This window comes from Hemiscyllium ocellatum, chromosome 1 (assembly GCF_020745735.1).
Source record: "Hemiscyllium ocellatum isolate sHemOce1 chromosome 1, sHemOce1.pat.X.cur, whole genome shotgun sequence".
Lineage (NCBI taxonomy): Eukaryota > Metazoa > Chordata > Chondrichthyes > Orectolobiformes > Hemiscylliidae > Hemiscyllium > Hemiscyllium ocellatum.
This window is the reverse complement of record NC_083401.1, coordinates 136,382,848-136,454,936: the sequence shown is the minus strand read 5'-3', so window position 1 is coordinate 136,454,936 and position 72,089 is coordinate 136,382,848.

The following is a 72,089-nucleotide window of genomic DNA, read 5'->3' as shown; positions in this document are numbered from 1 at the left end:
TCCTTCATTCCACAGTTTGCTGATGGTTTAATGCGTGGACCTGAGTTTTACTGCTGCACGATGAATGTGATTTTGTGACTAAAATGTGATTGCATTGAGAACAGCTAATTGGTTGTGCAAAGGGAGATAAACATGGAGCTAGCAAGCTGACTGCCTGCAATCTTGAATAAGAAGGAAATAAATGGAAAATTATTAGTGGCTCAAAGCAGTTCCATGAGCTTGCAGTTCTTCATATCTGCCACAAGGTAGCAGCAGTCAGGCTCAGTGTTCTGTACAGTGTTTATACACAGGCAGGCAGCCAGGCAGCAGATGCAGCACAGAACAGAGCACTGTAGATAATTTTAATCAACCTGTTCAGACTTGATCTGACACACCTTTGGAGCAGGTAGGACTTGGATCTGGGTCATGTGGCTCAGAGCTAGGAATCCTACCACTGCTACACATTCCCTAAAGACAGCGCTGCAAACATAAAGGACTCCACCATTATCCTAAAATTATTCTCCGAGCTCAGGAGTGTTTTCACTAGAGGACGATGGAGATGAAGCACCAAGAGGGTTTGCACACAAACTGTTGCAGGAGGCAGCGCAAGTAGAGAAAGTGACACATCAGTCACGTAAACCCCTTATAAACAGAGACAGAAGACTGACTCTCACCATATTTTGGCTGTGTCAATTTTGTAGACTTTCATCACAAGTTTCTGTCCACGAGACCGATCTCGCTGTCATCCCAAACTTATCTCATTACCTACCTTCCCCATCCTGTGTTCAATGCCAGTCCTATTCTATCACTCGACATAACGGGAAGAATGGTCCACCAGCTGGATGCCCTGAAATATACAGAGGAACATCCAGCAATACAGCCTCATGCACTGTCAGATACTGGCACCTTGGTGGGTATTATAGCTACATCAGAGTCAGGAACACCTGCTGGTGAGCACGTCACTGCCATGTCTCTATAGCTGCCTGAGGAAAACATGTGCAGGCCACCAGCACTTGGAGGATTGCCAGAGGTCAGTGTGACACTATTAGCTTCAGAACTTTAATAACTGTTCGTGGATTGGAAGAATCAGAGATTATACATTTTTTGGAACAAACTGTTTCCTGAGTTAAATGGACCCAGGATAAACTGTTATAAAGGAATTAAAATTAAAAGACAGCTAACATCAAATGTAACATGGAACAGATTCTCCGTTCCTTGTTACATTTGGTGTTGGCTATCTGTTCAAAACACAACCTGTCCTGCCATTTATTCCTTAAATTCTTCTGCAGGCAATCTTCCTTGCTCACTTATCACAATGCAATTACTTATCAAGCAGATGTTAAAACAATTTTTTATAGAGCCTTGAAGCCTTTTCCGCAGGGTTGGTAAATTGGCATGTTGCTTTTAATTCCTTGAGAACACTTTATAATAGGAGAGTCTGTTCCTAAGAAGAAAGTAGACTTCTGACTTGGTGACTTCCTTGAAGAAGCTCTCTTCCTCCCACAGCATCTTCTGAGTTGGTGACTTTGGAAGTGTCATAAATAATATAAACTGTATGTTTATTAAGAAAGGAAGTCGTATAAGAATGCAACTTCAAGATTCTAACTCAATGTGTTTGTTGATAGAGCTCCGGTTGGAATGCCATGCTTGTAGGACTTATCGCGTGTGTCTTTGTTTGTCCTGTCCTAGACCCCATCTACCACCTTCTGAGAAAAGGAACAGGAAGTGATCGGTCCTGGGCCCACTGTTTCTCATCATTTATATAAATGATTTGGATTAGAATATAAGGGGCATGGCTCATAAATTTGGTGATGACACCAAAGTGAAGTAGAACGTGAAGAAGGTTATTTAACAGAACAACGGGACTTTGTTCTACTTGGCCAGTGGGCTGAGACGGAGCCGAAGGGACACTAATTTAGATGAATGCGAGATGTCGTATTTTGGCAAGACAAAGCACAGCAGGACTTCCAGTTAATGGTAGGGCCCAGGGAAGTGTTGGAGAAATTTGAGGACTGCAGATGCTGGAGATCAGAGTTGAAAAGTGCGGTGCTGGGAAAGCACAGCCGGTCAGGCAGCATCCGAGGAGCAGGAAAGTCGACGTTTCGAAAATAAGAGCGAGGTTTAGGGGTTCAGGTACATAATTCCTTGAATGCTATCACAGGTAGACAGAGTAATGAAAGAAGATGTTTGGCATGCTTGTGTTCATCCGTCAGATTGAATATAGGAGTTGCGACATCATGTTACGGCTGTACAGGACATTGGTATGGCCACATTTCTGGCTGCTCTGCTATCGGAAGAATGTCATTAAACTGGAAAGGGTGCAAAAATGATTTACAAAGATTTTACCAAGACTAGAGGATTTCAGATCTGAGAGGTTGGATAGGTTGAAATTTTTTTCCCTGGAGCATAGGAGGCTGAGAGGTGACCTTCTACAGGTTTATAAAATCATGAGGGGCGTAGATAAGGTGAATAGCCAAAGTCTTTTTCCCAGGGTAGGGGAGTCCAAATCCAGAGAGCAGAAGTCTAAGGTGACAGGGGAAAGATTTAAAAGGGACCTGAAGCACAATGTTTTCATACAGACGGTGATGCTTATATGGAACTTGCTGCCAGAGGAAATGGTAGATGCAAGTACAATTCCAACATTTAAAAGATATTTGGACAGGTGCTTGGATAGGAAAGGTTTAGAGGGATATGGACCAAATGTAGGAAAATGGGACTAGTTCAGCTTAGGAAACTGGTCAGCATGGATGGGTTGGGCTGAAGGGTCTGTTTCCGTGTTGTATGACTCTATGACCCTATGACTGGTAAACAGGCGTGCAAGGTTTCTTTGTACAACAACACTTCCCAATCTATCACCATTTAAATAGTACTCTGACGTTCTGTTTTTCTGATCAAAGTGTACATTTCCACACCTACCTGTTTCATATTTACATTGTGGATAAAAGCAAAGATGTGTAAAGGATTGATGAACACAAAAATACATTTATCGAGAATTCAAGAAGTGGGTAGCAGTATTCAGTGGAAATAGTCATCCTGGATTGTTCCAGGAGTGTCCTGTAAGTTGTTCGTTTGTTCTGCGTCCCTGACAAAGCCTTCCTGGGGTGCAGTTTGTCCCTGATTTCTGCTGAAAATGTGTTGCTGGTTAAAGCGCAGCAGGTCAGGCAGCATCCAAGGAACAGGAAATTCGATGTTTCGGGCACAAGCCCTTCATCTGGCTTGTGCCCGAAACGTCGAATTTCCTTTTCCTTGGATGCTGCCTGACCTGCTGTGCTTTAACCAGCAACACATTTTCAGCTCTGATCTCCAGCATCTGCAGACCTCACTTTTTACTCCATAATTTCTGCTGTCTAGTTTAGACCATGTGGATCAGATGTGCTTGTATTCATCACCAGCTCAGACCCCCTGGCGTGTTTGGTATCCAGACTCTGGATCAGTGGTGCTGGAAGAGCACAGCAGTTCAGGCAGCATCCAACGAGCAGCGAAATAGACGTTTCGGGCAAAAAGCCCTTCATCAGGAATAAAGGCAGTGAGCCTGAAGTGTGGAGAGATAAGCTAGGGGAGGGTGGGGGTGGGGAGAGAGCAGCATAGAGTACAAAGGGTGAGTGGGGGAGGGGATGAAGGTGATAGATCAGGGAGGAGAGGGTGGAGTGGATAGGTGGAAAAGGAGCTAGGCAGGTCGGACAAGTCTGGACAAGTCATGGGGACAGTGCTGAGCTGGAAGTTTGGAATTTGGGTGAGGTGGGGGAAGGAGAAATGAGGCATATGTGGCTGTGGTACCGAGTTTATTTCACGACATGGTTGAAGAGCTTCAGGACAGAGGAAATGACCTGGGAGTTGCAGTGGGAGAGGGACTCCCTGAGATTCTTGTAGAGAGAGGAAGAAAACATCTTCAAGGCAGGCATCCTAACTGATATCCGATTATAACTGGAGTGGTTTGCTTCACCAACACCTGATCTGAAGACTTGCCCTCCCGCCTATCTCAAAATTTGAAGATTTAGTCAGGACCCACCTCACTGGCCTGAAAATGTGTTCAGCAATTCCCTCATGTTCTGAAGATGTGTCTCCTGCCCATCATCCTAGTCTCCTAGTCTGAAGATTAACTTCATTTAACCCAAACCACACCCCACCATATCCCACCTAATACGGTCATAGAGGTCTCTAACACACAAAAAGGCCCTTCAGCCCATTGTCACTGCTTAAGTCAAAAAACAGCCAACTAACTATTTTAATCCAATTTTTTCACACTTGACTCATAGCTTTGTACTCAAGTGCACAGCTACATACTTCTTTAATGTTATGAGGGTTTCTGTCTCTATTACTGGCAGTGAGCTCCAGCTTCCCATGAACTCTAGGTAAAAAACAGTTTCCTCTCATCTCCTCAAAAACTAATGCCCCTTACTTTACATCTATCCCCTCTGTGAATTGATCCCTCTGCCAAGGGGAACTCTCTGTCTTGCCTATGTTCCTCTGCTCCAAGGAAAACAATCTCAGTCTCTCTATTCTCTCTTCATAACTAAAATTCACCTGCCTAGGCAACTTCCTAGTACATCATCTCTCCTATAATGTCAATTCCACAACTGCACACAATACTTGAGTTGAGGCCTAACCAACATTTTATGCAGTTCCAGCATAATGTGCCCTGCTCTTAAGCTCTGTACCTCAGCGAATAAAGACCAACATCCCATTTACATTCGTAACCACTTCATCTACCTGCCCTACTACCTAAGGGGCCAGTGGACATGTGCACCAAGGCGCCTCTGATCTTCAGTGTTCCCCAGGGTCAGATGTTTATCACATATTTCCTTGACTCATTTGTCCTGGCCAAACGCATCACCTCACACTTTATCCAGACTGAATTACATTTACCAATGGTAGGCTCATCTGACCAACCAGTGTATATCCTCCTGCAATCCTCCTCACTAGTTACTACTCCACCAATTGTTGTATCATCTGCCGACTTACTGATCAACCCTCCTACATTCCAATCTAATCTGTTTATATTCACCACAAAAAGCAAGGGTCCCAACGCTGACTCCTGCAGAACCCTACTGAACACAGGCCTCCAGTCACAAAAACAGCCCTCGACCATCGTCTTCTGTGACTCAGCCCACACCAGTTAAGTTCCCAAGTGTCCTGTAAGCTCTTTTCTTCACAATCAGTCTCCTATGTGGGATTGGAGTGATTGGAACCAGTTGGATCTTATTGACTATGAGATCCTTGATTGGGGTTGTTAACCCAGGCCAATCAGGAAGCCCTGGCTGACCAATGTAAACAGGGGATAACAGGGGGGTCTGTGTTTTATGCACTGTCCCATTGTTTGATTTATCAGACTGTCTGTATGTGATTATGTTCACTGTTTCCTTTTTGACAATGAAAGTGGGATTTGAGGTCCGTCCTCTTTTTCATTGTGAACTGGTTGTAGAGTGGGGCTTTGGGGTTCTGGCTTTGCTGCCCCTTTCCCCTGCAAATTGCTGTTTTTTGTAAACTGCTGTTCATTGTTAACTGTTTGTCTGTAATTTGTACTGTTTAATAAAATAAAAGATATATAAATGGGAATTCACCACAGGGTCTGGGATTCCTTATTTCCTCCACCAACTCTGTTTTGATTTAATCCTTACCCTCCCCTTCCCTTTTTCATTCACATCGGCATTGCCTGATGGGACTCTGCCTGTTACTGGTTTCCTGGCCATTTGGGTGTTTCTTTCCTGGTGGCAGAGTGTTAATAGAGTTACTTGCACATGTGATGTTTTCACTGTGTCTTATACCAGTCAAAAAAATGTGTAAGCAAGGGATTGAGAATCTCCTCAGTTCAGGCGGCCGACTCTGAGCTGGCTAACCACTGCCAGTGTACTGTGCACAAGTAAATAAAGAGTGATGGGATACTGGCCTCTGTGCAGTTTTTTCAGGCACTTTATCAAAATCCTTGCAGGATCCATGTAGATTACATCAACGTATTGTCCTCATCTCCACACCTCATCACCTCTTCGAAAAATTCAATAAAGTTCGTTAATCATGACCTCCCCTTAAAAATGCCTGCTGACTTTTCTTGATTACTGTCTTGCTCTCCAAATGCAGATTGATTAGAGTCATAGAGTCATGTTGCTTCTGATAGTTTCTCCACACTGAGGCTAGACTGATTGGTCTGTAGTCTCCTGGTTTATTTCTTGCTCCCTTCTTGATTAATGGAACCACATTGGTTGTCATCCAGTCGTCTGGCCAGAGAGAAATTGAAAATTATTGCCAATACCCCTGCTATTTCCTCCCTTGAGGAATTAGACAGCCTGGGATACATTTCATCTACCCTTGCAGACCTACTTAATTTTAAGCCCACCAGGCTCCTCAGAACCTTCTCTCAATATATTCTAATTTATTTAGGTATATCACAGTCCTTCTCCCTAACTTCTTTTCCCACTATGTCCCTCTCACTAGTGAACACTGACGAAATCTATACACTTAGAACCCTAAGACTTCTGGCTCTATGCACAAATTAAGGACAGTGGCCTTTATTGGGTCCTAATCCTTCCACAGTGATCATTTTACCTTTAATGTATTTAATCTTAGAGCTTCTCTTCCAGCTTGGAGGTGTCACCAGCACTCATTATAAGACTCTTGGACTTGACATGCCACTGAGGAATATTTACATAACTGCTGAGGCAAGGAAATCATTAACTTTGTCAGATCATACTGTGGCTTCATCTTGCCACAAGATGCAAGGTATTGCAAGATCAAGTGACATTACTTCTTGTGATAATGTATTGTCGCCTCATTATTGTACCATATAGTCAGATGTAATTGCCCAGGTCTGGATGCTTCACCAACACCAACATCCCTACAGCCTGCTCAGATACCAAACTCTCACTTCATTAATTCTCCATAAGTTGAGCACCCTGTGACAGTATTACACAGATGGAGAATTTATATATATGCCTGTGATGGTAGCTTCCTTGCAACTAACTCTGAATCACATGATTCATTGCGTCATTACCCTCCAGTAATGCGTACAAAAAACATAACCACACTTACCTAAAGTTGTATCACAATGGATAATGATGATGGGCTCCCTCTTCAAGCCAATTGCCAGTCTGCTGCCTGCTAAAGGCCATAGTGCCAACTAATCAAATAGTACCAACATGTTTCTGGCTTTCACATCAGGGACATCATCACTGGCACAGAATGCAGCCCTACAACTCTAGTATTTCCAACAGTACTTCTCATTTGTATATAAAACCATGTTGATGGTAACCTTGACTTCACAATTGTGTAAAATAGCAATAGCAAGTCAACATTTTTGCATTTCTCCTGATTTATATTTCCATTGAAATACACCCCTTTTTTTTAAAGATTAGATTCTCAACCATGTGGAAACAGGCCCTTCAGCCCAACAAGTCCACACCACTCCTCCCAAGAGAAACCAACCCCCCTACCCTATATTTAACCCAGATTAACACCAATTCACCTGACCTACACATATTTGGATTATGGGAGGAAATCAGAGCAAACTCCACACAGACAGGCAGGAATTGAACCCAGGACCCTAATACTGAGAGGCAGCAGTGCTAACCACTGTGCTGCCTATCTTTGAACTTTCACTTTGCCTCTCCAGTTCTTTCTTTCTTGTCTGTGGCTGGATTTTGAATACTTTGATCAAAGTTAATATTCAGCTGGCCAACTTGTGTTAAAGACTTGTGTCCAGCTAAGCAAAATAGCTTATATTAGCAAATAGCTTGCATACAAACAAAATCCATTACTAACCATTGTGAAGCATATAATGCCATGTTTGAAGTTATGCAAAGCTGTTTGCATTTTCACCACTAGAGCTCATTATTACTTCACTAATAGGAAGTATTTGAACAAGGGAAAGTTCACAATGACTGACCCATGCTTAATAAAAGGAATTTAAATGGAGTGTATAGTACAGTCAACAGGAGGAACTTTAATTCCTGTCATTGAGTGGAAACTAAACTGATCACAGATTACATAAAAAGTAAGACTAAATATTCCAGAAAATAATTAATGGATTTAAAAATAAAAACATAGTTACCAGGAGAAATCTTCCCAGACCTTGGAGATATGTTTGGAGGCAGGGGGTTACTGGGAGGTTTTGGCAACATCAGGAAGCCAACAAAAATGTGTTAAATGAGACAATTATCAGCTATATTCCCCAGGCAATGGTACTTTACCAGCGATGGTTGTTATGGAGCAGGATGGTGTCCCTACATCTGGGCCACAGGATCTTGATTCAAGGCCCACCTTACCTGCGGTATGTCATAACATGCCTGATGTTTTTTTTCACCAGCAGCATTGAGACAGCCTATGTACGTGTGTGTGTGTGTGTGCGTGTGCGTGCGCGCGTGTGTGTGTGCGAGCGTGTGTGTGTGTGGAACTCATTAATTCAGGAAGTCACTGAGGCCTAACATGGACATACACTCAACGGAGAGACTGGCAAGGCTGAGATCAACTATGAATAGAAGTTTGCCACGAAAAGAGTAGCCAGCCTGCTGCTACTGATAGAGACAAAGGCATTACTAAGCTTCTTGCTGTGTCATGTGCCATTTCAGTGGGTCTGCAAGACTGTTTATGCTTGAAACTCTACTGTGGTTTGGGTTCTATTTTTTCTGAACTTGAGGGGATCACTGAAGTGGGGAAGCTGGGATGACCATAAGAAATAGAAACAGGTGTAGGTCATTCAGCCTCTTGAGTCTGCTCTGTCATTTTGTGGAATCATGGCTGATCTGACATTCCTCATCTCCACTTTCTTCCCCTTCCCCCTTAACCATTCAGCCCCCTACCAATCAAAAATCTATCTATCTCAGCCTTACATATATACAAGGACCCTGCCCCTACAGCTCTCTGTGGCAATGAAATCCAAAGACTCACAACCGTTTGAGAGAAGAAATTCCTCCTCTTCTCAGTCTTAAATTTATTCTGAGATTATGTTCTCTGGTCCTAGACTCTCCCACAAAAGGAAACATCCTCTGAGCATTTATTCCGTCAAGCATCTTAAGGTTCTGACATGTTTCAATGAGATCACCTCTCATTCATCTAAAAGGTAAAAACAATGACTGCAGATGCTGGAAACCAGATTCTGGATTAGTGGTGCTGGAAGAGCACAGCAGTTCAGGCAGCATCCAAAGTGCAGCAAAATCGGTGTTTCGGGCAAAAGCCCTTCATCAGGAATAAAGGCAGTGAGCCTGAAGTGTGGAGAGATAAGCTAGAGGAGGGTGGGGGTAGGGAGAAAGTAGCATAGAGTACAATGGGTGAGTGGGGGAGGGGATGAAGGTGATAGGTCAGGGAGGAGAGGGTGGAGTGGATAGGTGGAAAAGGAGCTAGGAAGGTCGGACAAGTCCGGACAAGTCATGGGGACAGTGCTGAGCTGGAAGTTTGGAACTAGGGTGAGGTGGGGGAAGGGGAAATGAGGAAACTGTTGAAGTCCACATTGATGCCCTGGGGTTGAAGTGTTCCGAGGCGGAAGATGAGGTGTTCTTCCTCCAGGCGTGTGGTGGTGAGGGAACTTCAGGCTCACTGCCTTTATTCCTGATGAAGGGCTTTTGCCTGAAACGTCGATTTCGCTGCGCTTTGGATGTCACCTGAACTGCTGTGGTCTTCCAGCACCACTAATCTAGAATCTCATTCATCTAAATCCCACTAAGTAGAGTCCCAAATTGTTTAAACTTTGCTCATAAGACAAATCTCTCCATACTAGGGATAATCCTAGTGAACCTTCTCTGAACTGCCTCCAATGAAATGATATTTTCCTTAGAGAAGGGAACCAAGGCTGCTCACCATACTCTTGATGTGGTCTTATTTACACACTGTACAGTTGCAGTAAGACTTCCTTACTCCTACAATCTAACACCATTGAAATAAGGGCCTGGATTCCCTTAGCCTTCCTGATCTCCTGCTGAACCTGTATGCTAGCTTTCTGTGTTTTGCGCATAAGCATCTCCAAGTCCCTCTGTGTTGCAGCTTTCTGCAGTTTCTCTCCATTTAAATAAATCCATTCTTATGTTCTCCCTTCCAAAACAAACAACTTCACATTTTCCCATATCATACTCCATTTGCCAACATTTTGCCCACTTGCTTTCCACAGTCAATATCTGTGTAAACTGTCTGTATTCCCCTCACACCTTGCAGTCACTGGGGGAGTAACAGAAGCTGGAGGTGGAGTAACAGTTGCAGTGAGCAATACACCCAGTTGAAAGTGAATAGTACAGATGAGTTGGCCAAGGAATCTTTAGGAAACAGCAGAAGGCCTGATTGTCAGCACAAACCGTCAAAGGAAAAGATCAGTCTCCTGGACCTCTTGAGCAATGGTGACTTTGAAGACTTTGAGCAGGTGATCACAGACCTCAGTGTCCATCAGTGAAGCATTCTTAGGGCAAGGAACTGGTGAATAACCATGCCCTTGGTGGTCAAAGTGATCACTGCAAGTCATTTCTTTGCATCTGGATCTTTCTAAAGGTGGCTGCTGTCCTCTGGAGAAAGTTACAATCTGTCCATTTTTGGCCAAGAATACATGACCTCACATTCACTTGTGTTGATATCCATTTGCCGCATGTTTTTGCTCACTCATGTTTGACATAATCTCTTTATAATTTTATTGGAATTTGGTTGTTCTCTCCAAACAGATGGTGATCAAACTGCCAAATATCTGTAGTCTTTTTGTCTTTCTGTATTAGACTTGTATCTAAAGGATTTTACTCCTCGTCAGCCAAATCGAATCTTTGGATATTTTTGATACTGGGTGGTATGTTATTTATTTGACGTGGTCAATGCAGTACCTCAATTTGCCCAGAACCCACTGAGTATAAATGCGATCCCTGAACCACCAATAATCTAAGATATACCTCACACTCCTTTAACTGATTAATATGGAGGTTCCATTCACTAACTGCTCTTTTATCAAAATCAAAACAAAAAAATTGCTGAAACTCCTCAGGAGAATGAACTGGTTATAATATTATCAGAACTGAAATACAACCTAACTCATCTATCTCATTCTCTCTATCAAAGCTGACTGACCTGCTGGGAATTTCCAGAATGTTCTGCTTTCATTTCATATTTTCAACAGCTGCAATAATCTTTGTTTTATGTTCTTTAAAGTTTTTTTTTGATGACATACATCTCTTGCATAATCTCAGGCATGGAGAGTCTGATCAAATTCCAGTAGTGAAGCAGTTTGGCTAAATGATAGTTTTCTTGGATTTGAACTATGACTTGAAACATAAAATTCAGACGAAACACCACATTTTCATCATTTTTCCTGAGTTTCTGCTGATTTTGCATTGAAGTTAGAGGGGTAAAATCACAGAATCATAGAATAAAAAAGTGCAGAAGGGGCCCATCAGGTTTGTACCAAAATGTGAGGAACACCTGAACTTCAATCTAATCACATTTACCAACATTTGACCCATAGCTTTGAATATTTTATATTCCAAGTGCTCATTCAGGTACTTTTTAAAGGATGTGAGGCAACTCACATCTACCACTCTCTCAGGAAGCACATTCCAGACCATTACCATCCTCTAGGTAAAAATGTTCCACATATTTCCCCCTCCCCAAACCTGCTACCCCTCATCTTGAACTAGGGGGAATAGCTGCTCATTATCCACTCTGCCCCTGCCCCTCGTAATCTTCTACACCTCAATCAGATCACCCTTCAGTCTTCTTTACTCCAACAATAACAACCCAAGCCTATCCAACATTTCCTCATTAATTAAATATTCTATCCCAGGCAGCATCCTGGTGAATGTCTTCTGCACCTCCACCTGTGCAATCACATTCTTCCTGTAATGTGGCGACCAGAACTGCACACAGTACTCTAGTTGAGGTCTCACCAGACTGCCCTGTTTTCATAATCTATGTCCTAACTGATAAACACAATTGCCCCATCTGTCTTCTTCACTACCTTGCTAACATGCCCTTCCACTTCAGAGATCTATGGACAAACATGCCAAGGTTTTTTTTTTCTGTAGAACTTCCCAGTTTCATGCCATTTGTTAAATAATTACTTGTCAAGTTAGTCCTTCCAAAGTGTGTCTCTTTTTCAGGGTTGAATTCCATCTGTCACTTATTTGCCCATTTGACCATTCCATTTATATGTTTTTGTAGCCAAAGACACTCAACTTCATGGTTAACCACCCGATCATTGTGTCATCCTCAAAATTACTAATTCTACCCCCAATAGGCAACTCCTGTAATACGCCACTAGACACTGGCTTCCAGTCACTAAAGCAGCCTTCTGTCATCACCCTCTGACTCCTACAATGAGCCAGTTATGAATCCACTTTATCAAATTAGCCTGTAATCTATGTGCATTTGCCTGTTTGATACGCCTCGTATGTGGGATCTTGCCAAAGGCTCTGCTGAAATCCACTTAATTTGCATCAACTACACTACCATCATCTACATGCCTGGTAAACTGCTCAAAATATTCAATCAAATTTGTTAGGCATGACCACCATCTGACAACATGGTGACTATCCCTGATCAAGCCTTGCTTTTCCAAATGGAGATAGATGCTCTCCTTCAGAATTTTCTCCAATAGTTTCCCTTAAGATGAAGTCACAAGTGCTTGCAAGCAATGCCAGCTTACATGGGAACTGAACCAATGAGCTTGGTCCTATAAGCAAAGCAATCTATCCAGCTGAGCTAACCAGGCAACTAATCAGATGGTGCAATGCAAATTCCAGATGGATGCACTTTCTTTTCCTGTTTCTTTCATTCCTTCTCTCATGTTTTTTCTTTCAACCTACGTGTCTTAATTCTTTCTCCCTTCCACTCAACTCCATTTGTCACTTTGGCTGCCTAATCCCTCCTGCTTTCATTTTCTTTCCGTTTCCTATTTTGTCTTTCTTGTTTTATTATAGTTGCCTGAATCACCTTAGTAACTACAAGTACTTTGGTAAATCCAGAGGATGTAATCAAGTATCACATGAATTCAAGATATTCAAATCTTCTCTCTTATTCTATTTGCCAAGGCTTATACATGTCTGGATATCCACGGCTTATCCTTCCTACCCTTTCCTCCCATTAGAAGGAGAGGAACAGATGGGACTGTGGACTTTTTCGACCCCACCAGATATGTAAAGCCAAAGGAAACCAGACGGTGTGGAAATGGAAGAGGAAACTGACCCTTGAGAGCAAAGTTTGGGAGGAAATTGGTTCTGATTCCACAATATGCAGACACTGAACTTGGGATCCTTCCAGTGAAGAGACAATTGTGTAGATTATCACACACCTTGGAGGTTTTGCACTCATGGTCCCAAGGTAAGCAGGGATCATACTGAAGTTCAACATCTTTCTGCTCAGCAACATCAGCAATGTGTATTCTTCGTTGTAGTGTCCCCTGGAGTGAATGGCATCCACAACGAGATTGCCCACGGCTTAGAGGACTCGCAGCCAGTCAATGCCCCCAATAAGCCAACGTGTATGACCAGTCCTCAGGTTTTCAGAGTCTGCATTGAGACTTGATCATTACTGGAATCTAACCTGTTCAATAGGCTTCAGCCAATGAAATGACGTAGACTTTATTCAGCATACACCAGAGTTTAATGATCTTTGTGATTCCATTATAACAATTTGAAAACACTTTGTTGATTCTAAAGAGCTGTAGGACATGCTGAGGTAATGAAAAGCACAATATAAATTCAGTAAGTTCAGTTGGCTGGACGGTTGGTGTGATGCCAACAGCGTGAGTTCAATTCCTGTAGTGGCTGAGGCCAGGGTGTAGGCCCAGCATTCCCCACCTCTCCCCTTGTCAGAGGCATAATGACTCTCAGGTTAAACCACCACCAGTTGTCCCTCCCTAATCAGAAAGCAGCCCTCTGTGACTATGGCAATTCCTACTTAATCTATAATTGTAAGCCCTTCTTACAATATGCTGCTGAAATTTAGACACTTTGTATTGTAGGCAAAAATGAGGTATATTTATATGAAAAAAATAATGGAAAGTCCCGCAGACAGGTCTAAGTTAGCCAATAGTGTTGTCTGTTATATTGCTGGTGAGGTAAGTGTTAGTCAGGATATTCCCTGCTCTTCTTCTCAATAGAGTTATGGCATCTCTTACATCCACTTGAAGAAGACTCTGTTCAGTGTATTGTGTAAAGTTCATTAATGTAATTATACCCCTAGTGCCGGAAAGGAAGGACTCTTATAGTGCAGTGGCAGTGCACTCCTTTGGACCAGGAGACCCAGGTTAAAGTCCTTCTTCACAGGTGTATAATAATGTCTCTGAACAGTTTCATTTGAAAAAAGAAAACTCCTTTATTACTGCAACAAAGCATCAGTGCATGCACTTAAACTTGAGAGCTGGGCTTAAACCCACAACTTGCTAACTCAGAGGCAAGAAACTAACATTGGGCAAAGCTTGACAAGACAATAACTAGATCAACAAGGAGCCACAAATAGGTCTGATTCATATTACCCTCAATTGCTGTCAATTGCTGCTACATCCTCTTCATCCTCTTAGTCTCCCACCTCACAGGTTTCATTTCCATCTCTACCACCTCCTCTGCTATGTCACTGTGCAAGCTTTTTGCAAAGCATCAAAACAGGCAAGAATATTAGCATGGTGCATGTCACTTTACAGTGTCTACTGCATGGGGGTTTGGTTGTCTTAATTGGTGGTAGTCTTGTATCATAGAGTGATGTTAACAACATGGGTTCAATTCCTGAACCAATTGAGGTTACCTTGAAGGACTCTCCTTCTCAAGCTCTCCACTTGTATGAGGTGTGGTGACCTCAGATTAAACCACCACAAGTCATCTCTCTCTAACAAACAAAGGAGCAGTCCTATGGCTTTACCTTTAAAAGACAGAAGAAAGCCCTTTAGCCCATCTGGTCTGTGCCTGTCAAAATTAAAGATCTAATGGTTTTAATCACATTGATCATGTATCAACTCCATTAACCTTTCTAAACTATTTGAATTTCCTTTGAGCATAATGCACTCACTTCAAATGAAGAGCTTATATTAATATCACATCATTCACACTCTCGATGGTTATAACCAATGAAGTACTATGGAGGGTAATCGCTGTTGTAATAGAGAAAACAACAATACATGTGGATGAAAAGGTCACAGCACAACTGCGTGTTCCAGTGATGTACTCAGTGCAATCATCACACCTCACTGCAGTCTTGAAATGATGTAGGTATTAAGTGAATACATGCAGCATTGCACCTAACCTATAGCCCAGAATGTCAATGGGTTACTCATCACAAAATGCCCAGTCTCAGCGAGCTGGATGGCCATGAGTAAATGTTGCTCAATGGCAATACTGACGGCCTTTTCAAGCCCTTGACTGATAATGGGAGGTGATTAATAGGATTGGTAATTAAAATGGGCAGATTTACTCAGGTTTTTGTGGTTAGGAAATACCAAAGCAATCTTCCACTTGGTGGTTAGATGCCTGCCTCATAGATGAACTTGAAGGGGAAAGATAAGGTTTTTAGCAGCACTGCCAGGTTATTGTCTAGACCCAGTGCCTTCACTCTGCATGGCATACATGATCATTTATTACATGAATGAATTAAATGGACTAAGCACTGGCATCTATAAAATTCAGGGCCAAAGGTGAAATACAAATAAGTTTGCAGTTATTTTAATCAATTTGTTCAGACATGATATGATGCCTATCCAAGAGATGGTGGGACGTGAACCCAAATTTTCTGGCCCAGTGATAGGGTCAATGCCATTGAGCCACAAGACCTTCAGATTGCATTGTATACATGGTTACATTTCAAACCCTTCAGACTTGTTTATTGCATTTGGTTTTTAACAAAAGCTGTCTTTAATTATGCACTTTGTTAGGTAAAATCGTCTAACCCAGACGAAGAGAGAAACTGTAACCAATGAAACACTTACAAATGATGCAGTGAAAATCCGCTTTTCCATCTCCCTAACATGGTGTCTAGAGTATTGGAAAAATTTCAACCATCTTTTCTTCTTACGGAGATGTCTTTTAGTTTGCTGGAACAAAAGGTAATGTAAATGTCATTGCATCTGAATATAGGCACACAGAGTGGAAGGATGAGTTTTATACATCGCTCTTCTCTTCTGTGGAGGAACTAGTGAAATTTATGATGATCTTTGTAATCAAGGGTCAAGCATATACCTCGAACTACCAGTGCAAACCTAGGCAAAATAAATGCAGAAAATGTTCACCTCAGTTGGTGAGACAGCTCTTGTTGTATGATATATACATATAATTCTGAGAGGACATATCTTAAACTGTATCAACTATTACTCATAGAGTCATAGAGATGCACAGCATGGAAACAGACCCTTTGGTCCAACCCGTCCATACCGACCAGATATCCCAACCCAATCTAGTCCCACCTGCCAGCACCCAGCCCATATCCCTCCAAACCCTTCCTATTCATATACCATCAAAATGTCTCTTAAATGTTGCAACTGTACCAGCCTCCACCACTTCCTCTGGCAACTCATTCCATACACGTACCACCCTCTGCGTGAAAAGGTTGCCCCTTAGGTCTCTTTGATATCTTTCCCCTCTCACCCTAAACCTATGTCCTCTAGTTCTGGACTCCCCAACCCCAGGGAAAAGACTTTGCCTATTTACCCTATCCATGCCCCTCATAATTTTGTAAACCTCTATAAGGTCACCCCTCAGCCTCCGACGCTCCAGGGAAAACAGCCCCAGCCTGTTCAGCCTCTCCCAATAGCTCAAATCCTCCAACCCTGGCAACATCCTTGTAAATCTTTTCTAAACCCTTTCAAGTTTCACAACATCTTTCCGATGGACAAGAAGTGATTTAGCAATGCCATGACTCTGGGCTTAGCATAATCAGCAGCCTCATAAGGCAGATATGCCTACTCAGTCTTCCAGTCAACCTGTGCAACACAAGACAGTCTGAACTTTTAATTAGATTACCTACAGTGTAGAAACAGGCCCTTCGGCCCAACAAGTCCACATTGACCCACTGAAGCAGCTAACCACTGTGCCACCGTGCCGCCGTTACTGTCTTTCTAATCTGTGTCATGTAATAGATGTAATTACATAAAGAGAGTGTAGCATGGTATTTGAAGTTTTTAATAAGAAGTTTATTTATTTATTCTTTCATGGGATGTGGGCATCAATGACAAGGACAGACTTGTGATTGCCCTTGAAGTGAGTGACTGGGTAGCTGCAAAGATAAGTGAAGAGTCAGATACATTCCTGTGTATCTGGATCTTGTTTAGGCCAGACCAGACAAGGATGATTGACTTCCTTCTCCAAAGGCATTCATAACCAGAGGTCTTTTTACAATAATCAATGATAGTTTCATGGTCACCATTACAAAGAGTATCTCTCAATTCCATATTTCACACAACTGAATTTAAATTCCACTAGCTGACAGAGCACCAGCCTGGACTTTTCCAGTTCTGTGAATTACTACTACACCACCAACTCCAGTCCATCACAAAGCTTTCCTTCCATTGACTCCATCTACACTGCCTCAGGAGAGCAGCCAAAATACTCAAAGACCTTTCTCACCCTGGTTATACCCTCTTCCATCATTTTCCATTAGGCAGATGATACAAAAGTTTGAAAACATGTTCCAACAGATTTAAGCACAGCTCCTTCCCTGCTGTTATCAGACTTATAAACAGATTTTTCTCTTGTTGATCTTTCTCTTCACCTTCTCTATGGCTGTCACATTCTATAATGCATTATGTTCTATCATTACAATGTGCTTAGGTAAATTATAATTTGGCTGATTAGCACACAATACAATAGTTTTAACTCCACCTCAGTAGATGTGACAATAATAAATCAAATCCACAACATTAACCTTTCCTTATGTAGCAGAGGAACTGATATGGAAGCTCAAGTGTCGTTAGTGTAAGTGTAAGTGATTGCACAGGACTATGATAATTTTACACATTGTCCATTTTTTCTGGGATTTCATGCCACCATCCAGACAGCAGATATTGGATCCTTGTAAGATTTTTCAAACTTGGGAGAGCTTAATTGGTTTCAATTTTTCTGCTGTGCAGCTTGTGCTGCAATAAACATTGAATAACTGATTCCATGTGGTCTACCATTAACTAAAACTCCACAAAATGAGAATTAATTACTGCTTCAGATTATCTCTTCAGAAGTTCAAAGTGCAATTTAATGACAAAAAGTTTATCCAGCAATGGAACCCAACGGTTCCTCTTAGCCCAAGAAAAGCTGGAAAATGTCCCTGATACATTAATTAATTTTTCCTTTAAAATCCAAAGTCCATTTTCATGCCAAAACATTTCTTTGTGAGCAAAGCTGAAAGTAAATACAGGAAGGCAGAAACAGCTCAACTGTACACTTGCTGGCAAGTGACAACATATGACCAGTGAAGGATGTGACCACTCAAGGAACTGCAACCCACAGAGCCAGACTAAATTCTGAAAGGCTTTGAAAAACCCAAACATTTGTTCCTGTTGCAGATTGTCTTAATCTGCTTAGATTTGTGGAAGGCAGATACTCATGCCTGAGTATACTTCGTAATGCAGAAGTCTATTTTCTGGACTTCAATTTTACTGGGTGAAGTAAACAAGCCATGAAGTATAAAATTGTTATCAGCAGTAGAAGCATCCGCAGACGTCCGGTGTGCTGGGTGACAACCAAAAAATCCTGATAAAATGCAGTGAACACTGGAACTTTAAATAATACACAAAGCTCAAATTCAGAAAGTAATATCTGAAATTTTATCTTTTAGAATATAATCAATGCGAACTATTCATAAATTTGCAAAAGGATACAGAGACAAAGGTCTTGGTTGTAATTTTATGACATTAGAGCGAGCTGACAGAATAATTGAGTTTGTGCTAACATCTGCTCCAATAGACATGTTTAAAAAAAAACTCTTTGGACCAGCACAAAATTACAACATGGAAGCACTACTGCAAAACATATAAGTACAAAACCATATTACAAGGTATCCAGTGTGGAAAGACTATGCATATTTCATCCACTTTTGGCATGAAAACCAATACATATAAGTCAAGTAAGCAACATAATTGACGTGGCCTCATATGTGCACCCAGTAAAGCTCATTTTCAATGAAGTATGCAAGGAATTTGGCTCCATTGGGCACTGGCAGGACCAATGCAGAAAGCAACTTCTGAAACAAGTGGTTCAGACACAAGAAGTTACAACTAGACACCACATAGGCACAAAATTCCAAACGAGCTACAGTGCCTAACAGGCATCATCAAAATAAGATCCATGAAAATGCTAACCAGGCCATATGCTCAGTTAATGAGGCTAACTAGATCATCAGCACAAAATCTGTATTGGCATGGTGTTACCCAACCAGATTATATACACACACAGCATTACAGACAGCACCCATTGTGTGTAAAACTGGATTCTACCCAAGGTCAAATATTTTTCCACTTCTCTCACTGACCTGTAGGCACCCACAGACTTGGCAAGTGATAATTCAACCTGCCACAATCAAACTTATCATATCCAATAATGTAGAAATTCTAGACCTCAGATCCATTGCACTTAAGTGTGCATACAGCAGCTCACCTGGGTCACAACACAGTTTCTGTTGTGAATATGACAGGTTAGTTGATTGCAAGCTGACTGGTCTTCAAGGACCTATCCTTGGTAACCATCCTTGGTATTGTCAAGACAATGAGGAGGACCACAAGGAGCACCACTGGAAATCCTGTGCTTTGACTGAGAGAAGATACCCAAACTCTGCAATGTGGTTCATCAGCTGACAAACCACATGGCACAGTTTCAGCCAATTATATCTTCCCACGCCAAACCAGCAAATTTCATCTTGTGGGGGAACCAAACTGGAATTACAAATCAGTGGAGAGATCTGGAAAACCCTCTGTAGAAAGCCTCTCATTGATCCCCTCAGATACTTTATGGGATGCATGAAATGCTTTAATTGAAATAGGGCAGGTGACAGATGCCCACGTCTCATACGGGGATAATGAATTTCCTATCCTGAACTTTAGGCAAAATGTTTATGTACAAGATCTAATTAATGGCATATGGAATGCAGCAGAAGTGCCCAGAACCAAGATTGTATCAAGTAATTGTCAACAGCATGACAATACAATGAAATTGATGCCAAATCAGAACAATACCACAAACTAGAATCACAGAGTAATCCTATTATGAAAAGAATGAGGTTTTGGAATCAGCACAAGCATGACATCTGTAACGACCATTCGGAAACCATACAGCAGACTCCAAATAGGATCACCGTAACTAAGGCTATTAATATAACCCATTAGCTTTCGTTTCTCCAACAGCTGCTGTCTGTCCTTTTGAGCTTTTTCAACATTTTCTTTTTAGTTTCAATTTCCAGTGTCCATAGTAGATTGCTTTCCGACCTATGCTATTTGTTGGCCATGCGCAACTACTGCACAGCAGCTGCAGATAGCAGCAAAGACAACAAAAATGGCTGGAAGACATTCCTGATGATTTTCCTGCTCCTCGGATGCTGCCTGTGCTTTCCCAGCAACACACTCTCAACTCTGATTTCCAATATCTGCAGACCTCACTGTCTCCAGGAAGACCCGTAGAACTAACCTCCAACTGTTATCAAAGACACATTAGAGGTTGAAGAATGGGAGAAGGAAAATGATGTTTCTCCCAGAGGACAGAAAAATCTCTGATGAACACCTTCAATGCCATTGGAAAGAGGTCACCCAAACGATCAAAGCTGATTTGGTTCCCTGGACATGTTTACAGTGTTGGAAAATATGGAATGATATTACCAGATTTGCCAAGGTAAGGCACTTTGAAATATTTTTCTCTCACATGGCTACCACCTACAGCCTCATGAATCCCATCAACTCTGCTCCCTTTGCTTTGTATCATTCTATTGCAATCACTGCATCTCACTTCAATCTAACTCCTGCTCACACGTAGCATCTTCTTTCATTACCTTTTCAGCCTTTACTCCCTACACCTCACATCTATATTTATGATTCTAGGCACAATGTCAAAACATTTTATAAGGTTACCAGTCAAATACTCCCTTCGGTCTTGCAGGAAAAGGTTGCACACAGCGTAAGGTAAAACACAGGAAGCAGAGGAGGCTGCATTAGCCCACACTCTCAGGATGAGACAGTACTGGCTGTCAGAAGCAGAGTCAATTATGGCTGTGGTGAGTGGCACAGTTAGAGGAAATGCTATGCATGTTCTCTTCACACCTTAACCTCTTTTTCCTTTCTCAGTCCTATCTCACATTTTCTGCACGAAACCCACAGATGCTTTCTGAAACCATCCATCTTTCTGTTCCTGCTTCACAACATTAACTATACATTGACCTTTTTTTTGCATTCTAGGTGCCGAAAATCTGAAAATTATTCTGCGCCAGCACAGGATGTTGAGGCACTCTTCCTGAGATGATACATAATGCTTAGTTTGCTTTTAGCAAGCCTCAGCTCTGGGTGGGGCACAACATGTTGTCCTTCCCGTTCTGATTAGGGTTGGAAATTAATTCTAATTCTAGTGGGATTAAAAAATGCCAACCCACCTTACTTTTCAATGACTTCTGCACTGGTGATATTCAACAGGGGCATCCTGTTACAAACCTGGCCAGAAAACCTCAAATCCGCCTAAGGAGAGGATTATTGTTGAAACAATTAACAGCCCTGAGCCATACTCTGTCATTTAAATATCCAGCAGAGACTTTAAAAGCTATTGTGAAATGGCAAGTTTGAAAGGTATGCGAGGGCTGGGGTGGTGGTTGAGGCACAGGGTGGTAGGTAAGTAGGGTGCCAAGGTGCCATGTGGGAGTTATGGAAAAGGTGTCAACTGGGTGATGTGGGAAGGCTGACAGGGTGCCATCTGGGTGAAAGGGTTAGGGTGGTAGGTCAATGAGGGTGTAATGTGTGTGTGGGGGGTGCAGGGTGCTAGTTGGGTCGGGTTCTAGGCCAGGTAACTGATGAGAGTGATTAGCCTAACTTGAGGGCTGAGTGCCAGGTAGGATTGGGAGCCATGCTGAGGTCAGATCCAATTGGACTCAGATGTGGATGGTGTCAGATCAAGTTTGAAGTGGGGTGGAGGATTATGTCAAAGTCGGTTCAGGTGAAGGTGGGGTTGATGTTTGTATGAGATGAGGGAGGGTATTGGTTCAGGTTAGGTCAGGCCTTTGCCTGGAAAGGGTGTTGGGCTGGGAACAGAGAAGTTGGGTTGGGGGTGGGGGGTCGCAATGGCTATCTAATGTTAATGGAGGGGGTATTGGGTTGAGAGGTTTCTTTACTGGGGTATGTATGAGGACAGGATGATGTATGGTCAGGCCCAAAGGAAAGAGGCAGGTGTTGGTTGAGGTTTATGGGGAGGTCAGTATTGTTGAGCTTTAACATGTGGATATCGGATCAGGTGTGGGGGAGGGGTGGTGCAGAGGGGAGCGGTGGGGGGGAGGGGTGGTGCAGAGGGGAGCGGTGGGGGGGCGGGGTGGAGCGGGATGTCAGTGACAGGTTGGATGGGAGGTCTTGGAGAGCCAGATTGAGGGAAACAGTTGTGATTTCTGGTTCAATTTAATAGTTACCCAAGATTTAAAGCAGATTTTTAATCCCTTAACTTTTTCTGGGCTTGAGTGAATTTGAACACTTAGAATTCTGTGACTTTAAGCCACTTTATTGTGGGGGGGGGGGGGGGGGGGTTCCAGACACAAGGGAATTGCCAAGAATAATTTTCAATTTCTCAGGCAATTCCCTCAAAGTCCACTGCTTTGGGAATTCCACATGATCCTAACAAGCAACTGTTGACTAGTTGACTGCCTGGTATCAGACTTTCTGGGCCATTGTTTATGATAATGGAAGTTATCTGAAGGTAAGATAAAGAAGAGGTTTTCACATTGCAAATCATCAGGCACTCTCGAAACGGCAATTGCTTGTCTTTCAGAAAATGTGTAAACTTAGTGCAAATGCAAGGAAAGGAATTCATTGTACTGAAGAAAATATTAGGCTGGATTATGCTGCCAGACTAACAAGGAGACTGACTATAATTTATGGCATGGCAGTTTCAACTGAGGGAGAGGTGCAGTTCAATGTAAATATCCAAAAATATTCTGCAACAAAATTTTCCCGTCTTTAGCCTTCCCCTTGCATTTTAGGAACCTGATCAATAAGCCTGGTATTTGTGCAATAAATTCAGTTATGTCTCATCATGGTGAACATTCTGATTCCTGTTAGTGATCATCAGTAAAACTCTAGTAACCATTTCCTAATATGTGGTTGAATCCAACCCACTGTGTGTGGTTCACTGGTTTGGTATACATTACCCTATATAGTAAGCACTATAGCTGTCAGATCGGGTAGAGTTCTTGCTGAGTCAGCAAGTTGTTAATGAAAACCCACTCCTGGACCTCAGCACAAAAGCCAGGTCAACACTGCATTACTGAAGGAAATCTTTCTCATCTCATTGTAAACTGAGGCTTTCATCTGCCCTATCAGATGTACCCATGTTTATCCAAATAAACAGGTAAGATCTCCTAATGTTGAGGCATAGTAATCCATAGTCCCCCATAAGATTTAGTTGTACTGGTATGCATACCATTGCTATTAGTAGGTCCTGTACATTGTAACAGTAGCTGCACTGTAAAAGTTCTTAATTGGCGACAAAATGCTTTGGGATACTTGTGAGGTTGAAAAAGGTACTATATAAATGTAACCTTTTTCTTTCATTAAAAAAAAATGTGCTTCAATCTGGCCTCAGTACATATATTTTCTCTGAGATATGCAATTAAAAAAATATACCCAGTGACAACAATGAAGCAGTTTTGCATTGGTATAAAGATTGATGAGAATTTCATAATGCCATTACTATAGAATTTCATATTTATGGGACTATAATTTTGCAGGGACATTTGTTTTGTTCTTTCCAAACCTGTTGTAGATCATCAATCTCAGAGAAACACAAAACTCAATAACTGCACAGAAAATCATATTGTCTCATGCAGTGCATAATAAGTTAGTTGTTAAAATATTTACAATGTTAAAATCTGTTGTATTGTGAAAGGAGTTTGAAAAATTCCTTATGATGGTAAGGTATTTTTCTTTCAAGGGAGAGAGATATTAAATGTCAACCTTACACTTTGGGATAAACCCTGCTTTTTTTTTGAAAGATTCCTTTAAATCCAAGTAAAAGACAATCTGGTAAGGGTGTAATTGAAATTGCTTGCAAGCACCTCAGTTCTGAGAGGCCTACATGCAATCCCAGTTAATAAGAAAATGGTAGTTATTTAAAGGACATGCTAAGTAGTCAAGTAATTGAGTGTCAAGTTATAGCTAGTTTTTATGGAGGTTGGGCAGAGAAGATATTCTTTCAGGAGTACCTTTCGGAAGCAAAACAATCTCTATTAAAGAGGATTTTTTTTTAACCAGAGTGGACTAAACTGTTTAAGAGAAGTTATTCAAGGTAAATCAGAGAAATGAGTCTTTGGGAATCTAGACATGCAAACCTGAGGTGACCAGAAGGAGAAAGTAGCAACAACTTCATATTCAGGAGGAAAAGTAGAATAAAATGGCTACCACTGTCGCAGGCACTAGCTCATAAACCAGCACCTTGAGTAACTTAGGGGCTTGACATGAAAATAAAGATTCACAGTAGAGCACAGTCGGCAGCAACCGTACAGAGTGGAAGATGACACCTTTAGATTTAGATCCCCTACAGTGTGGAAACAGGCCCTTCGGCCCAAAAAGTCCACACCGACCCACTGGAGAGCAACCCACCCAGACCCATTCCCCTACACCTAACACTACAGGCAATTTAGCATGGCCAATTAACTAACCTGCACAGGTTTGGACTCTGGGACGAAACTGAAGGAAACCCATGCAGACATGGGGAGAATGTGCAAACTCCACACGAACAGTCGCCTGAGGTTGGAATCAAACCTAGCTCCCTGGCGCTGTGAGGCAGCAGTGCTAACCACTGAATCACCATGCCACCCCTAGAATTATGTTGTGAGCAGGAAGGTACATGCTTAACCTCTCAACCCTGCTGCCAATCAAGGCCCCTAAATGGCTAATTAAGGATCATCAAGGTCCTCATTCCTCTACGCTGGGCTTAGCTCAGCCACCAGGAGGTCTGTTAGCATGTTGTCTGCACAACAGGTCAAACTGCGTGGGTCAACAATTATCTCATGGGGGAAGAGTGCAATCTAATACAGTCAGTGCCTCATCCAGGAACTGAACATCAGGAAAAGGAGGAGTTCATTGTGAGCTGCCTGACCCCCGTTTGCTTCTGACCTCCCTGTTGCTTCCCTTTCCGAGCAATTGCCCCACCACCACCATCCGCCCTTAACCATCCTCTTCATATTACATACATATGGCCCAGATTCTCCACAGCCCTGGAACCTTAGCAGGAGGTGATTCTAGCAGGAGATGCAGTCGTCTCCATCACACGGCTCAGCACCAGGAGCTGCAGACCTCACTAGGCAGGAGCTGCCTGGGCAAGACCTTAATTCCTGGGGAAGGCTAAGCCAAAGGCCTCACACTCTCTGATTGGCTTATGGTTCAGCAATCCTCTCCAAAAAGGAGGAGGAATGGAAAAGTATAGAAGGAAATTCTCAGCAGCTAAGGATCACTTTGGATCCATTCTTGGAAAATTGAACATCGACTTAAACAACAGTGTTTTCTTTACAAAAGATTTTTAAAGTTTGTGAATAAAAGTTCCATTCTAACATTTTAAAGTATAATTTTCCTAAAACAAATTGTTTAGCCAGTAATGCTTCTACCTATTTTCTAGTCAAGCCACTTATACATGTTGTTATACAACTCTGGAGGAAATAGGACTTGAAACAAGGCCCCTCCTGGCTCAGAGGAAGGAAAACAGCAGCACAGCAAGTTAATGCTTGGTTAATTATGTCAATTTTGCTAACGTCTTTATTTAAGGTTAAGCAGAAAGAGGTGGTAGGTATTAATTATTTGTCCGCCTTTATAAGTAAGGAGGGCTCCCTTTGGTACAATAGCAGTGTCCCTAGGAGCCAGGAGGCCTAGGTTCAAGGATGTTAATGTGTGACTAAATTAACTTTACCAAAACCATATGATCACCACACAATGACATATCAAGTAATCCTGAGTAGACTTTTAATAAGGCAGGAAAACAATAAATCAGGAAGTGGTGATTTTCCCAATTACCATAGTCTGCAAGGTTGATTCAAAAGTACCTATTCTGCAATGGTCACACATGTAACATTTGGGGAGGGAGGAAGAGGTTTACTAGTCCATGAATTCTATCCATTAGGAAGGTGTCCTAACTTTCTGTTTCACTGAATGGCTTGGATTTGGTTTGAAACAGCACTAGATCTGTTTCACTTTAAGATCTAAAGGTGGTAAACTCTTTTGGGACTACTTTTTCAAGATTTCACAAAGTTTCTGGAAAAGCCTCTTCAAATGCAATCTCAATCAGTGTGTGAACCTTGAAAGCTTCAAGTCGTGTTTAAAATCCTCAGTTTACTCCTGTTCAGATGCTCAATTCTACAAGAGGAAATTAAATTTAGCATCAGCCACCAAATGCTGTACAGCATCTATTTGTCCTTTGTGATCCTCCAGGCAGTTGTTCCTTACACACATCTCCACACATTTACCTTGCAGTCAACACAAGCCAAGGTAATGTTTACCGTAGACTCTGTTTTGACCAGCTTGGAGACTATGGCAATTGGGAAAATCTCCACTTCCTGTTTTATTGTTTTCCTGTCTTATTAAAAGTCTACTCAGAATTACTTGACCTGTCATTGTGTGGTGATCATATGGTTTTGGTAAAGTTAATTTAGTCACACATTAACAAGAAATGAATGCGCATTCCATGTAAAAAGGAAGTTCTGTATCAAAGGTGGTTAAGAATCAGCAAAGTGTTGAAGGAAGATCGGTATTTCTCTTTGTAGGGTAGGTTCCGAACTGGTGGTTTGTGGGCAAATCCACAAAGTCCTTGCATAGTGTTGTGCAGGCGTATGTGAATCTGACTGACAGTACTCCAAATTCTTTTTCCAGATAACTCCAGTGATCTTGCATAGTGTGGTTGATCACCTGAGCTACACCAGCACCTTTCCCCATCTTTTCTTCTGCTACATCAATGACTGTACTGGTGCTGCCTCATGCTCCCAGAGGAGCTTAGACAGTACATCCAGTACACCAACATCTTCCACCCTGACCTCAAATTTACCTGGACCATCCCCGATATCTCCCTTCCTTTCCTGGATCTCTCTGTTTCCAACAACCGACTCAACACTGACATCTATTTCAAACCCACCGTCTCCCACAGCTTCCTTGTCTGCACCTCCTTCCAGCCCTCTTCCTATAAGAGCATGATCCCTTATTTCCAAATCCTCTGCCTTCTCTGTATCTCCTCCCAGGATGACTGATTCCACTCCAGGATATCCCAGATACCTTCCTTCTCCAAAGACCGTAATTTCCCCTCCCTCGTGATCAACAATACTTTCAATTACATCTCCTCTACTTCCCGTGCCTCTGTCCTTGAAACCCACTGCTCCAACCACAACAAGGGTAGAATCCCCCTGGTCTTCACATTCCACTTCACTAATCTCCAAACCCAATGCATCATCCATTACCATTTTCATCACCTGCAGTCTGGCTCCACCACCAAAAATATATTTCCCTACCCCACCTCTATCTGCGTTCCGTAGGGACCATTCCCTCCATAACTCCCTCGTTAGGTATACACTCTCCCCTCTTCAGCACCTCCCCTGCAAAAGGTGCAAAACCTGGGTCCATACCTCCCCCCTCACCTTCATCCAAGGCCCCAAAGGATCATTCCAAATCCTGCAGAGTTTTGCCTGCATATCCTCAAACCTCATTTACTGCATCCGTTGCTTGTGATTTGATCTCCTCTACACCGGGGAGACTGAGCTCAAACTCGTGGAATGGTTCAGGAAACATCGCAGGTCCATACCCATCAAGTAACCCCATTTATAGTGACCATCCATTTTATGTCCCCCTCCCACCTCCCCAATGACATGTCCATCCTGGACCTCCTCCACTGCCTTCACAAGGCCACCTGCAAACTGGAGGAAAAACATCTCATCTTCCGCCTTGGGACCCTACAACCACATGGCCTCAACATTGAATTCACCAGTTTCCAAATCTCCCCTTCCCCCCCACCTCATCCTAGATCCAATCCTCCAACTTGGCACCACTCTTTTGGCCTTACCTATGTGTCCATTTTCCTTCCCATCTGCTCCACCCTTCCCACTGACTTATCACAATCACCTCCTACCTGCAAGTACCTATCACCATCCCACCTACCTTTCCCCTAGCCCCATCCCTCCCATTTATCTCTTAGCCCCCTTCCCCCTCCCAAGTCCTGATGAAGTGTCCTGCCCAAAATGTTGACTCTCCTGCTCCTTAGATACTACTTGACCTGCTGCGCTTTCTCTAGTGCCATAGTTTATCAACTCTGACTCTCCAGCACCTATCGTCCTCACTATCTCCTAGGTTACATTGCTGTCCAATTACAATGTTGTCTGAATTGTGCTCTGGTACAGCAGGATGGTACAGTGCTACTAGAAGCACTTCAGAGAAGGTTCTCATGACTGGTGCCTAGGAAGAACTGTTGGAAAGGTTGACCATGCAACCGTTGGAGTTTAAAAGTATGATTGATGATTTTGTTGAAAAGCATTAGATCTTGAGGAGAATTGACAGGGTGGATGCTGAGAGGATGTTTACTTATGGGAGAGACTAAATCATTCGGGGACAGGGTATAAAAAAAATGGTCTCCCATTCAAAACAGAGGTGAGGAGAATTTGTTTACTAAAGTTTGTTGGTCTGTGGAATTATGTTTCCCAGAGAATAGTAGAGGCAGAGACATTGATTATGGTAAAGCTGAATGAGACTTATTCTTGTTTGATAAAAAAAAGTCAAAGGGTTTGGGGGCTACTCAGGATAGTAGAGTTGAGAATAAAATAAAATCAGCCGTAAGCTTACTAATTGAAAGAGCAGTCTTAAAGAGCAGAATGGCCTACTCCTGCTTTTATAAGCATTTGTATGATATGGTGTTCTCCAACAAACTGAGCCAGTCTGCAGTTCCTTACACAAAAAGAAGTTCCTTATCACAGCTGTAGAACTGCTCAACACACTCAGGGATAAGTACTTAGCTACTAAGTAGGAAGAGAGTAATTAGTTCCCTATCCATTTTTTGTTTCACAATTTGCATGAAAGAACTTCCATTTAGACAGCACAGTTTGTGATCAAGATATTCCAAAAGACTTCAAGACACAACGAATCACTTTTAAAGAATAGTCACTCATTTCCTACAAACAAATGCAGCAGCCAGTTTATTTACAGTAAGGCTCCAGTAAGGGTCAGATTAATACGTGGGCCTATGAGGACCATCCCAGAAACCCTAACAAAGCAATAACACCAGAGGGCTATATGAGAAACATAATTCCACAGGCCAACAAACTTTAGTAAACAAATTCTCCTCACCTCTGTTTTGAATGGGAGACCACTTTTTTTATATACCCTGTCCCCGAATGCTTTAGTCTCTCCCATAAGTAAACATCTTCTCAGCATCCACCCTGTCAATTCTCCTCAAGATCTAATGTATTTCAACAAAATCACCAATCATACATTTAAACTTTTAAATATAATCTATTCTAATATGATTTATTTTGTTCTTAAAACTGTGGATAAACATTAAATTTATTTGTTTTGTATTTTTGTGGCCAATTGTTTTTTTTAATAGATCATGAACAAACATATAAACATATGAATTAGGAGTAGAAGCAACCAACTGGCCATTTAAGCTTGCATTAACATTCAATAAGATCATGGTTGATCTGTTTGGGTTCTGAATTACATATTCCCATCTATTCCCAATAATCCTTAATTCTGTTACCTAATAAGAATCCATCTAACCCTGTCTTAAGTGCATTTAATGACTCTGTTTCTTCTGTGACAGAGAATTCCACTCGTGGACAGCTCTCGAAAAAATTCCTCTTATCTCTCTCCTAAAAGGATGACCACTAATTTGAAAACAGTGTCTTCTAGTTTCAGACTCAACCACAAGTAGAAACATCTCTCCTATATCCAGCTTGTCAAGACCTTTCAGGACATTATAAACTTCAATCAAATCACTCCTCACTCTTCTAAACTCCAGGGAAAACAATCCCAGCTTGCCTAACCTGTCCTCTTAAGACATCTCACTCATTCCAAGTGCCAATTTGGTAAACCTCCTTTGAACTGCTTCTGATGCATATACATCCTTCCATAAACAAGGAGTCCAAAACTGCACCCAATCCTGGAGGTGTGGTCTCAACAATGCCCTGTGTAACTGATGCAAAACATCCTTACTTTAATGTTCAATCCTTTCTGAATTAGCCTTTTTAATTACTTTTGCCGATTGAGTGAAGCATATGAAGGGCATTTTCTTGGTACTTCAAGGTTAAAAGAATTCTTTATTCAGCCCTGGGAGCCATAAACAGCAACAGGGTAAAGGGTTCATTTGCGTTAAGTTGGGTGAAGGATAAACGTTGTCTCATAGATTTTAACTCATCTTTGAATTGTCCCATGGGATCTTTAAAGCTGACTCAAAAGAAAGTACTTAATCAGAACAACTTTCCTTCAGTATTGCAGTGAAGCATCCATCTGGATTATGTGTGGAAGTCCCCAGAGTGGGCAAAACCTACAGATACATAATTTAACCTATTTATTTATGATATAGCTTCTTCCCCCGTTAAAAGAAAAGTGAATTTCAAGGAGATCGTTTATCAGATGAAGAACTGAGCCTTTCTGGTCATGTTGGTATTTTCTTTCAAAACCAAATCATTGCCTTTTTTGCATAAGGCTGTTGGTTTGAAAACTGACCATAACTTTGGAGAAACAGTTTTTGTTCGAAAATTTCACAAAGTGCTATGAATCAAGAAAAGCAGGACTAAAACAATGGACCATCTGATAATACAAACCTGTCAGTTATTTTCAAACTGCTTTGTATCTATTTTCAGCAATTTTCCAATTATTTTATTTGCTCCTCTAAGATTCTAATTTTTTGAGAATTTGAAGACATTTTACTAGCATTTGCTGAGATTGGGTCAATGGAGCCAACCATCAAACTTCTATTGCATTTCTACTTGGTACTAACCTGTTAAGACATTTGCATGCAAATTTGCTGAAAACAAATTTTTTGAGAAAATATTTCATGGCTGACGCAATGTTAATTTGTCAGAGATGGTGGAGGAGGCTCTGAAGGTTATTAAGAAAATAGCTTTAAAACAAACAAACGATGATTGCAATCTCTGGTGTGAATTCATTTCAGACATCCAATTCCTAAACTGCATAGCCAAATTTCCTCACACGTTAACTTTAAAAGAAATACATTAAAACAAGATCAACCAAAGTTAATAACTCAATATAAACAATAGCTCAATGTTCCTGATTTTCTGAAATCATATTTTGTTAGAAAAACCTTCATCAATCTTGTGTCGTCATCAGTTTACAGATTTTAACAGTTTAAATGTTTCAGGAAATTCCCAGTCCCAGTTTGTGCTGCTGATCTTTCACACTAACTGAATTCTTTTGTGACTTGTACTAGTGGTCAATGTCTATGAGGTAAACATTTTGAAGTCTGCACCGTGCCAACCAACAAACATCAAACTACACCAATCCCATTTACCTGCACTTGTTCATAGCCTACAATGCCTTGGCATTTTAACTGCTCATCAAGTTGCTTCTTAAATGTTGCAAAAGTATCTGCCTCCACACCCTCTCAGGTAGCACATTCCATATTTTTAACAATGTCTTGGTGAAAATGTTTTTTCTCAGATGCCCTCTAAACCATTTGCTCCTCACTTTAAACCTATGCCCACTGGTGTTAGACACACCTGCCATGGGAAAAAGATCCTCACACTCTACTCTGTTCATGCCTCTCATAATTTTGTACACCTCAGATTCCCCCTCAGCTGCCTCTGCTCCAAGGTAAACAGACCTATCCAGTCTTTCCTCATAACCAAGACTTTTCATCCCAGGCAACATCCTGGTGAATCTCCTTTGTAGCCCTCCAGTGCAATCACATTCTTCCTATAGTGTAGCAATCAGAACTGTGCACAGTATTCCTTCTGAGGCCTAATCAATGTTTTATAAAGTTGTAACAAAACTTTCTTCTTCCTTTCTTCTATGCCTGATTAATGAAGACAAGATCCTGTATGCTTTTTTCACCATCCTGTCTACTTGTGCTGACACCTTCAGGGATCTATGGACTTGTACACAAAGGTCTTTTTGTCCCTCACTTGCCATCCATTGTGTATATTTTTCCCTTATTAGAAATTCCAAAATGCATCACTTGCTCTTACTGGGATTAAATTTGATCTGTCATTTCTCTGTTCAATTTGCAAGCTGATCAAGACCAGACTGCAGCCTGAGACCATCCTCCTCATGATCAACAACACTACTAACTTTTGTGTCATGTGCAAACTGACTAACTGTACCTTCTACATTCATATCCAAGTTGTTAATGTACAAGGGGTCCCAACACCAATCCCAGTGGTACACTGGCTTCCAATGACAAACCAATCTCTCCACCATCACCCTTTGCCAAATATTTGTCAGCTGAATTTTAGATCCAGTTTGCCAGCTTACCTAGGATACCATGGGCTCTTACCTTTTGAACCAGGCTTCCATAAGAAAGACCTTACTAAAGTCCATACAAACCACATCATTCATAAAGATTCACTCATTGGATGAAGGCATCACTGGCATTTATTGCCCAGAGGGCAATTAAGAATCAACCACATTGCTGTGGGTCTGGAGTTACATTAGGCCAGACCTGGTAAGGATGGCAGTTTCCCTCCCTGAAGGACATTAGTGAATCAGATAGGTTTTTCCAACAATCGGCAATGGATTCATGGTCACCATTAGACACTTCATTCCAGATTTTTATTGAATTCAATGTCCACCATCTGCCATGGTGGGATTCTAACCTGGGTCCCCAGAACACTACCTGGATCTCTAAATTAACAGTCCAGCGATAATATCATGAGGCCACTGCCTCTCCCAACTGCGCTATCGTCATCAATTATTTAGTCATCTTTTCAAAAAACCCACTGCACCCGACGAAGGGCCTGTGATCGGAAAGCTTGTGTGAGTTCAAATAAACATGTGGGAATATAACCTGGCGTCGTATGACTTCTGACCTTTTCAAAAAATCTAATTAGAATAGTCACCCAGGATCTCCCTGTAACAAAGCCGTGCTGACTATCCATGATCAATCTTGGCATTTCCAAGTGCTGATTAATTCTGTCCCTCAGAATTTTTCTCCAGTAATTTCCCTACCACTGATGCCAGACTAACTGCTCTGTAATTACCTGGCCATGTCTCAGTGATTGCAGCAATAGCATATTCCCACAAACTGATCAATGCTGTAGGGTCATCTGCCTTATCAGTCAAACTCCTTGTATTAAAATGGATTCAATGTAGCTTTCTAACTGCCCCATGTGCCTTATCCAGCCCATGTCTTCTCTGCCTGCTGGACTGCCCTAGCATTCTTTCTACATTTGACTGGTCCTTGCTCCTGAGTTTACAGCTACACTGTACCCCATTCCCCTGACAAATTAGTTTAAAATCACCCTAACAGCATGAGCAAACCTTCCAGCAAGGACACTAGATTCGTTCTGATTCAGGTACAATCCTGTGCAACTTGTACAGATCCCAGAAGCTGTCCCGATTATCTGAAACTCTAAAGTCCCCCCTCTGACACCATCCCTTTAGCTACGCTTTCATCTGACCTGTACTTTCCCATTCCTATTCAGAGTAGCACGTGGCAAATGAACTAATCTGGAGATTACAACTTTTAATGTCTTCCTTTTTAATTTACTACCTCTCTAAATTCCTGTTACAAGACCTCATTTCTATGTTTACCAATGTTATTGGGATTGAGATGCACCACGACTGTTGGCGATTCACTCCAATCAAAATGCCCTGCAGCCACACTGAGACGTCCCTCACTTTCGCATCAGGGAGGCAACATTTTCTGCCACAGAACCATCTGTCAGTTCCCCCTGTCATTAAATCTCTCCCAGTCTCTTTCCTCCCCTGCTGTATAATAGAGTTAAGTTTGTGATGCCACAAACATGGCTGTTGCTGCTTTCCCCTGAGGGGCCATTAACCCTCAACAGTATCCAACATGGGATGTCTGTTTGAGAGGGTACATCTTGCATTGCCTGCCTTCACTAACTAGTCCTCCTGGTGGGCACCCAATGCTTTTCTGCCTGTCCAACCCTTACTTATGGTATTACCAACTCATTAAAAGTGCTCTCCGCTACATCCTCAGTATCATGAATACTCCATAGTGATTCCATCCATAACTCCAACCACTCCTTGTGGTCAATCAGGAGCTGCAGCTGAACACACTTCCTACATATCATGTACTCACCATGGAGACTGGACGTGTCCCTGTTCCACACTCTCCTGCCATTGTGATCCTTATTGAGTACAAACAATAAGCCAGGAACCAATTACACATCTTTACCCAGTACTCATCAAAATCAGATTTCTCGCTCTAACAAATTACAAACTATAAAAATAAGGACATTTATCTCTGTCTCCTGCCCAACACTATTCACTCAGTCCCTAAAGCTGGTTCCTGAGCAGCGCCTCTTGTCTTGTGTCACTTTTTGAACCATGGCGTCACCTTAAGAGCTCTGCCTCTGGATTCAGGGAAGATTCCATTCGATCCATTTTTCTCCACTCAGACTGTGCTCAATCTCTTCCTCTTCCTGTCTGACTGTGTGTGATCAGCCCCTGTCCCACTGCTACGTATCTGATAATAGGGCACTTCGAAAATATCAAAGGAATCAGACAAAGTCATTATTGATTAATGAAGAAGAAATCACGTTTGACATGCCCACTTGGGCTTTTTGAGATTGTAACTAGTCGAGTAAAAGGAGAGATTGAATGGATGTGGTATATTTGAATCTTCAGAAAATGTTTTGATCAGGTCGCATGAGAGGTTGGTGTGCCAAATGAAAGCACATTGGATAGGGGGTGGTATACTGATACAGACTGAGAATTAGTAAGCAGGCAGGAAACAGAATATGAACAAATGGAGCATTTTGGAATGGAAGGTTGTGATAGGAGTGTCCACAGGGATCAATGCTAAAGCCCTAGCTATTCACACTTTATGTCAACTATTTCGATGAAGAATCAATTGTAATATTTCCAGCTTTTCTGGATGACACGAAACTTGGTGGGAGTGGGAGTCATGAGAAGAATGTAAATAGATTTTTAAGACAGAGGGGAAATTTCCTCTGTCAGAGCATGGCAAGTCTGTGGAATTATTCACCACACAAGGCTGTCGAGGTGTGTTCAAGGTTGAGAAAGATTTTCAATCAGTAAGGAAATCATGGATTCCAAAGAAATGGCAGGGCAGGGGAGTTGAGGATTGTCAAATCAGCCATAATCTCATTGAGTGTTGGAACAGACTCAATGGAGCGAATTTCCTAATTCTGCTCCTACATCTTATGGCTTTAGGTTTCAAGGCAATTTAAACAAGTTGCAAGAGTGGGCAAAAAGACATGGCAGATGCAGTATAACATAAATACCTGTGTAAGTACCAACTTGTGTAGGGAGATCAGAATGACAAAGCATTATTTAAAAGTGGTAGACTAGAAAATGTTGATGTACACGAGTCACTAAAAGAAAGCAGGTAGCTACAACAAGCAGTTAAAAAGGCAAATGAGGGTTTGAGTTCAGAAGTAAGAATGTCTTACAACAGCTAAACAAGGCCTTGGAGAAACTGGAGTACGTCACACAGTTTTGGTCTCCCTATTTTGCCAAAGAACTTATATACTTGCCATTGAGGAAATGCAGTGATTAGATGAATTCCTGGAATGGCAGCATTTTTATATGAGGAGAGATAGTATCATCTGGGCCTCTATTCACTGGAGTGCAGAAGAATCAGAGGAGAACTAATTGAAATGTTTACAATTCTTGACAGTGCTGGTCAGACTACATACAAGAATGATCTTTGCCCTTTCCAGGGGTCTGGGACAAGTGGTCACAGTCTTGCGAAACAAAGCAAGCTATTTCAGACTGAGATGAGGAGACATTTCTTCATTCAGAGGGTGGTGAGCTCGTGAGATTCCATCCCACAGAAGGCTGTAGAAGGCAAGTCACTAAATCTACTTCAGAAAGAGAAGGCATTGATTTCTAGACAATCAAAGGCATCGAGGAGCATGGAGAAGAGTGGTTTTGAAATCGAGAATTAGTCGTGAACACATTGCATGGTGGAGTAGGCTCAATGAGCCAGATTTTTTTTATTCATAGCTCATGGGTGCTGTTAGCTTGGCCAGCATTTATTACTCATTGCTAATTACCCAGAGGACAGTTATGTTTATCCCTTGTTCTTGTTGTTGTTTTAGGTGATGGCCTAGTGGCATTATTGCTGTACTGTTAATCCTGAGGCCTAGGGAATGTTCTAGGGACCTGGGCTCAAATTGTGCAATGGCAGGTGGTGAAATTTGAATTCAATAAAACATCCGCAATTAAAAGTCTAATGATGACCATGAATCCATTGTCAACTGTCAGGAAAACCCAGCTGGTTCACTAAAGTCTTTTGGGGAAGGGAACTTTCATCCTTACCTAGCCTGGCCTATATGTGACGCCAGACCCACAGCAATGTGGCTGACTTCTAAATGCCCTCTGCGCAATTTGGGATGGGAAACAAAAAATGACCTAGCCAGCGACACCCTCATCCTGTGAATGAATTTTAACAAAATGTCCTGGCTGCCATCCAAGAATTGACAACAAATGTCTTGCTTCAAACATTAGCCAGCTTTTAGTTTTCTGACTACACTGCTTCAGCCTACCTAGTTCATTCAGGGCTCTTGAGGGGTCTGACCTCTCTGCTCAGACTTCTGGCTTGTCCTCCCTCCAGCACAGTTCTCTCGCCTCACACAGCAGCTCCTGTCCTGAGTCCTCCTTCAGAGTCTTTGGATCTCATTCCCACCCAGCCAGTATGGCTGTCCACCCTAACTAAGGGAGATAAGTGAAAACATACTCAATCAAACACAGGGCCTAGCCCAGGAATGTGACTTGCTGACTATGTGAGATTATGTCGTTGCATAACTCAACAATTTAACAGGACTTCAGTAACTAGGTCAACACTTGTTTCTTTTCATGAATATAAAAGAGCTAGTTTCATCTCCTTGAAATGTAAATCTATCTCTGATACTGATACCTCAAAGCACGAAACAAAATATTACATATTCCAATTCCCATGTCTCTTCATGTAGGTGTCTTACATTAGCTTCTGTTTTCCTGCATTTACACAGACTTGTTTGGATTTTACCCAAGGCCGGCAAATGTGCTGATAGTGTGGCTCTTACAGTCCTAGCTTTCCTTTGTACATCTGCAGTTTCCATTTACTTTCACTATTACAGGTGCTATGGCAGGAAATTTAACCATTAAGTAACTATAAATTATTCAACCACTTCATCCTAGAATGGATCCATCCCTGGGTTCTGGGGCAAGTTATAGGCAGCTATCTTCCCAAAAAAAAATCAAAACTAAATTAAGAAGTTCTCCAAATTGCAAACCTATGTGTTCAAGTGGCACTCAGAAGAAATGTAAGAATAGACCAAAAGTGGGGTCAATTTGACTTCCGTTGGAAGGCATGATAATGAATATACTTGTACATATCCCAAGTATTGTAATGTGTAATATATTGGTTACAGTAAATCTACATCTTTTGTCAAATTACAAAATAAATTCTGACTAAAATCAAGAACAATGCTTTATCATTCAGCTACTTTAAGGCTATTATTTGTGCAATGATTGTTTGATTATGGCCTGAATAACATTTAGAAAGTGAATCGAGAGTGTGGTGTTGGAAAAGTACAGCAGGTCAGGCAGTATCCTAGGAGCAGGAGAATTGACATGTTGGGCATAAGCCCTTCACTGATGCACCATTCCTGATGAAGGGCTTATGCCCAAAATGTCAATTCTCCTGCTCCTCTCATACTGCCTGACCTGCTGTGCTTTTCTATCACCACACTCTCGACTCTGATCTCCAGCATCTGCAGTCCTCACTTTCTCCTAACATTTAGAAAGAAACTGTTAAAGGTTACCAACATTTGTAACTAAAAAGGTTAATTCGATTGCAGCTGTACAACAGTTTGTATAATAGTCATATCTGTGATTACAGAAAAACAACAAAAGAATTTCCATTTGCACAGCACCTTCCACATCCTCAGGATATCCCAAAGAATTACTATTTGGTCACTGCTATATTGTAGGCAAAGTGTGTGTGTTCACACACAGGTAAGTCCCACAAACAGCATTAAGTAAACAGCTAATAATTTATTTTTGTTGGTGTTGGATTAGAGATAAATATTGGTCAGGATATTTTTCTTCCAATAGAGGGATTATGGAATCTTTTACATCCACTTGAGAAGGCCACAATTTGTCATATATTGTGAAGTACACCACCTCAGATTTCATACTGATCCCTCAGTGTTAAATCAAAAGACCAGTGAATATACTTAAACCTTGCAGCTTGGCTTAAACCCACAACTTCCTAACTTAGAGACAAGGGTTTAACATTGGGTGAAGTTTGACGATAATGGATCAAGCAGGAGCCATAAATCGAACTCATTCACACCATGCTCAGTTGCTGTTAATTCTGATGCTGCAACATCCTCTTCATCTTCTTGATCTCCCACTTCACACATTTCACTTTCCATCTCTCCCTCCTCCGCTATGTTACTGTGCAACCTACTTGCAAAGCAGTGAAAAACACCAGGCAAGGGGATTGGGTATGGTGCAAGTGACATCATATATCAATTAACCTCTCCAAGCCATTTGAATTTCCTTTCAGAGTAATGTGCTCATTTCGGGGAAGAACTTAGATTTACACTGCATATTTCACAATCTCCATGGTTACAACCAATGAATTATTTTGGAGGGTAATCACTGTTGTAATATAGAAAATTCCAACACATGCGGATGAAAAGATCACAGCACAGCTGCATGTACTCACTGTGATCATCGCTCCTCACTGCGGTCTTGAAATGACGCAGGTTTGAAGAGGATACACGCAGTAATGCACCTAACCTTCAGCCCAGAATGTCAATGGATTACTCATCACAGAATGCCCAGTCTCAGCGAGCTGGATAGCCACAAGTAGGTGTTCCGCAATGGCAATACTGATGGCCCTTTCAAGTACTTAACTCATAACTGGAGATTGAAAAGGCAGTTAGTAATATTTTTAGATCCTGTTACAGATAGAAAATACCAGAACAATCTTCCACTTTGATGTTAGAGACCAGTCTCATAGATGTGCTGGAACAATAAGGATAAGTGAATGATTGGGTCTTCCTCAACCTTGCAAAGATGCTGTCCGACCTGTTATTTTCATATTTCCCAGGCCTCCTGGTTATATATTAATTACCTCTTTAGTGATCTGACTCAGCTGAGTACCAGCATCTATAATGGTTAAGACTTTTTGAGGAACACAAATAGGATGGTCATCCAGGCCACATTTCTGCTAGGACAGCCAGCCTTCCTAATGTCTCTTCTTGATCAAGATACCGCCAATTTAACTATTATATAGGCAGCATCGCCTTCCTTAACAAAGCAAGAGTAACGACAAAGAGATATTTATCATATTATTACCTTAGAAACACATAGGAGAAAGTCTTTTGCCTGTAAAGGAGATACCCAAATTAGTTTCATTCACTCTTGCTTCAGATTTGGAAGAGTTATATCAGACTCAAAACTTTAATTCTGTCTCTCTTTCCACAGTTGAGATTCTGCAGTGCTTTCTGTTTCTATTTTAGACCTCCAGTATCCGCAGTGTTTTGCTTTCATGGTGCTGTACTTTCAGGTATCATTATAGGGTGAGAACTGTGATAAAGACTTGAGGTGGGTAAAAAAAAACTTTACATGATAAATTATTGTGGACGGATTTGCATGGCTGCAAGTCTGATGCAACAAGATTCAGTCGTAACTTGTTAAAAAATTGGATAAATATTGGAAATGCAAATAAAAACGAAGGGCAGTGAGGGAAGAACAGAGAAACCCTTTCAAAGGGACATCTTGAGGAATTGTGATCACTCCAAATACTGGAAAGAAGTAGCCTATCATTCAATTCGCAAGGTAACTAGGGGTAGCCAACTTATGTCACCTTCCAGCATCAAGCCCTTTCTGAGAAGAAAATAAAACTCCCTTGACCTCATGAGAACAAATTTAGTTCCAGTCTTATTCCTGCTTCTAATGCTGTGTGTGAAAACCCACATTTGTGGTTCACATTTAATGCATTTTTCAGATAAATAACCACATCTGAATTAACGGGAAATGATATTTTCCTGTTCAATGTTGTACTTCTTTTAAAACAAATTCATTTATTTCCATTAGAGTGTCAAAGATTATGAAAAAAAAGTTTGCTTGAAATCACCATTCTGTAAAAGCTTTCATTTCAGCTCAGTGAGGTTACTGTGATGGACCTGCTCTGTTTCACACTATCAAATAGTGAGTTTATTACCTAGTGAGTACAAAAAGATATAATAATGCAACACACATACACACAAATTAGGAATAAGAAATGAGTTGAAAAACAAGTAGATGTTTTATAGCGATATATGGTTCAGTCTCTGAGACATTTGTAAAGGGCAGAAGGATTAATTGTGACCTTTAAGGCACACCAGCCGCATAGTAATATATCAGACCACTAATGCAAATGGACTATGCTATCTAATCCTTTATTACATTTTTGTGGAAGGACATGGAAAAACCATATCTGTTTTCATTTTTGATTGCAGTCTGAGATGGGAAAAAGACTGTTTCAAAAACCAAGCACTGGTGAAAGATTAATGTACTTTTTAAATGCAAATAACCTAACACAATAATTGTAAGTGCTGTTTACATAGTTGTTGGCTTAAGCAGTGGGGAAATCACAAACAAGATGGAGCCAGTGGTCTGTGCACAAATGGAGTTTTGGCCAGCAACAAGTTGATGATTGGTCTGTGAAATGGTAATCAATTACCATCATCAGAGGCTTTCAGTCTGTCAATAACTAAGTGATTGGATCCCAGGTAGCTGAAAAGCTTGGGGATATGAATGTATGGGTCAGAAGCCATTGGGACTCTTGACAGGAAGGAGTTATTTTTGGTCTGTAGTGAAAAGCACCTCAAGCCTGAAGGTAGCCAGTTGTTTCCCTCATCAGTTGCTGTAAGCTGAGATTTTTTTATTAATAAGTCAGAGGTCTTTATAAGAGTGAACAAATCATTGCCTCGGACAATCAAGTGAAAGTACCTGTTTAGGAAACAGTTCTGATCAGCAAAAGGATCAGCACAGCTAACCCTGCAGACAGGAAATATTGAACTGTCTTCCCAATACTCCCCTCTAACCATAACACCTATTTTGGTTAGTGTCTGTTTCAATGTGTTTATGGAGCCAATTTGATCAGTGGGTTAGAATTTAGAATACAGTATAGAGTTATGTATTGACATTCCATAATTCTTAACCAGTAATTAGAATCTATTTAGTTGTGATAAATATTAAATCTTGGTGAGTACTGAAACTGTTCCACGCTTTCTGTCAATCTAAGTCTAAAAGAGAGGTAAATTGTGGAAACTCAACAGGTCTGGCAGCATCAGTGGAGAGAGAAGCAGAGATAACCTAATTCTTGTTTCAGGTTCCCAGCAAACACCATGTTTTGTTTTTATTCAAGATAAATTGTGGACTTGTGTACATTTTAAAATCTTTAACTTCTGTAATCACTTCAGGAGTTAAAAATCACACAATACCAGGTTATAGTCCAACACGTTTATTTGGAATCACTAGCTTTCAGAACACTGCTCCTCCATCAGGTGGTTGTGAGAGCTGTGACACTTGATTTCAGTGAGGCGTGAGAGATAAAACACAATTATGTCTGCAGGAGGTGGATTCCTGCTGAGAGGTTGTATGGGTAGTTAGTATCCAATAACTCTTCCTTTTTAACCTTTCTGTTTGAGGTTTCCTGACACTGAGCAGGTGTGACATTCTATTGGTTCACAAGGTACTGCCAGGCATTCACAGAATTTATTCGCCACCAAACATCCACCCACCTCATTTTATGTATAAAAACTATAATTTTCCTTGCTACTATCAGTTCTGAAGAAGGGTCACTGGACTCAAAACATTAACTCTGATTTCTCTCCACCTCCTCTGCCAGGGATCCTGAGATTTTCCAGCAATTTCTGTTTCTGTCATAAAATTTACTTTCACAGTCAACAATGAGACCATGGCTCATCCTCAGCTCCATTTTCCTGCCTTTTGCCCCCAATAACCTTTGATTCTCTTATTAATTAAAAATCTGGCTATCTCTGTCTTGAGAAGACCTAATAATAGTAACCTCAACAGTCTTCTGCAGTAAGGGATTCCACAAATTGGCTATCGTATGAGAGAACAAGAATCCGTTTCATCATTGTTTTATATCTGAGATTATCTAAGATTATGCCCTCTGGTCCTAAATCCTCCCACATAGGTAAACAATAAAGTTCCATCTCATTCTTCTAAACCCCAATTCATACAGGCCAACCTGTTCAACCTCTCCTCAGAAGAAAATCCCTTCATATTAGGATCCATCAAGTCAGCATTCTCTACTCTGCCTCCAATGTCTCTATGTCTTTTTTTAAATAAGGCGATCAAAAAGGTTTAATGTGTTCCAGCTGTGATCTGGCCAATGACTTGTATAGTTTTAGAAAGAGCTCTCTATTTTTATACTCCATTCCCTTTAAAAACTAACAGCTGATTTGTCTTCCCTTTCTCCTGCTCAGATTGGTGGCTACCTTTTTGTGATTCATGCATTGGAACCCAGCTTCAGCCTTCTGTAATCTTTCTCCAGTTAGATAGTATTCAGCTCTTCTATTCTTCCTGCCAATGTGCAGAAGCTCACATTTTCCCACATTATATCCATCTGCAAGATTTTTACCCAGTCACTTGACCTGTCAATATCCCTCTGAAGACTCTTTGTGTCATCTTCATCACTTGCCTTCCCATCTATTTTGTGTCATCTGCAAACTTGATGATACATCGTTCACTTCCATCATCCAAGTTATTATAAATAATTGCAGCTCCAGCACTAATCCCTCTGGCTGTCTACTAGTTATAGGTCGCCATTCTGAAAATGCCACCTTTATCCCAACTCTGTCTTCTTTAAATTAGCCAATCATCTACCTATGCTGATATACAACACCAATACTATGGCATCTTGTCGTATGTGTGGTTACTTAACAAATGACTTTTGGAAATCGAAATATATTATATCTATTGGTTCTCTTTATATATTGTCGATACCTCTTCAAAGAAAGGTAATTAATTTGTCAGGAATGATTTCCCCTTCATGTCTGTCTGGATACAGAATTGGCTGGCCCATAGAAGACAGAGGGTGGTAGTAGATGGAAAGTATTTAGCCTGGTGCTCGATGAATCAGGAATCAGTTCTGGGGCCTCTGCTCTTTGTGATTTTTATAAATGCTTGGATGAGGAAGGGGAAGGGTGGATTAGTAAGTTTGCCAATGACACAAAGGCTGTTGGAGTTGTCGATAGTTTTGGAGGGCTGTTGTAAGTTATAATGAGACATTGACAGGATGCAGAACTGGACTGTTATGTGCCAGATGGAGTTCAACCTTGAAAAATGTCAAGTCATTCACTTTAGAAAGTTGAATTTGAATGCAGAATACAGGGTTAAAGGCAGAATTCTTGGTACCATGGAGGAACAGAGGGATCTTAGGGTCCATGTCCATAGATCCCTCGAAGTTGCCACCAAAGTTGATAGGGTTGTTAAGAAGGTGCATGGTATGTTGACTTTCATTAGTAGGGAGATTGAGTTTAAGAGCCATGAGGTTATGCTGCAGCTCTATAGAGCCCTGGTTAGACCACACTTGGAATATTGTGTTCAGCTCTGGTCACCTCATTATAGGAAAGATGTGGAAGCTTTAGAGAGGGTGCAGAAGAGATTTACCAGGATGCTGCCTGGACTGGAGGGCATGTCTTGTGAAGAAAGGTTGAGGGACCTCAGGATTTTCTCATTGGAGTGAAATAGGATGAGAGGTGACCTGATAGAGGCATACAAGATGTTGAGAGGCATAGATAGAGTGGACAGCCAGAGACATTTTCCCCATGGCAGAAATGCTTGTCATGAGGGGGTATAATTTTAAGTTGATTGTAAGAAGATTTAGGGGAGATGTCAGAGGTAGGTTCCTTACACAGAGAGTGGTGGCTGTGTAGAATGCACTGCAAACAGTGGTAGGAGAGTCAGATACATTCGGGACATTTAAGCGACTCTTGGATAAGCACATGGAAGATAGTAAAATGAAGGGCATGTAGGTTAGTCTGATCTTAGATTAGGATAAAAGGCCAGCAAAACATTGAGGGCCAAAGGGTCTGTACTGTTCTGTACTGCTCTATGTTTTATGTTCATAAAGCCATATTGACTCTGCTTGATTATATTATGCATTTCTAAATGTTCTGCTATTATGCACTTTATTATAAACTCAAACATTTTTCCAATGACAGATGTTCGACTAACTTCAGCAAAGCAAAGCCCCCCCCTCCTTCTCCCGATGATGAAAATCTGAAACAAAATCAGAACTGGCTGGAGACTCTCAGCCAGACTGGGCACATCTGTGGAGAGAAAGCAGAATCAATGTTTTGAAGTCCTTCTGTTAAATGAACTGTTTAAACTCACTGATCTTTTTTTTTGTTTCTCTCCCTTTTTGAATAAGAGTGTTACTTCAGTATTTATCCTCCTCTGCAAAGCCCTCATCAGTTTCCAGCCATTTACTTACATCTTACTGGTCCACTGCAGTTATCTTGGAACTTAGCAACTCCCATTCTAATACAGTCTCTCTGATCATCCCAGTGTTGGGCTTCCTGATTATTTATTGGCATAAATTAAGTTGGATTGCCAATTAAGTCATTAGGCCATGATATTGATTTGTGTTAATGTGGTTGTCATATGTGTCCAAACTAGGACCACATGGCCCGTACTGTCTGTTAATTGAAAGATGAATGTTTCCAGTCATTGCTCATGGTAGAGATTGAATGAATATGACAAGCCAGAAGCCACATTGGTACAGTATGGCATTTTTTTCCCAAGAGCTCCCCTCTTCATCCAAAAAAAATCCTAAAATTGCATTATCATTTACATTTGGAGTTATCCATGTTACTCACTGTGCATGCAAATATTCTTATACATTAGCAGTTTGTTACTGCCGTAGGGTCTCTGAACATGCTTGCACACACATACATTAAAATCATGCTGATTTTTTGTTGGTAGGCATTTACTTCTTTTACCACTGTCCTAGCCTATCCCAATCCTTCTGCAGCTTTCCCACTTCCTCAATATACCTGTCTATCTATCTTTCTGTCTTCTGCGACAATGCCTCGGTACCTTCCTTCAATTCACTGATGTATTACAAGGATAGCTGTGGTTTCAACACTGATCCCTGCAGATCTCCATTAGTCACTGACTGCCAACCTGAAAAATCCCTTTATCCCCACTGTCTACCTTCTACCCATCAGCCAATCCTCTATCCATGCCTGAACCTGGTCGCTAATACCATGGGCTCTTATCTGTTTTAGCAGCCTCTTGTGCGGTACCTTGTCAAAGGCCTTCTGGAAATCTAAATAGATTGTGTCCACTGATGCTCCTTCATCTAATTTACTCATTATCTCTTTAAAGAATTTTAGACATTTGTCAGGCAAAATTTCCCCTTGATGAAGCTATGCTCACATAACCTCTTTTATCAGGCATTCCAAGCACTCTGCAATCTCATCCTTGATAAAATCTAAAATCTTATCAACAATCAAGGCCAGGCTAACAATCCTATACTTTTCTGTCTTCTTCCTCCCTCCTTTCTTAAACAGTGGCATGACATTAATCATTTCCCTGTCCTGGGACCCTCCCTGAATTCAGGGATTCCCAAAGGGTCACCACCAATGCCTTTACAATCTCTTCAGCTATATCTTTCAAAACTCTGAGGTATAGTTCAATTGATCTGGGTGATTTATCCATCCTCAGACCTTTCAGCTTCGCCAATACCATCTCCTTAATGATAGCTGTTACACGCACCCCTGACCCATGACTCTCTTGAAGTTTTCATATGTTACTGGTGTCTTACACTGTGAAGTTGGATGCAAAGTATCCTAGTATTCAGCTCCTCCACCATTCCTTTGTTCGCCATTACTATTCCTCTACCCTTGTTTTTTCTCTCTCTTTCTCCTCCCCCACCCCCCACCCCCAACTTATTGCTTTGTTAATTGTCCTCTGTTGGTTTTAAAAAGCTTCCCAATCCTCTGGTTTCCCAATAATCTTCATCACATTGAATGCTTTGTTGTTTGCTTTTGCGCTATCCTGGACCTCCCTTGTCAGTCATGGTTGCCTCATTGTCCCCTTAATATGTTTCTTCTTCCTTGGGATAAATTTCTGCTGTACCTTTCAAATTACCGCCAGGACCAAGTGTAGGTAAATGGGACTAATGTAGCATGGTATTTGTTGGTTGGTGTAGACATAGTAGGCCAAATACCGTGTTACTATCCTGTATGACTCTGTGCTCTAAACTCCTGCCATTGCTCCTCTACTATCTTCCTTGCTATAGATTCCCTTTCCAGACAACTCTGACCAGCTCCTTCTTCATGACTTTGTAGCTACCTTTACTCAGTTAAAATGATGTTACATCTGATTTCACCTTCTCCCTCTCAAACTGCAGAATGAATTTTGTCATATTGTGGTCAATGCCCCCTAGGGGTTCCTTTACCTTCAGCTCGCTGATGAAGTCTGTCTCAGTATACATCACCAAACCCAGGATTACCTGTTCCCTTACAGGCCCTACCACAAGCTGCTCCAAAATCCATCTCGTATACATTCCACAAATTCCTTTTCTGGAAATCTGCGACCAAACTGATTTTCCCAGTCCATTTACATATTGAAGTCTTCCTTGATTGTTGTAATAATGCTTTCTTATATGCCTTGTCAATCTCCTGATTTGTTTTCTTCCCCTGATCTTGTCTTTAGCTAGGAGGTCTATGTACAACTCCCATCAGGGTCCTTTTCCCCTTTGTGGTTCCTCAACTCTACCCACACAGATTCCATACCTCCTAATTCAATATCACTTTCTGTTATTGATTTAATTTAATTTCTTTCAAACAAGGCAACTTCACTCCTCGGCCCATCTTTTCAATAGGATGTGTATCCTTGTATTTTAGCTCCCAGTCTTGACTGTGCTTGCAGCCACATCTCTATGACGTTGACAGCATCATACCTGACCATTTCAATCTGCACTACAAGCTCATTTTCCTTGTTTCGTATTTTGCATGCATTTAAGTACAATACCCTTAGTCTTAATGGTCAGGTCCTGGGGAGTGTTATGGAACAAAGAGACCTTGGAGTGCAGATTCATAGTTCCTTGAAAGTAGAGTCGCATGTAGTGATATACTTTCCTTTATTGGTCAGAGCGTTGAGTTGGGTGGTCATGTTGCAGCTATACAGGACATTGGTAGGCCACTTTTGGAATATTGCAAACTTTAAAGGGTTCAAAAAATGATTTACAAGAATGTTGCAAGAGTTGGAGGATTTAAACTCTAGGGAGATGCTGAATAGGCTGGGGCTATTTTCCCTGGAGCGTCGGAGGCTGAGGGGTGACCTTTTAAGAGGTTCATAAAATAAGGAGGGGTTATTGTAGGATGAATAGACAAGGTCTTTTCCCTGGGGTTGGGGAGTCCAGAACTAGAGGAGATAGGTTCAGGGTGAGAGGGGATAGATATAAAATGGACCTAAGGGACAAATTTTTCATGCAGAGGTGTATAGGATGAGCTGCCAGAGGAAGTGGGGGATGCTGGTACAATTAGAGCATTTAAAAGGCATCTGGGTGGGTATATGAATAGGAAGGTTTTAGAGGGATATTGGCCAAGTGCTAGCAAATGGGACTAAATTAGGTTAGGATATCTGGTCAACACGGATCAGTTGGACCGAAGGGTCTGTTTCCATCTCTATGGCTGTATGACTGCCCCCTTCTTATATTTGTCCGCTTATCTGCTGTTTCTGAAGTTAGATTCCTCACCTTTTCCATATTATCTGTCCTATTACTTGTTCTGGAAACTTTAGTATCATCTGCTGAGCCTTCCTTGCTTTAATTTTTTTCCTTAATTTTCTTTGCAACTGAATCCATCCTTCAGCTATTCCTCCCAATACTTCTGATTTTTGAAATGAAAATAACCTATTGCATGTAGGGTGATAGCAGTCCCTCAATTTGATGGTTGACCAAGTGAACAGATCTTTTTCGTGTATGAATTCTTTCTTGTTAACCTTTTTTTTGTCTTTTTGTCTTCCCCACATGAAGAGAGAGAGGAATGTTTTCTATCTGCATACACTGGAAGTTGTTACTCCATGCATCTCTTAGTGCTTAAAGCTTTTTAAAGACTCTGCAGCTCTTAACATTTATACCATTTCATAGCACTGTGCAATTCAATGTTGTAGGGCTGTTGCCAGGCAGAATACTCTTAATTCACAAGATTCTTGGTGCCATTCAGTCTTGATTTCTCTCTTGCACTGCTGCCAAAAAATCAACCTTGAATCGAACCGATAAACAATATGTAACTATTGATTTTCAAGTTGCAAAACTTTCCGGGTATCCCGTTATAGCAGTCTAACTTCCATTTCAGTTTACAGTCCTAAAAATGAAAACTATGGTATTTCTTAAAATACATTGCCCCTGTACTTGATTTCAGGACTCTTTTGATTGTTGTTATTTCTCGTTCAGCTTTAGGTTTATTGTATTCTGTCTAGCAGTCACTCTAAACTTTGATCATGGCTAGCAATGGCTTCTTCCATTATTTCTCTATGTTCATAAACTAGCAGATCCTCCATGAAACCTTCCACTCCCTGAGGATCACTACTTTCTCATACTGTTTGCATTGATACTCATCTGCATCTGTGGAAATGCTAAGTGGCATGCACAGCTGTATGTATCTTCCAGAAAGTAGCTCGAAAACAGTTTCTTTCATCCAGCTTCACTTGGCAGTATCTATCCTTAATAAAGAGTAATAAAGAGTTTTATTTTTGCGAGTTGAGTAAAATATCTTCTACGGTTGACATGGGGTAATGACATCTCCACAGAGCCCCATTTGGATCGTTCGGATCAATGTGTACTTTGAGCATTCCAGGTAATTTTACTGCTACTAGGCTGCCAATCCGTTCTGTAGGAGTTGTCACTAATTTAATTGCTGCCTTCTTTTCAATCTCTTCTATTCTGTTTCTCAGGTTGGCCTTAAAGGCAGCTGGAACTTTAATCAGCAGATGCTGAATTAATTTGGACTACTTTGAGATGAAAGTCTCCAGGAAGCCAACCTAACCTATAAACAACTTGCTGTACTTCTCTAGCTCTGTCCTGTGCTGTGACACCTTACAAATCTCTTCTGGTACACTAAGGGTGAGCAGTCCAAGCTTTAGACTTGCTCTCTCTGAATGAATTGCCTTTATTTCCTGTCTATGACCTGGAACTCCACAGGTTGACATTGCACTGGGATCTTGGAGAAATATGATCTCTCAGTGCATGTATAATGCATCGTACACCATCAACTTTACTTCTGAGGGATTAATTATTTTTGGTTGAGCCAGTTTTTTGAATATCATGATATTGCAGAATGTACACTGTCTCTCTGACAATCTATGTTCTCCTTCAGCAGTTATCATTCAATCAATCATAAACCATTAACTATCTATTGACCTGGCTGAACCAACCTGTTATATGGTGCTATGTGATTTATCAGAATTTTCAACTGATATTTATCCAGTGGTCATCTGTAGCTGTTTGTTATGTTTCTTTCTAACCATACACTTGTGTGCAAAATGATACAGTTTCCTGTATTAAAAACACTGCTTTCCCAGGACACACCTTTGACTTCCTTTGTGTAGCATCCTTGTTTTTATCATTTGACATAATGTCTATGAGCTTGACCATCTATTCAACTGTGATCCTGTTGATTTAAAACCTCAGTATTTCTGTACATCAATCACTTTCTGAGAGTAAGTTTCTTCCTTCTCACTTGAGAATCCCTTATTTTCAAATCAATCCTGTATTTAATTAGATCATCTTTCAGTTGTGCAAATTCACAAGATTCTATGAACTGTGCAAATGCAGTCGCATTTTGATCAATGGACTCTTTTTCACCATTGGGCCTAATAGTAACACTCACCGTTTATAAATTGCATTCGCTTGGGGTTTGAAACATACCTTCAAGGCAAAAATATTGTTTGTCAGAAATATTTAGAGTAGAATACACTCTAAAACAGTCTTTCCCCAGAATTGTTAAGAGTATAGGTATTTGAGGTTTTGGATGTAGGTTTGCTCGCTGAGCTGGAAGGTTCATTTCCAGACGTTTCATTACCCTACTAGGTAACATCTTCAGTGGGCGTCAGGCGAAGCAATGCTGCTGATTCCTGTTTTCTATTTATATGTTTGGGTTTCTTTGGGTTGGTGATATCATTTCTTGTGGTGACGTTATTTCCTGTGGTGAAGTCACTTCCTGTTCCTTTTCTCAGGGGGTGGTAGATGGGGTCTAACTCGATGTGTTGTTGATAGAATTATGGTTGGAATGCCATGCTTCTAGGAATTCTCGTGCATGTCTTTGTTTGGCTTGTCCTAAGATAGATGTGTTGTCCCAGTCGAAGTGGTATCCTTCCTCATCCATATGTGAGAATACTAGTGAGAGAGGGTCATGTCATTTTGTGCCTAGTTGGTGTTCATGCATCCTGGTGGCTAGTTTTCTGCCTGTGTGTCCAATGTAGTGTTTGTTATAGTCCTTGCACGGTATTTTGTAAATTACATTAGTTTTTGCTCGTTGTCTGTATAGGGTCTTGCAAGTTCATTAGCTGCTGTTCTAGTGTTGGTGAGTTTGTGGGCTACCATGATGCCAAGGGTTCTGAGTAGTTTGGCAGTCATTTCCGAGATGCCTTTGTTGCAGGGGAGAGTGGCTAGGGTTTCTGGACATGGCTAGGGTTTACGGACATGTTTTGTCTGCTTGTTTGGGTTTGTTGCTGAGAATTCAGTGGACTGCTCTGGCTTTTTAAGTTGATATAATGCAATTTCATAATTTGCTGACATGAGTGGAAAATCTGCCAGTTTAGTTTCATACTACCTTTCACTTCAACAAGCATTGCAAGAGAAAAAGTTGCAGCTTTTATGCCTTACCTAATATTTCATCTTTGGCCTAGTTCTTTAATCCATTTCGGTGCCTTCAAGTTGTGCTTAGCAGTTCTCATAGCTCTAAGCATGATAGCTTTTTTTTAGTTTTGTTCGTCAATTGTCAATTTCATGTTTACTTCTGATGCCAGGTTATAAGTTCAATCCTGTACCACATTGCCTGCACTATGTGTTTTTTTGAAAATGAATACACCAGTCAGTACTTCAAGGGAGAGGTCACGTGGTGACAGCAAGCCAGGAGATGCATTAGTTTGTATTGCATTTCTATCCCAAGCAAGCATCATTTGAGAGCCTTGGCCTCATTCAATCCAGTATTTGAAATTACTGGAAATGGGGCCCTTTGTGGTGATATTTTTAAGGTTTCTTCCATCCTCACTGGCCCTTTCTTGCCTGTTGGGTTTAAATGGCATGGATCAAGGCCCTCAGCAAGAACCAAGTCCACACAAGACAAAGGACAGTTTTCCATATGAAAAGGTAAGAAGAGAGATCATTTCAACCAAAATGCAAAATAATACATGACTGCTTCATGATTCAATAGGGAACTACAAGACTTGATTTTTATCTCGAATCAGTACTCATAAGTGAACCAGCCAATGGATGGGAAATCAAAGTTAGTTCATCTCTGAACAGTAACTATAAAATGAACCCAACTAGACCAAAAAAAAACAGAAGCTAGGTTTGTAACCTAGAGCTAAGTGCAAAGAAATGGAAGAAATGAGTATGTTTCTCCAAATTTTAGTGGAAGCTATATTGAGCACATTTAAAATCTGTCATATTTGAGGTGAAGCAAATGACATCAAAATTGTATGAGATCATTAGCTGCATAATGTAATAAAACTTGGCATAATCAAAAAGATCAAACTCAGCAAATGGGATTCAAAATGGATTTCTTTAAGAAGTCAGAAGTGAAAGTAGAATGGCATCACTGAGATGAATTTAGGATCACGTAAAAACATGTTAAAATGGTGATGGAAGGAGCAGAGGCACCAGGAATGAAAGTACAACAACAAAAGCAATCAGAAGAACAAAAAAAATCCTTTCAGCACAATGACAACAATCAAACTTTCAGAGAAGAGGGGAGAAGATGAATCAATGGATCAGCGCATCAGTGAACAGTCAGAATTATTCTGTTGTCAAAATACCAATTATCACAAGGGATTAGCAACAAATCCTCTTCAAAAATATGTGCCAAGGTGACATTTTTGACTATAATGTGAATAAAATTGACATTTGAGGCAACTCGAAAGTGCCTAAAATAAATAACGTCTCAGTACTAGACATGGTTTATTCTCAAAGAATTGTGAGATAGATACTCTAACAGATCTGTGATGCACAATCAATCAAACACTATGAACTGAAAGATATTTAGAACAGATTGCCCACCGTATGGAAACAGGCCCTTCAGCCCAACAAGTCCACACTGACCCTCTGAAGAGTAACCTATCTAGACCCATTTCCCTCTGACTAACACACCTCACACTATGGGCAATTTAGCATGGCCAATTCACCTAACCACATCATCTTTGGACTGTGCAAGGAAACCAGAGCACCCGGAGGAAACCCAGGCAGAACAGGCAGAATGTGCAAACTCCATACAGACAGTCACCCAAAGCTGGAATTGAACCCAGGTCCCTGGCACTGTGAGGTAGCAGTGCTAACCATTAAGCCACCATGCTACCCCCACGGATGGTTAAGGAGGTTTACATAGATTAGAAGTAGACTAATCTGGCTCTGATATTCATTAACAGTGACAAAAGCAAAATAAATAATTACACTTGCATTAATAATTAACTTAATGTCATGAAATTGTTTATCAGAAGTCAATTTGAGGATTTTATGCATAAGAACCATCAAGTGAAATACAAAATACTGTGGTGTCAGAAATATGAAATTAACACATAAGATGCTGGAATTACTCAATAGGCTAGGTGTCAGCTGTGGAAAAAAAATCCAAGTTAACGAGGTGAATCTTCTTTTATTGAGATTGAATGTCAAGGCAGGCTGAAAAGCAGGAGGGAGCTGTACTCAGGGCAGGGCAGGGCAGGCTTTCCCACACAATTCCATTTCTCTCTGCTCATTACACATGCATTTGAGGTAAGTGACCAAACTTCATGGGCAAGCAAGTCTGAATCCTGCCGGGACCTTCCAGGCTCCAACACCAAGGGTTCATACTGAAAAAGCACCCGGACAGACCTTCATTCTCCATCACCCAGGCGAATCACTCAATTTCAGCTCCTCATGCCCACCCAAACACCCAGTCACACAGGCAAAATGTGATGCCATGCTTTAGCAATGTCTCCCTTGGCATTCTCTTGAAAGCCGGAAAGTGAAGTTATTTTCCCTATGGGTGACAACAAGAGGCTATCCAGACTGATGAAGGAATTTGGCACCCAATGAGCAGCCTAAGAGAACCTGACTCCAATGCCTCAAAGAGATGAACGATTTACTGCCACCAACAGGCTAAGTACCCGTCTCTGCTCAACTCTTCCTGCTCCTATGAGTACAAGTTAAGCATTGTCAGTTTGCCTCGACGAGAATTGTCACACGGAAGGTTAAGTATCAAACATCTCCAATGGATGCCTCATCAATAATCAATGCCTATTACAAGTACCAATGTCGCACCACTGGCCCCACTGTGGTACTGTGCCTCACAAATGTATACATCAGATTGCTTTTCACTAAAGGCACGTGGCCACTAAAGACACCCTTTTTGAGTTCATGTTGCTGGTCAAATTTCCTGGTGTCAGCCAGTGTGACTTATCTTATGTTGGCCTTTTAGTTCAATTAGACTTCACCCCTAACACTTCAAACTTTTCACAACAATAAGCCAGACTGCACATGAGACTTCAAATGAGCTCATCGATATGGAGAGGCTTCAGCCCTGGCACTAAACATTTACATGACAAAAATGGCTTGTGTTACGATGAAGCTAAGTAACGGAAGAAATTTGCACTCAATGGGGCTTGAAGGTAAATCTACCCTGCCAGATACACACCTCACCTTTGTAATTGCATGAGTTCCTCAACTGTGACTCGGAAGATTTTGTCTATGAAAAACAATTCCAGTGACTGGGATATTAATGAGGATACATGACATGTCAATGAATGTAAAACAGGTTTATGGTCAGGGAAGGCCTGACCATAATGATTCTGATAAGTTAATATCAGGATGTTAATCTCCTGGAACTCCTGCTCAATTACATTCTGCCACTTTGTCCTCCTAAATGCTCCAAATGGGCACAGAAAATGCTGCTCAATGTTTCAGATCAGTGACTTTTTATTTAAATTAGAAAAGATGTTAGAGGTTTAAGCAAGTACAGAAATGAGAAACATGGGAGGGGAAGAAATAACAAAAGGTAAGGTTTATGGTAGATGGAAGGCAGAAGCATTTAAATGACATTGATGATGCATGGCAAAAGTAACAAATGGTTTCTAGATGAGGTGTAATGACAGAATTATTTAGAACTGCTATCCAAAACACCAGGAACAAACCACAATCTTAACCTTAATGTTAAGTCCACAAGGTTGTAAAATACCTTACTGAAAGATGTGGTTCTGTTCTCAAGCTTTCATCGAGCTTCATTGGAACATTTTAGGAGGCTGAGAACAGGGAGGTCAGTGTGGGAGTGGAGTAGAGAGCTAAAATAGCAAGTAACTGGAAGCTTGTGCCTACAGCACAGAAATGTTCTGAAATGTGATGACCTGGTCTGCATTGGGTCTCCCCAACGTGCAGAGTATACCACAGAATACAGCAGTCAAAGAAGTAAAAGTAAAACTGGAGACAGTTTTTGGAACACTGTGCACTCAGAAGAGAGGGGCGGAAAGACCAGGCAATGAACGTCATCAGAAATTGCTTCAGTGTCAATTTTAGTATGGTTTGTGGAGAGTTTCTCTCTGTGAGCCTTTGTGTGTTTTCTCACACTGTTCTCCTCAACTTGCCTCACTACCCAATGTCACCTGGCTCGTCCAACTTCCATCTCACAAAAGGCAGAAATACTCACCACTGCCAGGACCTCCTGTTATCTACACCGGCTAAAGCACTGTACTGTCCACAACTGCTGTTGCAGTCTCTTTTTCTCAAGGATTGCCTTCGGCGAGGCAGACAGAGGCACCTTAGCTACATGCTTTGCCAATAGGAAGCTGGAGCACCTGCTGGACAGTGTGGTGCAGATGAGACTGTCTTTTGCCTCAGGCAGACAAGAGAAGACTACACCAGCAAATCTTGCCAACCTCTTCAGGATTGACATCAGGATGAGTGTGCAGTGCTGATGGTCTGGAGGAAAGCCCAGTAATTTGACAAGAAGGTCAATGACCTCATCTACTCTGTAATGGCCTTACCATCTCTTCTCTGCTACCTCACACTCACTCTTGGTTGAAGCTGAGGGATTTTTTTGGTTCAGTCTGAATTCTATTAGCTTTTTTGGAAGGTTTTTCACCCAAAAGCCTTGCAAGTTCTCTTGCCATATAGAACATAGAACATGCAGCACAGTAGCTTTGGCCCTCGATGTTGTGCTGACCATTTATCAAACTAACCTACATCCCCTATATTTTACTATCATCCATGTATTTATCCAAGAGTCACTTAAATGTCCCTATAGACCATAGAACAATCAAAGGAACCTTGCTATCACACCATCTTTGAAAAGCTACTGCTTACCCGAGGAGCACTGGCATTCCGAATCTGCCCTGCTGCTTGACAAACAGAATTTGATCATGTTGGAGATGGGGGAAATGGCACTGCCATTCCCTGACAGGGACCAGGAGGTCCTGGTGGAAGGAGTGCTGCAGCAGAGACCAGTCCCCTTGTAGACAACTGGCAGAGGAGGCCATGACACCAGACCCTGGCAGCCTGGCTTGAGGAAGCCACATGTTTCAGTGCCACCTTCATAGTACGAAGGAACGGTAAGCAATGTCACAAAAAATGTCAATAACACTTTCCCTTGAATCAGAGTAAGTGCTACACTCTTCCTTCTGCCACCTCACATTCACTCAATCCCTGCTGTGGCACCCACCTCCCAGCAAGGCCCATGTTCTGTCACTCTCACTCCTATCTGCAACATCTTCCCTCACTCGCTGTTGCCCACCCCAATCTCCCATACCACCTACACTGCATAGCCTCATCACTATTGATTGAGGAGTGGGCCAGCATGTTGGGGAAGGAACAGCCTCTAAAGATGCTTAAAGAGGAGACAAAGATGCAATTGGCCTGCAGATCGCAGAGATGAAAAAGACTAATCTACTGAAAGTGGAGATTGGGAACAGGTCCTTCAGCCCAAAAGTCCACAGTGACCCTCTGAAGAATAACCAACCCAGACCCATTCCCCTATTCTATATATACCCCTGACTAATGCATCTAACACTATGGGAAATTTCAGCATTGACAATTCACCTGACCTGCACATCTTTGGATTGTGGGAGGAAACCAGAGCAAACCTACACAGACACAGTGAGAATACACAAATTCCACACAGTCACCCAAACTCAGATTCCTGGAGCTATGAGGCAGCAGTGCCAACCGCTCTGCCACCCCAACTTCTCACCACCTTAAGCTTCTCAGAACTTAGTAGAAATAAGGACAGCATGCACTTCATTGAGCTCTTTTAGCTCAGGTAGCACTGTTGACTATTCGCTTTTAAATTATCATTCCATCCCACTACCTCTCACTTGGAATTATTCATGTTTCTTATAATTGGTATTCAGTTTTTTTAACATTTTTGTTGGGCCTACTTTTAAACAGAAGTTTTTTTTTAGGCAAGCAAATAATGCTCACTGGGGAGACAGTCAATTGGCTCTTTATAACCAATATCACACTAATGTTTCTGTCTCCTCATGAGCTAAATTTAACAAGAAAGGAAACATGAAGTTTTGCCCATTGAGTGAAAGTATGAATAAATTAACAAAAAAATTCTGTGTAAAAGAAGTACAAGCTATACTTCCTACAAAGGTGGTGACAGAATATGTTTCTGGACTCATTCCAATTTTTTACCACTTAGAAGAAATTGCAGCTAAAGTGCCTGAGGTCATGTCTATACAAGTGCATGCAGTAAATCATCATGCATTCATGCAAAAGATTGGCAAACCTTTTGAAAACAACAGAAAACCTAAATTTCAATAGACTATTAATGGAAACACTAGCACCAGCTGTATAGATTCCTTTCTTTAACCTTATGAGCTGGATTTCCCCTCAGAGTATCCACAGCTTCTGAAACTCCATCTAAATGTCTTCCTTCAGTCTGTTCAAGTTTATCTTCCGTCTTTCATTGTGCAACAGTGACTCCAATACTGTGCAACCTAAAGGTGGAATTTTATCATAGTCATGGGAATCCCATCAAGAAATCACCCTCCATGTCTAATTAATCCTGATCTAAAAAAAATGGCACTGAACTACACCAGAGTCAGAGGGCAAAGATTTGACATTGCTTGGGTCCTATCCAAAGATTTATTTGGGATTCCTACATTGGCTGATGATGTGCTTGCATAGATGTCAATCAGGACCCATGACTGAATAACAGTGATCCTAATGCTGCCCCTGAAATAATGAAGGATTGTGTCAGCGACTAACCCAACTGCAAAGAGGGAAGTCAAACTTTAATCCTCACGTTACATTTAAATACACTTATGTTTCAAAATGAACAAAGAGTTAGCAAATATTGGTCATGATTACATGTTAAGGTGAGATGAGGAGAGGTGATTCTGCAGCTCTCTTTTTAACCACCTTGCTTGACCATAGCAAAGATGTTTCATATTTTTTGAGCAGAAAGCTATAAAATACTTCAGTTAAAACACAGATTGAAATTTCAAAAATGAAAGTACCAATTACATCAAGTAAACGAAAGAGGGATTTTATTGCCGATTTACCTGGTAAAGCTAAAACATAACACCATATATGCCACAAACACAGGTATAAAGTTTAAGAAGGTAAGAACATCTAATACAAAAGGGAGGTCGACAATATACAGTTAAAATAGTCCTTAAACTCCTGAAGGTGTAAGGCTTAATTGGAGATAATGGTTGTGTATTGACGATTTGTGTCTTTAGCAGAACTGAAAATTGTAGATTTCTCAGTGAAATGATATTTCTTCGATTTGGTTTTCATCAAGTGTTGTCTTCTAGGAGACTGAGGAAAAACAAGGGAATAGAGAGAGTGACTTACAGTTCTGCTGTTATGAAACCATTTTTCCCTCTTTCTCTCTCTCTCAAAGTATTGACCAAAATGCAGTTCACTTGTGTACACCTGTGTTTGGTTTAATTGATTTTCAAGTTGGACAATTTGTAGGCAGCTCCATACCATTTCTAGAACGGTAAAATGAAACAAATAGTAGAAACAGGTCTGATGACTGCTTTCAATCATTTGGATGACATATTATCTTCAGTTCAGGCTAGGACTTGTTTATTCATGGTTTCACGATCTTGTCTTATCAGGTGACCACTGCAGCAATCTTATGGCAGTGGAAGGTCCCAGATAATAAAATCAGTTGATGGAAATCATAATTTGACTTGTCAAAAAAATTGTCCACTATTACCATTTATCACAATGCACTGTAAGTTTAGTGAAAGCTTAGTTTAGTGAAAGCTCAAAACAAGTTGGACCGGCTGCATGTCGATATTGTTTTTACAATCTTTGCTTTGTTCCATTTATTATACGTTGTTCTCAAACTAAATTAAAAGGCAAGAGACCTACTCAGCAATGTAAATTCTGAATCAACTGATGAAGCGAACATGCCAAATGGATTCATCTTCTGAATTATTTTCTCTCCCCACCACAAAAATGTTGCCAGTGATTAATATCTGGCCTAAGTTGGGGAACTCACTACATGGGAAATTCTAACTGAAAACCCATAATCTACTAATAGTACAGTAATAAACCAAAGTTTTACATTGCCACATTGACCCTCACTATATGATTAAACTTCCAAATAATTGTGTGCTTAATTAGTTATGTGTAAGTGCATGTTGCTTAGAAAAAGACTTGACTGTCTAACTTTCTTTCCCTTCACGTATGTGACTAAAGACCAAATATCGTAGATTGTAAAGGAACTCAAACAACAGGAAGGCACTGAAAACAGGGAGTCTCAGCTCTTAGGAATGGAAATCGGAAATGATTACACAGTCATGGAAATAAAGCCAGGTAAAATGGATTTTTTGTGGTTGATTGAGTGTTTTACACTATCAAAGTCAAAGTGAACTCCAGTTTGTACTTACTTACAAGTTCACATGGATGACAAACAAATCTGTCCACCAACAATGCAGACTCTAAAAAGTAATCCTTAAGTAACTACAAAGCACACTCACCAAATGTCAGCAGAGACAGTGACATAATGGTAATATCACCATGTTGTGTGCTATAGAACCAACCATTACCACTTTACATTCAGATGGAGTACTGCCACTATACTTCCTTTCATTTTTGAAGCAGAGTCATGTCAGACTTGTAAAAAAAACTTTTTCTTTCTCTGCAGATGCTGGAATCCTCAAGCACTTTCTGCTTTATTTTTAGTTATCCAGCATCCATGGTATTTTGCTTTTAATCTTCCTTTCTATACTGGGTCAAAAAGTCTTTTGGTTGTGGTTTTTGGAGGATGGAGCAAATGTAAGTTTAACAAGAAGAAACACTTTTCCTAACAGTAAGATGAAGTCTATTACATGATAACAATAGAAACACGTTACATTGGTTGGTTAGACATACTGCAACAGCAGTAGACTCACCAACTTTAAGGGCATTTAAATGGTCATTGAATAGGCATATGGATGAGAATGGTATAGCGTAGGTTAGATGAACTTCAGGTTGGTTTCACAGATCGGCGCAACATCGAGGGCTGAAGGGCCTGTACTGCGCTGAAATGTTCTATGATCTATGTTCTAATTGCAAAGACATAATTACAAAGAAGTCAAGGGTAACATGCTCACAGTAACTCTCAGAAACAGAAGACTGTCAAGCCCAAATAAAATGCTCATGATTTTTCCAAGGTCAATCCTACTATCCATTTTCTCAAGGTATCTACTAATCAGTTATTTCTTTTCAGAAATGCATAAAATTCAATGATCTATCTGGTTTCAAAAATAGAAATAGAAGGTACTGGAAAAGCTAAACAGGTCTGGCAGCATCTGTGGAGGGAAATCAGAGTAATTTCCTCCATTCGAGGGAAGGATCGATTGACCTAAAATATTAACTCTGATTTCTCTCCATGGATGCTGCCAGATCTGCTGAACTTTTTCAGCAATTTCTGTTTTTGTTTCTGATTTACAGTATCCACAGTTCATTTGGATCTATCTGCTTTGTTGATCTCTCACTTTATCTATAACTTTTCAACTGTTACCTTGTGCTAGAAGTTAAACGTTTTGCACACATTTTTTGAATAAATATTGCATGAAGATTGAGGAAAAATGAGCAGATTAACTTAAACGTTTTAAGAATAAAGTTTGCCCCAAAAAAAAATATGCAAGGTGATGGGGATAAAGCAAGAATGTGAAACTAGTTGAAAAATTCTTTTAATCATAGTCACCTTCAAAGGATTTTTAACTTAAATATCAACTTGCATCATGGCCAAGGGCTGCATTGTGACAAATTTTAAAATCAATCATTTTAAGCAAAATGTCAAAGACAATAACAATGACATCGGAAGAGAAAGGGATGAGGCTCTACAGAGAGAACATAGGAAATTAGACACTAGGTTAAAAAGTAGGTCCTCGAGGGTAGTAATATCTGGATTACTTCCAGTGCCATGAGCTAGTGAGAGGAGAAATAGGAGGATAGAGCAGATGAACATGTGGCTGAGGAAAAGGTGCAGGGTCAGGGATTCTCATGTTTAGATCATTGAGGTCTCTTCTGGGATGGAGGTGACCTGATAGAAGGACAGGTTGCACCTGAACTGGAACATGACCAATATCCTGGTGGGAACATTTGCTAGTGCTACACGGGAGGCTTTAAACTATCAAGGGAAGGGGAAGCTAAAGACACAGTGAGAAAGTCTGAGGCTGATACAGTAGAGAAGATGAGCAAGTTAAATAGTCAAGACAGGCAAAGAGTATGGCAGAAATGAGATAAGACTGATAAATTAAACAGCATTTATTTCAACACAAGAGGCCTGACAGGTAAAGCAGATGAACCCAGGGCATGGTTGGGAACATGGGATTAAGATATCATAGCGATTACAGAGACGTGGCTCAGGGAGAGGCAGGACTGGCAGCTTAATGTTCCAGGATATATAATGTCAGAAACATAGAAAATGGGAAAGGGAGTGGCATTTTTGGTTAAGGATAACATTATGGCTGTACTCTGGGAGGATATTCCTGGAGAAAATCCAGTGAAGTTACATGGATGGAACTGAGAAATAAGAAAGGGATGATCACCTTATTTGGATTGTACTATAGGCCCCCAATAGTCAGCAGAAAATTGAGAAGCAAATTTGTAAGGAGATCTCAATTACCTGTAAGAATGATAGGGCTGTAGTGTCGGGAATTTTAACATTCCAATCATAGACTGGGACTGCCATAGCGTTAGGGGCTTAGATGGAGAGGAATTTGTAAAGTGTGTATAAGAAGTTTTTCTGATTCAGAGTGTGGACATACCTACTGGAGAAGGAACAAAGCTTGACCTTCTCTTGGAAAATAAGGCAGGGCGAGAGAATGAGGTCATGGTGGGGGAGTACTTTGAGGGCAGTGATCATAATTCTACTAGTTTTGAAACAGTTATGGAAAAGCACAGACCTTGTATAAAAGTTAAAGTTCTAAATTGGAGTAAGGCCAATTTTGAGGGCATAATGCAAGATCTTTCAACAGTTGATTGGGAGAGGCTATTCACAGTTAAAGGGACAGCTGGGAAGTGGGAGGCCTTTAAACTGAGATCAGAGTTCAGAGACAGAATGTTCCTGTTCTTGTGAAAGGTAAAGCTTGTAGCATCATTGAGTCATAGAGTTGTAGCGCACAGAAACAGACCCTTCATTCCAAAACATACATGCTGACCAGATTTCCTAAATTAATCTTAACCTAGTCTCATTTGCCAGCCTTTGGCCAATATCCCTCTAAATCTTTCCTATTCATAGACTCATCCAGATGTCTTTTGAATGGTTGCAGTTATACCAGCCTCTACCACTTGGTCTGGCAGCTCATTCCATACACGCACCACCCTGTGCATGAAAAAGTTGCCCCTTAGGTGCCTTTTTAATCTTTCCCCTCTCACCTTAAACTAATGCCCTCTATTTGGACTCCCCTATCCCAGGGCAAAAGACCCTGGTTATTCACCCTATTCATGCCCCTCATGATTTTATTAACAAGATCACCATTCAGCCTTCAATGCTCTAGTGAAAATAGCCCCAGACTATTCTTCCTCTCCCTATAGAACAAACCCTCTAATCCCAGTGTCATATTTGTAAATCTTTTCTGAACCCTTCCAAGTTTCACAACACATCCTTCTTATAGCAGGGAGACCAGAGTTGAATACAATATTCCAAAAATGGCCTAACCAATGTCCTGTATAGCTGCAACATGACCTCCAACTTCTACACTTAAAACACTGACTAATGAAGGCAAGCATACCAAATGTTTTCTTCACTATCCTATCTACTACAACTCCACTTTCAAGGAATTATGAACCTATATTCCAAAATCTCTTTGTTTGGCAACACTCCCCAGGACCTTACCACTAAGTGTATAGTCCCGCCCCAATTTGCCTTTACAAAATGCAGCACCTCATATTTATATAAATTAAACTCCATCTACCACTTCTCAGTCCATTGGCCCAATTTACTAACTATACTTCCTATGTTCACATCCAAATCATTTATATAAATGATGAAAAATAGTAGATCCAGCACCTATCCTTGTGGCACACCAGTGATCACAGGCCTCAGTCTGAAAAACAACTCTCAGCCACCATCCTCTGTCTTCTACCTTTGAGTCAATTTTGTATCCAAATGGATAGCTCACCCTGTATTTCATGTGATCTGAAATTGCTAACCAGTCCAGCATGCTAAACCTTGTAAAATACCTTGATGAAGTCCATATAGACAACATCTACCATTTTGCCTTCATCAATCACTTCTTCAATAAGCTCAATCAAGTTAGTGAGACATGATCTTCCACACTTGAAGCTATATTGACGATCCCTAATCAGTCCTTACCTTTCCAAATACCTGTACATCCTGTCCCTCAGGATTTCTTCAAACAACATACCCACCACCAACATTAGGCTCACAGATCTATACTTCCCTAGCTTTTCATTACCACCTTACGTAAATAGTGGCACCACATTAGCCAACCTCCAGTCTTCAGGCACCCCACATATTGTTATAGATGACACTAGTATCTCAACAAGGGGTCCAGCAATCACTTCACTAGCTTTCCACAGAGTTCTAGGGTACACCTGATTAGGTCCTGGGGATTTATCCACTTTTATGCATTTTAAGACTTCCAGCATCTCCTCCTCTGTAATATGGACACTTTTCAAGATTTCACTAGTTATTTCTCCAGGCTATCTAACTTCCATATTCTTCTCCACAGTAATAATGATGTGAAATATTAATTTAAAATCTCATCCATCTCCCGTGGTTCCACACATAGGTGGCCTTGTTAATCTTTAAGGGACACTCTTCTCTCTCTAGTTACTCTTTTGCCCTTAGCATATTTATACAATCCCTTTGTATTCTTCTTAATCCCATTGCTGAAACTATACCATGTCCCCTTTTTGCCCTTGTGATTTATTTCTTGAGTATACTCCTAATGCCCTTATGCTCATGTAGGAATTCACTTGATCTCAGCAATCTACACCTGACATATGCCTCTTTTTCTTGACCAGAGGCTGAATTTCTCTAGTCATGCAGCATACAGGACATTGGTTCGGCCACTTTTGAAATAGTGTGTTCAATTCTGGTCTCCCTGCTACAGGAAAGAGGTTGTTAAACTTGCAAGGGTTCAAAAAAGATTTACAAGCATGTTGCCAGAATTGGAAAGTTTGAGCTACAGGGAGAATCTGAATAGGCTGGGGCTTTACTCCCTGCAGCATTGGAGGCTGAGGGGGTGACCTTACAGTGGTTTATAAAATTATGAGGGACATGGATAGGGTAAATAGACACTGTCCTTTTCCCAGGATAGTGGAATCTAAAACTAGAGGGCATAGGTTTAAAATGAGAAGGGAAAGATTTAAAAAGGGACAGAAGAGAAATGATTCATTCTGAAAACTGGTGCATGTTATGTAATGAGCTGCCAGAGGAAGTGGTGGGCTGGTACAATTATAACATTTAAAAGGCATCTCAATTGATACATGAATAAAAGGGTTGAGAGAGATATGGGCCAAATGTTGGCAAATGGGCCTAGATCAGCTTAGGATGTCTGGTCAGCATGGACAAGTTGGAGTGAAAGGTCTGTTTCTGTGCCATATGACTCAATGATGCTAGTAGAAGGAACAATAGAATAATGCACTGATTATATTACGGCATTTATATTATCAGGGTTCAACATTTAAGTCATTAGAATTTAGAGTTTCAAAGGATCCATACAGACACAGTGGTCTCACGTATCTCCTGCTATATGTATGCATCTATGCATGATTCAGCAATTTACACAGCATCAAAAGAACCAATGGAACCCAATCAGAAATGGGGAACAAAGAATAGTTTTATTAGACCTGGCAGGACAGTATTGCTCTTCCTGGTTTCACTCAAACACTGAATGCCATTGTTAGATCAGGATGACATGTGTTTCGTCTCTGCTTCCTAGGATCTACCAAAAGGCTGGCTCAGCCTTGCACCAGGAATCAACATTCCCTTCTTGTCCAATCTGCATTAGGATTGCATTGACCTGGTGGGGAACATATTACTGCTCCCATTCGAACTGATACAATGACAATTTGGATTCCAGTGGCATCATGAAGACCCAACGTGTCTGTGTTATAAAAGACTATATTGGGTTTGGGAAGTTTTGATGCCTGTTCAGCAAACCAGGTCAGAAACACAATTAACCAGCTCCTAACTGCTCTGGGCTGATAAATAATCCGCAATGCAAATTATAAACAAATATCCTCCTAACAATGGAAACATTTACCATATCTAATATTTCTTAAAGGTGCTAGTATTGGCCAACACAATGTAATTTTCTATTAACTGAATATTTACATTGCTATAAAATGTGGGTGCTACACAACGGGCATATCAATTTATGCATGCATTTCCCAAATCTGCATTTTCTCAATGAGGCTCCACACCACTGAACAAATCTCTTGAAAATTCTTTTTTTTTAAGACTGTTCAACTGTTCAAATCTGTCACCAATACTTCATAAACCTCTTGTACCATGACCAATGTTACACTTGCATCAAGTTGAATGGTTTATTTAACTTGATGAATTCCATTTCATAACCAGTTGAAGTATCTAAGCTGTTTATTCACTACTCATAGGAGAAAGTGAGGACTGCAGATGCTGGAGTTCAGAGCTGAAAATGTGTTGCTGGAAAATCACAGCAGGTCAGGCAGCATCCAAGAAGCAGGAGAGTCGACGTTTCGGGCCCGATTCCTGAAGAAGGGCTCATGCTCGAAACGTCGACTCACCTGCTCCTTGGATGCTGCCTGACCTGCTGTGCTTTTCCAGCTATTCATTACTCATGCTTTGCCAGGATCATTTTTTTTCAAAATCTTCAAAAACTTCAAAATATTTGCTAAGTGGAATTTCCATTTTTGATGAGAAAGTGAGGTCTGCAGATGCTGGAGATCAGAGCTGAAAATGTGTTGCTGGAAAAGCGCAGCAGGTCAGGCAGCATCCAAGGAACAGGAGATTCGACGTTTTGGGCATAAGCCCTTCTTTCCATTTTTGATGTTGAGTTGACTAAGTTCTGTGACTTACCATCAAACCACAGTAGCCATTCTTTAGTCAATGATTGATTTAAATACTGGTCTGCAAATGTTTCAAAGTTCTCAGAATGAGTGACTAAACAATAAAATAAACACATACTACATTGCATTCGATAACAAGAGTCATAAAGCAATAAAATAGTGGAAAGAAAAAAAATGCTTGATTTGTGAACAGCTTTTCAACCTGATTCTGAAATCCCATCCTGCTGATGAGGGGCCTTTCTTACAGGAGGACTTTGCAAGAAATTGACAGCAGCAATTCATCATGTTCATTTCATTCACTTTGAAGAAAAAATGGAACATGAAATCAACAAAGTCAGGCTGAATCTTCCTTTCTTTGATAAGTCTGAACTGATTTGAGTTTCTTGAAGAGATGATTCATGCGAGGTGCAATGGATTTTCTCAGCATACTTTAGCAAACTCACCTCATTATCTATTGATCTCTTCCATCCAATTTCCATGTGCCAATCCCTCAACAATTAGCCAACATCTCCTCTACCTTGAAAGACCACTGTGCCCCCGGACAAGGGTTGGAAAGTTGACGTTGCCCCTCACTGGCCAGATTCTGTCACAGCAGCCGTGGATTGCCACTGCCCATGGAGGATAGGTGACATGGCCAACTTCCCTTCTCACATTCAACTCAATTTTCTTATCCTAGTCACTAAATAACCATCATGCCACACACTTTACCTCTCCCCAGCTACATTCTGCCCAAATACCCTTGAATTCATTGTTATCCACTATCATTGTCCAGTAGGGGAAGATTTTACACAGGCAAGTAATCAGTCAAAAACATTAACTTTTATTTACAGGATACAAAAGAGAACAGAAATGAAGCCAACACAGATTGAATATCACCCCTACAGTGTCAACAAGATTTAGGATTCTTGACCAAAACTTATAGCAGTCAATGATTGTCTGCTGCCTCCAGTTCTCGCCTACCTGGAATCAGGTTTCACTGAGGTCCTGTCTGGCTTGCAGTACCTGATGCAACTGAGCTCAGCCATGGACAAGATGGGCTTCCTCCTCTCCAATTCTCCTCCTGGGAAGACTGTTCCCATTCGCCCAATTGCTCTGCACCAAGCAGATTGTCTTGTTGCTTGTTTCAGTTGTGCAGAACACACAGCATCCTGGATGATTAAGCACACTCTGTCAGAGCTATACTTCAGGGACCCTCCAGACCAATCCAAACAGCTGAAATGCATTTTCAGATTTCCTACTATCTGTTCCAATACCATCCTGTTCTCTGTGTCAGTTAGGGGTTTGACATGGTGTCATGAGTCATAGTTACAGTGAGTAGCTCTTGTTTCCAGTAACCAGCCTGGAAGGCCCCTAGACCCTCACATGTACCAGGTACATGAGAGGACTCCAGAATACAGGAGCCAGTATAGTGGGCACACACCTCCAGTAAATAGTAATGGTGATCAGAGATCACTTGAACATTAATAAAATGGAACCCCTTCCTGTTGACGAATTCTGTAGTGTTGTGTGCCCAACTACACTGCTGCAATACTGACCTCAACATGGGGAGTGAAATAGACCAGTGGGATCTCAATCAGATGACTTTGTGTACTTGTGGATGCACAACTGAGAGATCCCACACAGACCACCCATTGCTCCCTAGGAAGAGCCAGTCACATAAAGATTCAGTGCCACAGCCAAACGAGAGCGGATGGTCTCCCATTCCTGTAGCTCTCCGATCCCACTCTAACATTCGACACAGTTGCGTCTCAATGCCCTGCGACATACGGAGTCTATGTCAGCATAGTGATTCACTCATGCCCAGGAAATAGAGCCTAGACTCCTGAGGAACCCTGGGGCTGCAACCACTCTCTGTGCTGGCTCCATGCCATCCTGCCAATCCCTGCTGTACTCTCATGGCCAAACCCTGACCAATCAGAATCCACCTTTGTGACTTATAAACTATTTACCGATTGACAGTCCTGCTGCATCCTCACACCAACAATGGCCCAACCAATCAGCTTCGTATTCTAATGCTGCATAAATGCTTTCCAAAATAATACTTTGTAAAATTTGAATCCTCTTGTGCTAGTCCTGATGAGTGTAAGGCAAAACGCATTGATCTCAAGTTTCCTTTTAGTAATGATTTAAGTTCTGAAATTCCAAGCAATTATTTACCAAAATAGAAATTGCTGGAGAAACTCAGTGGGTCTAGCAGCATCTATGAAGAGAAGCAGAGTCAGGTCCAGTGACTCCGCATCCAAATAGGCAACTATTTATGTACCTGAGACAATGAGACAAAGACCGAATATAATTAGCCCCCACAGCAAATTTAAAAACTAGTGCACAATGGAATTCCTCTAAAAATGCATTGATCTCAGGGTTCAAAGCTAAAACTGTGTGAGACCTTATCCATGGCAAAACATGCTTTTATGCAAGAGAGAACAGGACAGATTGGTCACAGAGTTACTAAGCCACATTATATTCTTCACTATACTTGTCCCAAGTGCATAAATTACTTTCATTCTGCAATTCAACCTATTTGTACCACTGTATTATCTCAATAGATAACCTCATCACAAAACAAAGTACATTTCTTAACACACCCACACTGCACTGCCATAGTGTTAAGGGTTTAGATGGAGAGGAATTTCTTAAGTGTGTACAAGACAATTTTTTGATTCAGTATGTGGATGTGCCTGCTAGAGAAGGTGCAAACCTTGACCTACTAATTGGAAAATAAGGCAGGGCAGGTGACTGAGGTGTCAGTGCGGGAGCACTTTGGGGCCAGCGGCCATAATTCTATTAGATTTAAAATAATGATGGGAAAGGATAGACCAGATCTAAAAGTTGAAGTTCTAAATTAGGGATAGGCCAGTTTTAATGGTATTAGGCAAGAACTTTCGAAAGCTGATTGGGGACAGATGTTCGCAGGTAACGGGACAGCAGGTAATGAGAATCCAGAGAAAGTATATTCCTGTTAGGGTGAAAGGAAAGGCTGATAGGTATAGGGAATGCTGGATGACTAAAGAGACTGAGGGCTTAGTTAAGAAAAAGAAGGAAGCATATGTAAGGTATAGACAGGTTAGATCAAGTGAATCCTTAGAAGAGTATAAAGAAAGTAGGAGTATACTTAATAGGGAAATCAGGAAGACAAAAAGGGGACATGAGATAGCTTTGGCAAATAGAATTAAGGAGAATCCAAATGGTTTTTACAAATACATTAAGAACAAAAGGGTAACTAGAGAAAGAATAGGGCTCTTCAAAGATCAACAAGGCGGCCTTTGTGTGGAGCCGCAGAAAATGGGAGAGATACTAAATGAGTATTTTGCATCAGTATTTACTGTGGAAAAGGATATGGAAGATATAGACTATAGGGAAATAGATGGTAACACCTTGCAAAATGTCCATATTACAGAGGAGGAAGTGCTGGATGTCTTGAAATGCATAAAGGAGGATAAATCCCCAGGACCTGATTAGGTGTACCCTAGAACTCTGTGCGAAGCTAGAGAAGTGATTGCTGGGCCTCTCGCTGAGATATTTGTATCATCGATAGTCACAGGTGAGGTACCAGAAACTGGAGGTTGGCTAATGTGGTGCCACTGTTTAAGAAGGGTGGTAAGGACAAGCCAGGGAACTATAGACCAGTGAGCCTGATGTCAGTGGTGGGCAAGTTCTTGGAGTGAATCCTGAGGGACAGGATGTACATGTATTTGGAAAGGCAAGGATTGATTAGGGATAGTCAACATAACTTCGTGGGAAATCATGTCTCACAAACTTGATTGAGTTTTTTGAAGAAGTAACAAAGAGGATTGATGAGGGCAGAGCGGTAGATGTGATCTATATGGACTTCAGTAAGGTGTTCGACAAGGTTCCCCATGGGAGACTGATTAGCAAGGTTAGATTTCATGGAATACAGGGAGAACTAGCTATTTGGATACAGAACTGGCTCAAAGGTAGAAGACAGAGGGTGGTGGTGGAGGGTTGTTTTTCAGACTGGAGGCCTGTGACCAGTGGAGTGCCACAAGGATCGCTGCTGGGTCATCTACTTTTTGTCACTTACATAAATGATTTGGATGCGAGCATAAGAGGTACAATTAGTAAGTTTGCAGATGACACCAAAATTGGAGGTGTAGTGGACAGCGAAGAGGGTTACCTCAGATTACAACAGGATCTGGACCAGATGGGCCAATGGGCTAAAACGTGGCAGATGGAGTTTAATTCAAATAAATGTGAGGAGCTGTATTTTGGGAAAGCAAATCTTTGAAGGACTTATACACTTAATGGTAAGGTCCTAGGGAGTGTTGCTGAACAAAGAGACCTTGGAGTGCAGGTTCGTAGCTCCTTGAAAGTGGAGTCACAGGTAGATAGGATAGTGAAGAAGGCGTTTGGTATCCTTTCCTTTATTGGTCAGTGTATTGAGTACAGGTGTTGGTAGGTCATGTTGGGGCTGTACAGGTCATGGATTAGGCCATGTTGGAATATTGCGTGCAATTCTGGTATCCTTCCTATCGCAAAGATGTTGTGAAACTTGAAAGGGTTCAGAAAAGATTTACAAGGATGTTGCCATGGTTGGAGGGTTTGAGCTATAGGGAGAAGCTGAACAGGCTGTTTTCCCTGGAGCGTTGGAGGCCTTATAGAGGTTTACAAAATTATGAGGGGCATTGATAGGGTAAATTGGCAAAGTCTTTTCTCTGGGGTCAGGGAGTCTAGAACTAGAGGGCATAGATTCAGGGTGAGAGGGGAAAGATGTAAAAGAGACCCAAGGGCAACTTTTTGACACACAGGGTGGTACGTGTATGAAATGAGCGATGGGTATATGAATAGAAAGGATTTGGAGGGATATGGGCCAGGTGCTGGCAGGTGGGACTAGATTGGGTTGGGATATCTGGTCGGCATGGACGGGTTGGACTGAAGGGTTTGTTCCCATGCTGTACATCTCTATGACTCTAAACAGAAGCATTTTGACAACACAAATGAGAATGCTGCAATATGTGTGAAAAATCTCTCTTGAGCATGTTTTCTCTGAAAATGGAGTTTGTTCTTGCTCATGGTTTCAACTTTAGTATGCGCTCATCCCACATTAAATAGGAAGAAGGACTCACTGAGTTTAAACTGCTTCATTATCAATTATCTCACAACAAACCAGCATTTAACAAAGATGGTAAAGTCCTGAAAACTCAGCAAAGAGTTCTGGCACATTGCAAACTGTGGAATAACAAATGGCAGATGTTCATTTTAAATATGAATAACTGATAGTGTTACATAATCTTAAGGCAATATACTTAAATCTGACAAAACGACTGGAGTAGTCATGCTTAACAAATGTGACAATATCAACATCAAGCAGCCTGTGTGTTCAATGATGTTTGAAGGTTATATCCACTGCTTATGACTGCAAAGCCACACTTGTTGTATACGATGGTAACCTGCCTGGTGATATGTATGTCCAGAAATGTGGCATTGGAAAAGCACAGCTGGTGATATATATGATAAGGTTTGTCCTCACGGATCACTGCAAACAGGATACACAAAAGTAATGTACTTTGCACTGTATTTTACACATGACTGGCTCTGTACAACATGATCTAGTGAAATGGTTCAGTAAACTGTTGCTTCCATTTTTAAATGGGTTTTCCATGCACAGTGCAAAGGATTCTTTCACTTTCACGAATACCTACATGTTGAGAACAGTAACATATGATTCTTTTTAATATATGAAATTGCTCGCTTTTTTGCTAATGTACCACCAAAAGAAACAATTTACACTTTTTTTTTAGAAATTTGAACACGGGTAGGCCATTTGGCCCCTCAAATCTGCACAGCCATTCAATGGGACCATGGCTGCTCCAAAATTCTCTGTGTCTGGTGATTAACTTTAAAAGTGTTATTAATTCTCCAATGTTGCATGCAGACTAGAAAATCAGTGTCTGAATGGACAGTGTCAATATGGATTTATGAAGGAGGAATAATCTTTAACAGACCTGATAGAAATTTTTGAGGATTTTGCAAGCAGAATGATAAGGGAGAGCCTGTCAACAAGGTACGTTTGGATTGTCAGAAGTCCTTTGATATTATTCCATACGGGAAGTCAGCAAACAAAATGGAAGCTCATGGGAATGGTAGGGCCTTGGGATAGTGTTGTAAAACAGAGGA